The 72089-nt window shown below is 41.5% G+C and overlaps 1 protein-coding gene and 2 long non-coding RNA genes across 3 annotated transcripts; all 3 read right to left on the reverse strand.

Moving 5' to 3' along the window:
- Positions 1-28681: 28681 nt before the first annotated feature.
- On the reverse strand, positions 28682-31137 carry LOC145553829 (uncharacterized). The gene is made up of 2 exons (XM_081612837.1): positions 29703-31137; positions 28682-29058 (listed from the first exon to the last, which is right to left on the reverse strand). Exon 1 carries the CDS (start codon positions 31135-31137, stop codon positions 29914-29916), a length of 1224 nt encoding a protein of 407 aa, XP_081468963.1. The 3' UTR covers positions 28682-29058; positions 29703-29913.
- A 15-nt stretch (positions 31138-31152) lies between these two features.
- LOC145553751 (uncharacterized) lies at positions 31153-31847 on the reverse strand. The gene is made up of 2 exons (XR_014089788.1): positions 31336-31847; positions 31153-31303 (listed from the first exon to the last, which is right to left on the reverse strand). It is a non-coding gene; the product is annotated as an uncharacterized LOC145553751 (long non-coding RNA).
- Positions 31848-38034: 6187 nt separating this feature from the next.
- LOC145553752 (uncharacterized) lies at positions 38035-38437 on the reverse strand. Its single transcript, XR_014089789.1, has 2 exons — positions 38218-38437; positions 38035-38185 (listed from the first exon to the last, which is right to left on the reverse strand). It is a non-coding gene; the product is annotated as an uncharacterized LOC145553752 (long non-coding RNA).
- Between the last annotated feature and the right edge of the window lie 33652 nt (positions 38438-72089).

Raw genomic sequence — 72089 nt, forward strand, 5'->3', positions numbered from 1 at the left:
TTAAATTAACTTCCAGATTGCCAAATTAAGGTTAACCCTTGGGAGTCAGTGTTCTAAATGGCCGTTTTTGACTAATTTTTGATTTTACCTTTATATTTCTTAATAAAAACCATTAATATTGCTTTATGTGCTATCATTTTTTTCAGGACAGCCTGAACTTTGTCAATTTACACATATTTTTGTCATTTGGACATACTGACATTGCATTTTGGGCCTAAAATCACACAAAAAAGAAAATTCGAGTAGGAAAAGTTTTTATTTTTGTCACTGTGAAACCCACAAATATGTATAACAAATATGTTTTATGGTTTAGAATTCTAAAGTATACTCTATATTTCAAATTAGTATGTACAAATATAGCAAACAACTCATGTATATTAAATTATTATCAATAAAATGTAGGTAATCCATTCGTTCCTGTGCTACTATTTACAACATATCAAATCAAGATTCCAAAAATGTATAACTTTCCTAAATATATTTAAATCCTGGGAATTACTTCTCCTGGCAATTTTAGCACACTATAAATTTCAAAATCAATATGTACAAATACAGGAAACAACTCATGTTTAGAAGATTATCATCAACAAAATGTAGGTAATTCATTCATTTGTGCACAAACACATCACTTTGCATGGAAGGGGCACAGACAAAATATTGTTTTGCTTCCAATAGTCCTGAATACTGGGCAGTGAAACTACCCAGTATTCAGGGTAGTTTCACTGCCCTGAATACTGGGTATTCAGGGCAGTGACCAATTTTTTTGGTCAGTAGACCAAAAAAATTGTACAGATCTTCCATTTCAATGTCATTCCATTTGTACTTTTTCCCTAAAGTATTTTTTTGCTGCATTTTTGTTTGTGTTGAGGCAAATTGTTTTCACTGTCAGTGGCAAAATATAATAAAAAAAAGATCTTTTGGACTATGAGAAGACAGGTTGTTTATTTGGACACCGGGTGTTCGCCGTGGCTGAAACCTGCTTACTCCCGGCCCACTGTCAGGATCCTCCTCCGTCTTCCAGGGATCACTGTGGGGGAGTGGCTCAGCAGCGCCACCTCTCGGTGATCGAGACCGCGCAGTTGCACAGCGCCGCCTACTTTTCAGTTTTGATCTTCGTTTAGCTACGTTTGTCCCTATGTTTGTCCCTACCTCATCTTCTTCCTGATAGCCATGTTCTCTCTCTCTTCCTGATATGAATGACTGAATCGCTACATTGTCATCAGAATCCTCGCTCTCTGCTTCAGACTCAGACTGCGAGTTTCCCTCATCTTAGAGCTCAAAAAGAGCTTTGCTGCCTGCTCCACATTCATTCTTCTCATCATTCTTTACAGTAAAAACAAAATACAATGTCCGAAATACAAATTACGAGGTAGATTTTACTGATCGTCTGATATCACAACTATCTGTTGACGTGCCTCTCTTTTTTTCTGTTCTCCGTTCCCGCGTTACTTTTTTTTTTTTTTTTTTTACTTTTTCGCGCCGTTACTTACGTCACTTACCTTCGTTTATCTGCAACAAAATGTGATCAGATGCTTATCAGTTGAATACGTGAGCTTGAGTGAGGGGATCTGTTGTATTCTTTGTGTTGCGAGAGCTCCGTCTCACTGTGGAACGGAGCGGGTTTTACAATTTCGCTAATTGAAACAAATATGGTTTACATATTTAAGCATAACTCCGGTTTTACTTGGCCTATTAACACAATTTAAAAACTGTTGTGTAGTTTAACATGTGCACTTTAAACACCAGTAGAAAGTGAGACTGGGGGAGGCGGAGTCTTGCTGCTACGACGCGCCAAATCAGACATGTAAAAAGACTCGGATACGCGTCAATTGACTCTGAAGGGTTAAGGAAGGTTCAGAGGGTATTAATGAAGACTTATGTAATTAATTGGTAATTTTATGATATTCCTGATGGACAGTCTGTTGGCCTTGGTTGCATGATGGTTCCTGTGCTGCTGGTCCTTCGCCAAGGCTGTCGTCAACCAGTGGAGACAGTTTCCTGTGCTCAGCCGTTGTTGTTGCTGGCCTGAGCATCACTCCTTGAGCAGGCGTTGTGCCAGTGCTCCATGGTCCACGCAGGTTTCTGCTGTGGAGAGGAGTTTTGGTTCTCCGTGTTGACATGCTGTGAGGAGCCAACGTCACCAGTCAGCAGCTTCATAGGCACTTCTCCTCCAGTGCCAAAGTTGTCAAAGTTGCCATATTTAACTCTATCATGGCCAACAGTTCCATCTCTTAGGGAATAATATTGTAACTATTTGAGTTGTTGTATTCCACCTGTGATCAATTAATTGTTTTATTAAATTTTATTCACTGCCACACTTAATTTTGATCAATTATAATTGTTGCTTTGTCCATGTCTTTATGTTCCAAACTGCAGAGGTCCCCCATAACAAAACAATTCACCACCATATTAACTATAATTTAAAAGCAGTTAGTAGTTTATTACAGAAAGTCTTATTTTTCTATCCAGAATATGTTTCCCATAACCTATTATTAGCTATTATTGCACTGATTATGTTGGAGCTGAAATACCATCTAAGGGGTTGTTTTTGCGAAAGGATTCTTGGCAATTCTCCAGTTCAAACTGACCTTCCCTCCAACCGTGCACAAAGTGCACAGATGGACTTGGAAGGAATGCGGTCTCGACGGATAGCATCCACAAATTGGTCTATTTGGTACTTCTGAGAAGGAGCAGATGATTAGGTCTGTTGAAATCATGAGGTCCTATGTCCTTATTTGGACTCGTATTAAAGGTCGGCCAACAAACACTGTAGAAAACAAGCTGAGAGTCTGTTGGCAGAAACAGCACCCTTTCCCTATTGGTTGAAAAAGACTGCTGAATTTGAGACTTAGGAGAGATTTTTTGGTATGTAAGATTTTATGTGTTGAACTGACAAAACCGATTCCGTGGGGGTAATAAATCTCTTGGCAGTCTATGGCCTAGCAGCAAGAACTACGTCACTGTGTATTATTTTCCTTACTTATATATTTGAGAGTAGCCACCCTTCAATTCCTCAATAATTCACTGTGTTTCCTGTGTATATTAATGAGTAATGGTAATCATGAGCAGCAAATTCCTAATAGTGTATGCTGTTCCATTAATACATTTCTATGTAATCAACAGTCATTTGCCAGTCAGTTGTTTTAAATTGTTGATTGTATTCTTATAATTAAGAATCTATATTCCGATTCACTCAAACTGAATGGGTAGGTGAGGGCCCTGTTTTTCTTTGGATCGCCCGTGTTGCAGCTGGAGCAAAGCCCCCCTTCTTGCTTTCTCGGCTTTTCTCTCCCTGCCTGAGCTGCGTCCTGTGTGCAGCTGCTGGCCTGTTGCCTCGTGTGACGTAGAGGCGCAGAGACTGAAACACAATTCATAAGTCACATTACACTTTCACATGACGATTAACTCAACATAAACACTTTCGACTCATCCAAAATGCGAAAATATAAATGTACACATTTGGGTCTCATGATCATAAATCTTAAAAATAAAATCATTCTCTTTGCTCAATATACAGCATCTTTCACATTCCGTACGCTTTATGCCCATTTTTCCCCAAAACCTTGATAATAATTATGGAAATAGGAAACAATTTAGATCCACACATTTGACTCTGTCGACCCAGTACTCATACAGGTTTGAAATGATCAATTGCAGAATCTTAAAAGTGTCCTGCCAACCTGCTCTTCAGTCCGGACTTTTGAGTACTGCGAAATCAGGCCTGTGTGGATGACTAAAGGCCTTGAAACATATTTAAAATTGTAGTTTCATGTGGATCCGTCAAAGTGAAATTGAAATTGTACCTCAGCAATATAACCAACTATACAGGTTTGTACAGATATTTGTAAGTGTATTTGTATTTGTAAGTGTAAGTGTGTACTTATGACAACAAATCAACACTTAGACGACATGGAAACAATATCATAAAAAATCTCGCTCACACTCATCCCACTGCTTCACATATAATCATGGTCGTGGCAGGGTGTGTGTGTGTGTGTGTGTAAGGTTATGGCACACGCTCCAGCAAGAGAGCGAGCAAAAATTCCAATCGTCGGCTGCTCTTAGGCTCCCTTATTTTTATTCCTGAGATGGAGACAGAGCGAGGCAGTGCATTTCTGTCTTAGTTTGTATATGCGTTGCCTGTCCTAACTATGCTTTGCTTAAGTTTAACCCTTCATGGAGATAGTTGAGTCTCACAACCCGCTATTCATGCAGCCAAGCCAAAGCATGCACATGTCTACCATATTCATGCATCACACACTAACTGCAGGCGATCACACACTCAAACCTGTTCCGCTGATATATGTCAAGCGAAGCTCTTAGTGCTTAGAGTCAAAACATGCAAACTTTAACTGCCCCATCATATGCAGCCACATTTCATCAAACACTCATCCAGACATACATATTTTCATACATATATTCAATATACACCCATCACACACATATCCACATCATTCACATAGGCCTAATCTCACACACATCCACATAATTTAGTCTCATGGAAGTTTAGTTCATTCCCTAATTTGTGCATGTACATTATTGAAAATTTTTCTTCTTTTTGAACAATTGATTAAATCATTACTTCAAGTTTTGTTTATTTGAGTTAACTCAGAGATCTCAGATTTCACTGCAGCTTAGGCCATTTATTCATTTATTTATTTATTATTTTTATTTCTCCCTTCCTTCCATTCTTCCCCGGGGAACTAGTTAATATGAGCTCAATTTGTTAGCATGCTCGTTTATAAGGTATATAAATGTAGTTTGCTTGTGATCCAGCCACTGTCCAATTTTTGTGTGCACACATTTAATTAGATTAGAACTTAAGTTAGCTAACAGAAATACTTTAACTCCTCACCTAAATCTCAAACAAAAATTAAAGAACAATCACTGCAGTTTAACTCACAAAATAATCTGTAAAAACTCTATTTTATTCACTTTAACTTCTCATTTCTCATTTTTCAACTTCAGGCCTACTCATTCTTACATGGAGGATTTTACGGCTTCTCTTCCACCAAACGGCTTTTGCTCTGTCCTGAATGGAAAATAGGCTTTTTGGTCACTCCATGGAGGGAAAAAACACACACGCTTCTCCGCTACGGAAAACTCACCGTCTCTCTCTCCCGAGAGACACGATGGCTTTCACACAGCAGAATAAACGTCCCTCCTGGCCTCTTATTATTTCTATAGCGCTTTTCACAGAGATCCCAATCTCTCTTCGCAGATTCAGCTGGCTTAGTATTAACTCACGGCCTCTTGCCGTACTTTTTAACTCACGGCCTCCTGCCGTATCTAACAAATCGTGATATATTATTAATTAGTCAGCTCGCGAAAGTGTCTGCTCAGAAGAGCTGCACCAGGCTTGCTGATATGTGGTAACTTATAACGCGGAATAAAATTCCTAAATGTTACCATCGCCAAATGGGCGGTGCCAGACTGACTAAGGTGCTTATTTTTTAGGTTGTCTGTGTTTCCAAAATGTACTAGATACCTATGAGTCTAACGTTTTGTGACAACCCCACCTTGCGCAAGGTTCTGTTTGTCAATGAGCAGGAAAGAACTTCATTTCTTTTTTAGCTCTTCAAACCGGCAGCAGACAGGAAACCGCTCTACAATTTAATAAGTAAGAGATAAGAGATAAATTCTCACCTCTTTTGTGTCTGGGCCCGCGGTTCTGTTCTGCAGCCAGTCCGAAGAGTCACCTTCCATCCTCCTTAACTTGAATCAGTTCAATCGGCACGTCGGGTGTCACCACTTTATGGAGGAATTCAAAGGTGCTAAACTCATGAATTAAGAGACGATACACAAAACTCCATTCTCTCCGGCTCACTGACAACCAGGAAGACATTTAATGCACATCTGCGGAATCACATATTACATTTTCATCATCTCATTTCATCGTCTCAGAATCCAAAATGTCTTGTCTTCTGCTTCTGGCTTCGAGCATTTATACCGCTTTCAGTCTGCTGTTGTGTATTGGAAACCATCTGACCAATGGCATTCTGAATCTTGCTTCTGGCTCTGTTTTACATTGAGTGTGTGTTGGAAGTTCCGAGAATTCTGGGCTGACCTCGTGGAAGTTAAATCTGCTCCCTCAGAGGACCATTAGTCAGATTGTTAGTTCTTATCTGTCCAAACAGAGACTCTGGCTGAGTCCCTTGCCTGCCAGGAATGTCTTGTACAACACCTTATTTGGTGTTGAACCAGCACAACATAACACATTCCTTTTCAGTAAAACATATCTTAATGTGAATTAACACAACTTTTAACTATTAACATAATTATATTCCTCAACATGACAGCCAGAAATCTTGCTTGTTTGTAGGTGACCAAATACTTATTTTCCACCATTATTTGCAAATAAATTCTTTAAAATTCAGACAAAATGATTTTCTCAAATTTTTTTTCACATTTTGTCTCTCATAGTTGAGGTCTACCTATGATGTCAATTACAGGCCTCTCTCATCTTTTTAAGTGGGAGAACTTGCACAATTGGTGACTGACTAAATACTTATTTTCCCCACTGTATATGTCCAGTCAGTTCAGTTCTTAATACATCTAAACTCCCTTAGGATCTTCAGCATGACTGTCTCCTGCTCTCCACATAAAGCTGCAGTATGTAATGTTTATTAATTTTTTTTTACCTAATTAAAATGAAAACTATGTCCTGAAAATATAACATGGATAATCTGTGAAAAGAATCCTAGTTTTCCATGTCTGGCATATAACAATTTATTTATCTTTTAAACTGGTTCTATTGGTCCTGTGTCCAGACAGAGGGATAATCAGTAGCTTAGCATCATGACCTGTTTGTTCTGAAGATCCTGCAGCTTCTTCCTAACATGGCGCCTCCTCATCCTGACTCTCGGACTAACAGGAGGAACCAGAGTCTGTTAGGTTAAAGCTCATCTTTTGAATTTGGGATGTTTTTCCTCCAATAGGTTCCAAAGGAATCACCTCAAACCAGATGTTGGACTGGACTTTATTTCAATGTCATTTGTGAATGTTAGAGCCTCATTTTCAACATTGGAGCTATAAAGGTTGAAAAATGTTACCACCAAGTGTCATCATCAATATTTACACTAATTAAGAGACCAAAATAAAAAGTTTTTTTAGGGGAAAAACCTCTCAGACTCTGAGCTCCAAGCAAGATGCCAGAGAGCACCAAGCTATTTTTTTTCTATATTAGACAATTTAATTTCTAATTACAGCAGCAATGGAACAAAAATAAGGAGAAGCAATTGTTGTCATTAACACAATTTTATTTCTTTCAAAATGTCACAATTTTATAAGAGGGACATTACCAAAGTTTTGTGTGAGTTACCATAACTATGTAGTACATGTTCAAATCAAATCACTTATTTACAGACCATGTTATTTTAGTGCAACATTTACAACTTCAGGTTTGCTACAGAGTAAATTCAAAGTTTCCTGGTTCTGAAGAACATTACAGTTGCATTAATCCATTCAAGCGTTAGGATGTCATGTTTCTTCCTACTTCATAAATGCTACATAAGGACAATAAAGAAATGCCCAATTTTATCAACACTATCCCAGACAATTACATTATAAAAGGTAACAATGTCTTACACAATGAACAAGTCTGATTAGTGTTGTAGTATCCATCCATCCATTTTCTTCCGCTTATCCGGGGTCGGGTTGCGGGGGCAGCAGCTTCAGAAGGGAGGCCCAGACTTCCCTCTCCCCAGCCACTTCTTCCAGCTCCTCCAGAGGAATCCCAAGGCGTTCCCAGGCCAGCCGAGAGACATAGTCCCTCCAGCGTGTCCTGGGTCTTCCCCGAGGCCTCCTCCCGGTGGGACGTGCCCGGAACACCTCACCAGGGAGGCGTCCAGGAGGCATCCTGACCAGATGCCCGAGCCACCTCAACTGGCTCCTCTCGACATGGAGGAGCAGCGGCTCTACTCTGAGTCCCTCCCGGATGACCGAGCTTCTCACCCTATCTCTAAGGGAGAGCCCAGCCACCCTGCGGAGGAAACCCATTTCGGCCGCTTGTACCCGTGATCTCGTTCTTTCGGTCATGACCCAAAGCTCATGACCATAGATGAGGGTGGGAACGTAGATCGACCGGTAAATCGAGAGCTTCGCTTTTTGGCTCAGCTCTCTCTTCACCACGACGGACCGGTACAGCGCCCGCTTCACAGTAGACGCTGCCCCAATCCGCCTGTCGATCTCCCGCTCCCTTCTTCCCTCATTCGTGAACAAGATCCCCAGATACTTAAACTCCTCCACTTGAGGCAGGACGACCCCCCTGACCCGGAGAAGGCACTCTACCCTTTTCCGGCTCAAGACCATGGCCTCGGATTTGGAGGCACTGAGCCTCATCCCGGCCGCTTCACACTCGGCTGCGAACCGCTCCAGCGAGAGCTGCAGATCACGTTCCGATGAAGCCAACAGGACCACATCATCCGCAAAAAGCAGAGATGCAATCCTAAGGCCACCAAAACGGATCCCCTCAACACCTCGGCTGCGCCTAGAAATTCTGTCCATGAAAGTAATGAACAGAATCGGTGACAAAGGGCAGCCTTGGCGGAGTCCAACTCTCACCGGAAACGAGCCCGACTTACTGCCGGCAATGCGGACCAGACTCTGACACCGGTCATACAGGGACCTGACAGCCCGTATCAAAGGGCCCGGTACCCCATACTCCCGGAGTACCCCCCACAGGGCCCCCCGAGGGACACGGTCGAACGCCTTCTCCAAGTCCACAAAACACATGTAGACTGGTTGGGCGAACTCCCACGCACCCTCCAGGACCCTGCTGAGGGTGTAGAGCTGGTCCAGTGTTCCACGACCAGGACGAAAACCACACTGCTCTTCCTGAATCCGAGGTTCGACTATCCGACGGACCCTCCTCTCCAGGACCCCTGAATAGACCTTACCAGGGAGGCTTAAGAGTGTGATCCCCCTGTAATTGGAGCACACCCTCCGGTCCCCCTTTTTAAACAGGGGGACCACCACCCCATCTGCCAGTCCAGGGGAACTGCCCCCGATGTCCATGCGATATTGCAGAGTCGTGTAAGCCAACACAACCCCGCAACATCCAGAGCCTTAAGGAACTCCGGGCGGATCTCATCCACCCCCGGGGCCCTGCCACCGAGGAGCTTTTTGACCACCTCGGCGACCTCGTCCCCAGAGATTGGAGAGCCCAACCCAGAGTCCCCATGCTCAGCTTCCTCAACAGAAGGCATGTTGGTGGGATTGAGGAGGTCTTCGAAGTATTCCGCCCACCGGCCCACAACGTCCCGAGTTGAGGTCAGCAGCACACCATCCCCACTATAAACAGTGTTGGTGCTGCACTGCTTCCCCCCCCCGGAGACGCCAGATGGTGGACCAGAATCGCCTCGAAGCCGTACGGAAGTCTGTCTCCATGGCCTCTCCAAACTCCTCCCACGCCCGAGTTTTTGCCTCAGCGACAACCCGAGCCGCATGCCGTTTCGCCCGCCGGTACCCATCAGCTGCTTCTGGAGTCCCACAGGCCAAAAAGGCCCGGTAGGACTCCTTCTTCAGCTTGACAGCATCCCTCACCGAAGGTGTCCACCAACGGGTTCGAGGGTTGCCGCCTCGACAGGCACCAACAACCTTGCGGCCGCAGCTCCGATAGGCCGCCTCGGCAATGGAGGTACGGAACATGGTCCACTCAGACTCAATGTCCCCCACCTCCCCCGGAACGTGTTCGAAGTTCTGCCGGAGATGAGAGTTGAAGCTCCGTCTCACAGGGGACTCCGCCAGACGTTCCCAGCAGACCCTCACTACACGTTTGGGCCTGCCAGGTCTGACCGGCTTCCTCCCCCACCACCGGAGCCAACTCGTCACCAGGTAGTGGTCAGTGGACAGCTCCGCACCTCTCTTCACCCGAGTGTCCAAGACATACGGCCGCAAATCCGATGAGACGATGACAAAGTCAATCATCGAACTGCGGCCTAGGGCGTCCTGGTGCCAAGTGCACATATGGACGCCCTTATGCCTGAACATGGTGTTCGTGATGGACAATCCGTGACGAGCACAGAAGTCCAACAACAGAACACCGCTTGGGTTCAGATCGGGGGGGCCGTTCCTCCCAACCACGCCTCTCCAGGTCTCACTGTCATTGCCCACGTGAGCGTTGAAGTCTCCCAGTAGAACAAGGGAGTCCCCAGGAGGGGCACTCTCCAGTACCCCCTCTAAGGACTCCAAGAAGGGTGGGTAATCTGAACTGCCGTTTGGCCCGTAAGCACAAACAACAGTCAGAACCCGTCCCCCCACCCGTAGGCGGAGGGAGGCTACCCTCTCGTTCACCGGGGTGAACCCCAACGTACAGGCGCCCAAATGGGGGGCAACAAGTATGCCCACTCCAGCCCGGCGCCTCTCACCGTGGGCAACTCCAGAGTGGAAGTACGTCCAGCCCCTCTCAAGGAGACTGGTTCCAGAACCAGAGCCATGCGTCGAGGTGAGGCTGACTATTTCTAGCCGGAACCTCTCAGCCTCGCACACTAGCTCCGGCTCCTTCCCCACCAGAGAGGTGACGTTCCACGTCCCAAGAGCCAGCTTCTGCAGCCGAGGATCAGACCGCCAGGGTCCCCTCCCTTGGCTGCCGCCCATAGCACAATGCACCCGACCCCTTTGGCCCCTCGGACAGGTGGTGAGCCCATCGGAATGTGTTGTAGTAAAATACATAAAACCGCATAACATTAGACAGAACAAAAAAAGAAATTCTGCAAAGGTACCATTAAAGGAACAACTGCGTGCTCTAATGGCACTGTGGTTCTGTGTAATCTGAAGAAAGATGAACATTTTCTTAACTCATGCAACATTGGTGATTGAACAATATAAAATGCATTTTTTAAAACTAGGTCTGAACTATTGGTCCAACAATAACTACTTTTATATACATCCTGAACTACAGTCTCTCAAAGGTGAATCCACATGTGACAGCAGTGCTGAGGTTACTCTTGAAGGACTCATAATCACTTAGATGGGCCATTGGAAATGTCACTGTGCTGGTAAAGCACTTACTACAGGACAGCACACAGTGTGGCCTGGTGTATGCTCTAGGCAATGGTGATCAAAAATCACTGACTTTAAATGCATTTGTGCATTTCTTTCTGATACAAGCAGATGTTTATGTGCCTGCCCAGTCATCCACTGCATCACCATTGGAACAGTCAGAGTCGGCACTTCTTCATTGTCAGTTTGTTCTGCATCTATAAAAATATTAATAAAAGTGTTAATTTGTCATTCAAATAATAATTCTTTTTTTACAAATTAAGCCCAATCTGCCAGTAACATTACAGTAATGTAATTTTATTTTAATCATTTACTTCTTTGTGAATTACATACATATTAAACATGTATTATGTTGATTATATTTAAGTGACTATGCATTTTTTGTGTATTCAACAAGTTTTAATTTTTTGTGAAACATTTTCTGTTACCTGAGCACATACAGAAACACTTTATGCCTTAAACAAATAATGCCTAAAACATTGTTTGAGAAATTTTAAAATACAACCAAACTTTGGAATGTAAGACTTCTACAAAAAATTTTTGTACATTGTTTTTTTATCGCCTCAAGTGGCCTTCATTTTACAGTAGGCAGACAGGAAGGCGGGTATTGAGAGAGAGGACATGCGGTAAATGTGGCACAGTCGGGAGTCGAACCAGCGACAGCCGCGGTGAGGACTCAGTCCTCAGTATGTGGGTTTTGCCTTATCCCCTGCGCCACCACAGCACACCCAGACTTCTACATTTTAAGAAGGTGGAGTAAATGTGGAAAAAAAACAATTTTGAATTAAATTATTATAATTATTATTATTCACCATAGATAATCATTGTACAGCTACTTGACATGTGTGATGTAGGCGACTGTGGACCCCATAAAACACTGTGGTGCAGCGGAATGGTGTATTTTCACACTTTAGCTTCACAGCCACTTTATATGTTCATATATGCACGCACATTGACACGGAGAGATTACATAACATTTATTTAGCACAAATTTAGTCCAGAAAAATTAGGTATTTTTAGATTTGTTTTTTTATTTCTACACGGCTGCGTAATGTCGGTATCTAGGCAACCATGACGTCAGCGTACTGGGGGTCCTTTAGCTCCCGCCACAGCAACTTAGCTGACCTTAAAATTTCCTGTTTCTTTTTTTTTTTTGTCAATATTGTTATTAGTTTAGTTTGTGATAGTCATGTCTATATGGGATTTATAGAAATATGGAACAGATTACCGGTTCCGGTACCGGTTCAATACGGGACGCAACCTTTAAACAGCCAAATACGGGTTAGGCGGCAACCCCATAGCACTTCAGCTGATGCTAACATTAGCTAACCTGATATACTAAACCCGGAGCAAGGCACAAAATATATAGCAACTGTCCTCATAAGCTGCATAAGATGTTATTCTCTGAATAAAGCATGGACACTTAGTAGCTGTTAATCAATGTAATATTGTGAAGATTACTTACAATTTGCTTTCTGCTACAAGCGGAATGGCGGAGAAGTTCTGAGAAGAAGAAGCTCAGAGTCTGTCGCTTCAGTCAGCGTTAACCAATAGGGAGACGTCTTACACCGCTCGTCCTTAATCCCCGCCCAGAATGTTCATGTAAGCTTCCCCAAAGCAAATAAAGTTGTATAAGCGTGAAAATAAATTCAACCCAAAAAAAAAAATACACTCAACCAAAAAAAAATTACACTCAACCAAAAAAAAGATTCAATCAAAGAAAAAAAAATACACTCAACCAAAAAAAAGAGATTCAATCAAAAAAAAAAAAAAAAAAAACTTAAAAAATGTTTAAAAATATTTTTATGATTAAATAGTTTTTATGACTTTTTTTTGTGTTTGAGAAGATTTTTTTTTTTATTGAATCTCTTTTTTTTTGGTTGAGTGTAATTTTTTTTGATTGAATAATTGTGAAACAAATCTAGCTCCATACATGGACCAATATTGAGCCACAACAAGTCTAGCAACTACGGTAAGCAGCCACCGACTTTATTTTACCCGTAGAGCAGTGTTTCTCAACCTTTTTTGGTCCAGCGCCCCTCTAGCCTTTATCCAGGTCCCTCACCGCCCCCCACCAAAGAATTTGTAGGCTACTTTGCACTGACCATTATTTTATCATTAATATTACTATCACTATTGTAGATGTTTTGATTTTTATGCTTGTTTCTGTATTTATCATCAAAAATAATTTTCCAGAGAACAAAAAAGCCATGGGAATAGAAATTATTTTCACAGGTGTCTAAGGAAAATACAATGAACATTCAAGTTAAAATTGGTAGGCCTAACAGCAGCCAATCAGAGTGGAAAAAATATTCTTATTCTTTGCCATTTTCTAGTTGTTAAATCTTCCACAAAATGACCTGATAAAAGATGTACAACATGCCAGTTTAAACTGAACTATTTCCAAACAACTGAGCTCTGCAACATTAAAACATGGATAGAACTGTAACTACATTAATCATAGCTCTTCTTCTCTTCAGTGTTTGTCAGTTTCTGGTGGTGCAGCTCTGTGCTGCCTTCAGGACAATGGGACATCAGAGTATCATCCATAAAACTTCACCCACATGGCATTTATTGTGCAAACCAGAGCTTTCAGTGGAAAAACAAAAGTTCCTTTTAATGCCATACAAATATGAGGCAGAAACATGGATTATGTCGTTATATAGACATGTCTATTGATTATAGATTAATAGTTTTACTGGACAGAAATTACAAAGAACAAATCTGGTTCTTAATCAAATCCTAATGAGTCAAATTCAAAGTGTCATGGAGTCATCAGCCTCATGACATTAACACTGACATGAAAAATAATATTGAAGAAATAAATATATCAAATCAAATTAAAAACATAAATAAGTGATCAGTTCTTTACTGTTATGGTCCGTAAGATATATTTATTCTCAGTATTAGATGTGGTCTCAACAAATCCATAACATTTCAACAATATTATTTTACCTTTTATCTGGAAATAGTGTCTGTTTATTCTTGCCATACAGTCTCTGTATTAATTATTGCTCGAAAGGTCTTGCCATACCAGTTTATTCCTCTGTATTTACTTTAGTTTCTTAGTTTATTCTTGCATTTTGTTCTTCATTCATTTCCATTTAGTTTCCTTTGATTATTATTATCCTCTCTTGGTTTATTGCTATGTCCACTTTAGTTTCTTTCCTCTTGCTAAATTTATTTGATCGTTTATTGACGATCAGTAATCTTCACTCATCACCTGCTGCGCCTCCTAATCATGTGTTTCACATCATGTGTTGATTTTTTTTACTGTTCAGCATCGGATTCTCTGTTTTTATGCCATAATTCACATCTAGTTCGTCGCTCCGTTTTATGTCCCGCTTCTCCTGTTTCAGAGTTTTGCGCAATGTGCGCGTCTTTATTTATTTTATTTTATTTTTTTTTTTTACCGCATATGGTGCATTGCGGTCGGGAAGCGTATCGATGAGGACAAGGCAGAGTGACATAGACCTTTTTAAACAGTGGTCCCCAAACTTTTTCCTGTGAGGGCCACATAGCTTTTCCCTTCTCTGGTGGGGGGCCAGAGTCAGTTTGTAATAGAAAAAGTGTGACGTTTATCACCTGCGCTGGCGGAAATTGTTGAGGGGGGGCATTACTCGATTGATTTTTACCCAGAAAGCACATGGGCAAAAACCGTTAGTGAAACGGTCACTGGAGCTGACTAGAATATATTCCAGTGAGGGAAAGTAATTTAAGTAATTTTAACATATGAATTCCTCATATGTTAACATAAAGGCTCATTTTGAAGTATAAGCTGCTACTTACAGGCTTCGAAGAACTCGACCTGGAATACGGCGTTCATAACAAACACGTGTGTTCATCTGCTCTACCGCTACCAACCGTACTGATTAAATAACATAAAAGTCAAGCAGTTCCCTAAAAGTCCAACAGATGGCAGCAATGCACCATGCAAAACAAAAACACCCACAGTTTACAGGACACTCTTCCTGCTAAAGAGCCCCCTGGTGGTTAAACCGGAAGATACAACATATGAAAAAAAAAATCTGAATGCTCTCTGGTATTGTTCAGGGGGCCAGACCAAATGTGGAGGCAGGCCGGATCCGGCCCGCGGGCCGTAGTTTGGGGACCACTGTTTTAAAACAACGGAAACAATTTCTGCATTCTGATCATTGAAATTTTAAAGTGCTGTGTTGTTCTATCACCCCCGTTTCATACTGGACCACTTACAGCTCCGTGTTAACGCTATACAATGAACGCTCTCTATCGTGGTATCACTCATGGAGGGATTTCTTTATTTCTTTATTTAAATGGGTTCATTTTTCAGAGGGATACACAGTGAGGGTATCGTGATTTTAGCTACCAGTAGCAGGAGAATGGAGCTGCGCCAAAAAGCTAACAGAAGCTAACAAACACTGAACAGAAGAAGAGCTGCCATCGGGAGGTACCAAGATGGCGGACTGACAAGCTGTGTCTCTGAGAGCTCCACATAAGCAGTGGCGGAGTTAGACTTTTAAAGTTGGGGGGGCCAGGACTACCTCTTAGGTGGCAAAATTTAATATGTGTGTGTGCACATCAATATATATATATATAATTTTAAAAAATAACCAAACTGAATATTTGGTTAGTTTTTAAGCCCCTCTGTCATTTGACATGTTATAATTAACACCTTTGACTGGCGCACATGGAGACATGATAGACTTTACGCAAAGAGTTCATCGCAGAAGAAACTAAAATCAATCAAATTAAAGATCCTTTCTGAATATCATCTCATGGACACTGAACTAAATGCGTCTTTCTGACCGGGAGCTGACAGCCTGTTGAAGAGTTATGGACACCTTGGTTAGGAAGCTCTGTTTGGACAGGTAATTTGACAGCTAAAAATAGTTCAGGTCGGACCAGAATTATTTGCCTGATGGTGGCTCGGGCTTCTAATGAGTTTACATTTAATGAGTTTGGAGCACACAGAGAAAACCTAAAGAGAATGTGATCTACTTATTGTAGTTTAGAGGAATAACAGCTGACTGTTGAGAGAGGAAAGAAATTAAAGTGCAGATCCGTTAGAAACAAGCGCAGAGCGCTGGGCAATAAAATGCTCCACGATTACGCTCCAATTAATCACACATGAGATGACAAACGCCAAATATACAATATATAGTTACACTGCTTGGTTAATGGTGTTTTAAAAACAAAACCAGTAAAAACTTAACTGAGTCAGATTCCCTGCTCAGCCTCGTCTTGATAAGAACAGAGAGCAGTTCGCTGGTTTCTGTCCAGAATGTGATCAGCTGACCACTTGGTGCTCAGACAGTTTCAACTTTACGCACAGAGAACATCGTGGAGCTCATTATTAATCATACTAAGAACAATATCTGTCAGAGAATCATCTCTGATCTGGACGCTTTAACGGACCAGAGGCTTTGGAGCTCCTAGCGCAGCTGATCCGCTTCTGCGGGGTTTTTCTCCCGCTGAGGGAAGTGATGCGGGATCAGGAAACGATCAGAGTTCTGTCGTCTTCTAATCACGTCATTTCGTGAAATGTTACCTGATTTCAAAAACGTTCTAACAGAGAAATAAATGTTTCGTTGGATGACTACAAATTGGAAATAAAATGTTTTTTTTCTTTGACGGACAACGAAAAAACTCCAACCCAACCTCTGCTCCAAACTACAAACATTGTCGGCCCCTCTTCGGTTTTTTCTCTTTTTTGCAGAGGATCAATAAATAACTTATTGGTGTTTTACCATCACCACCAGGTATGAAGTGCTTTAGCATTTGAGTTGCACCACAGCGCAGCATAACTGAAACACCCAGGAGAAGAATATCAGCTTGTTGTTATGAGTATAAAGGAGGCTGGTATCGCGCCTGATAAAAATCTATTTATTTATGTCACATGGACTTATATAAAGTTTTATACATTTTCTTTTCATATATTTATTATTGTTTTTCTTCTTGATATACAATTAGCAGATATAACCATACAAGATGTTAAATTTGGTATCTTCATCAATGATCACTTCATTGACTATGGAATAAATAATGTTTTATTGTTAGCTAAATTTCATATACACAAATGTCGCTTCTCTAAAACTATTCCCATCTTTAGACAGTGGATGAATGATTTAAACTTGTTCTATAAATCTTTGTCTTGTAAAGTGAAAACATGCTTTTAAGTTGTCCAATTTTTTGAAACGTTTCATACTATAATGTACTGCCCTGTTGTATTTTTCATTTTCTTTTGTATCATTTTTGTCTACATTCTTTTTTTTATTTGTTTCATTTTCTTTTCCTCTGTTCCAGTTGTCTGGCTCTGTTGACATTTTGTTCTCTGATCTTATAATGTATACATCACGGTACCTTTATGGAGCTGATTGTATGTTTATATAATAATAATAATAAAAAAAATAAATAAACCTTACGTGGTTCGAATTCTACCAGCATTTGAAAAATATTTACATGCAACTCAGATCGTCGGCGATCCGGCCGCCCGTAATGACAGAACTCGTGCTGCAAGGAAGGAATGTCGCTGTGCTGAACGAAGGTGGAAAAAGCATTAATTGCAGTTTACTTTTCTAATTTTAATAGACTGTTGGCGTCTCTACCAGAGCATGGTTAAAGAGGCAATAAGAGAATATTTGGCCAATATCATTCTCTCAAACAGCCATAACCCACGTGTCTTACCATTGACTCTGTACTTAATATTCCACAGAATGCCTGTTTGGAAGCTTCTACTGACATGTGTGCTAATTTTCTGCGTTTCTTTATTGAAAAGGTTGGTAGTACCAGGGCTCTTATCACAGCTCCTGACTCTGACCCCTCTGTTTCGGTACCTTGCTCTGCTGCTTTCACTCAGTTTGAGCCTGTGACTGAAGGGGTTGAACGACTACATGTTTTTTAAGGTCTACTACATCGTGATAATAGTCGAGTCGATGTCGACTAGTCGCGGTGACGTCTGTCGTGAAACCTGGTATAAGCATGTGAGATCTGTCCAGGTACACGCAGAAAACGGAATAAAGGCCTGAGAAATAACAGTAAACCTTGTATAATGATTTAATGATGATTATGGTTTGTAACAGGTTTAAAATAATAATACACATGCCAATGAAGGAATGTCTGTAATGTATAATCAAAAATATATGTTCTGTACTTTTAATCAGCTGAATGCTATAATACATTATGGAAATTGAGGTTTATGGAAATTGAGGTTTGAACAACTTGATTGTTGTATAATAATCATTGAGTATTAAAGATTAAAGATAATGAGTGAGGAAGAAACATACTGAAGTAAAATGTCGACAAAGTAAAACATTGATTATGTTTTGTAAGACAAACATGACTTAGAAGGAGAAACAGTGAGGAATGAGTCATCGCTGAGCGGGGGCAAGGGCGCGGCAGAATCAGAAACAGATGGTCAACGGAAAACAAGGAAAGTACCGGGATGTGGTAATGAGGTATGAATGAGTCATAGAAGAGTTGGGGAAGGTTGGGACTTTCCACAGACAGTGAGACGCAGTGGGAGAGTTCTAAAATAACGCAGCCCTGCCCCGTAGACCGCCCTGGGTTGAGAGGGCTTAAAAACTGGAGCACAGGGGAGGAAAGGGGTTCTTCGTCCGCGGCGCAGAAGAGGAGCCAACAAGAGGACGCAGGCTGAAGATCAGCAGAGGACCACACCCCGGGACCGAGGGAAGCTCAAAGACTTCACGCTGCCAAGAAGGGAGTTCCACCGGCCGCCGACCCTGGTTCCAGATCCGACCAACTCCTCTGCCTCTACCCAACGCTCTCAACTCTGTCGCAGCCGACTTGGAGAAGAGACGGAGGTCATTTAATGACAAAGATTCTGCACGTTAGAAGGACAACGTGCGGTTCTGCTCCGCTTCTCTTCAGAAAGAGGACTTTGCTCCGGCTGGACAAAGACTCTGACCAAGGACATCTAAAGATAACAGCTGCCGAGACCAAGAACCATCGGGTATGAGTTGACCTGCTTCCCCCAAAGCCTGAACTTAGTGACACAGGTTAGGGATAAGAATAAGGATAGGATGTGATTGATTTTAATTTGATTTTATCATATTTTTACCTATTTCATAACCTTTGGGAAATTAACCTGCTTGTCATGTGCCCCTGCTAAAGCTTGCTTAATAAAATTCTATTCTAAAATTCCAATGAGAATTGTGAACAGTGAGTTTAATTGTGTCAGTCTCAATTATCGTTGGTTCTCCTAAAGATGGTAAAGTTAACATACATGATTCTAGAGATAGGGTGGCTTTGTGTTTTCCTCTGGTGAGCGTTAAAATAATGACCCTGGGACTTAAATCTAAGTCACTGAATTTAATCTAGTCGTTAACAAGTGCCGTTATTTTAGGAGAGGAGCTACCGTTAACAGGAGTGGTTGTAGGGGTTATGCACCTGTGAGGGCTACTCAGCTGATGGTTGCTCAACTGTGAAGGGTCATAACTTCTGGATCGAAGGTAGTCAGAGCTAGACGAGTCCTTTCCGACCCCAGTTTAAGCAGATAATTCTCCACAAACTATCTCTAGGGTAAGACTCGAGTTTCTGGGGGTTTTCCGGACCTGTTAGACAGAGAACTGGGCAGTAGTGAGTCCGAAGTGTTGTGAGGCGTAGGCGGGACTTACTATTGGGTAGTAACAAACACGTCATAGTGACGTAAGCGCAAAACCCTTCACAACTACTTGGAGGCTTTATCAGGTATTTTCACGGCAAATATTAACCCCTACACCCTTCTCCCGCTTTTACTAAGTCTATTATGGAAAATTAAAAGAGCAATAAACAGATAATTCTTCATGAGCAGCGGAGAAAAGTTCGTTGCACAAAGTCGGGTCTGACTTTTTTTTTTTTTCTAAACACTGGCTCATGCTGATGATCTCTGGATAGCTACTCATATAGGAGTCAAAATTATCACACTGACCACAATTGTGCTTTTGGAACATCACAAACCAAACTTATTATGAACGGATCCCGTTTGGTTACAGTTGAATTCAACAAAACCACCTGCTGCTTTTCCGCCCGATGCGCAGCAGGAAGCACCGTGGACTCAGCAGCGGCTCTGAACCGACATGCAGACGGCGGCAGAGATCGCCTCTATCAGATCCTCAGGATGAAACTTGGCCTTAGTTTCCAGATGTAGTCAAACCATATTTTTATAAGAGCGCAAAGCTGCCAGGTTAGAAGCTTCAGTACGCAGGGACCGGTGACCCTGATCAGTTGGGGGTTGAGGGATAAAAAAAAACCGACATCATGCCACATTGTTGCACATTACTCTGGTAGTATTTTTTTTTAAAAGGATTTTTTCAGCACAAGTTTATTTGACAGCAATCTGTCTGTAAGGGGGCAGAGAGAGTGGAGCGGGGGGAGAGAGGCCTGGCCCAGCAAATGGAGGACGGGAGTTGGACTCCTGACTACCGCGGGCTAAAGTCTCTATGCGGGGCGACGCGCTAACCACCGCGCAACGCCCCTATTACGGGAGCCTATGCTGTAATTTACAGTTTCTCTTTGTTACATTATTTACATTTGTCATGATCCGTGTTTCTGTGTGTTTATTTTTGAGTTTTTTCTGTGTGATCCTGTTCCCTGTGAGTCCTGTCTCTGCGTCTTCCCCGTTGATTGTTCCAGGTGTGTCTCGTTCCCTTGATTATCCCATGTGTATTTAGTCTCACCTGTTGTCTGTTCCCCTCGTTGGGTCCTTGTCTACGTATGTCACACACAGTCTTTGCTCGCCGTTAGTACTGCTAAGTCCTGGTTTGTGTTCGCTCGCATTTTGTCCTATTTGTCAGTTGCTACCAGCATTTAGCTGTTTGCTTGTCTCCTGCCGTGCTGCCTGTCCTGGACTGTTCCTCTGAGCATATTATCATTAAACATCATCATTTTCACCATAACCTGGGTCTCAGCGTCAATCCTCACCACTACCAACCATTCCTGACACATACATACCTTATCGGTTACTCAGATCAGCTGCTCTTGGAGGTACCAAGATCCAGAAGGAAGCTCTCTGTCATGGGCCCTAAATTATGGAACGACTTGCCTTTGCAGGTCAGAGAGGCCCCTTCACTGTCCACTTTTAAAGCTCGTCTTAAAACCCATCTATTTTACTTGGCTTTCAACTCCAGCAGGATCTAGTTTTAAATTGTATGTTTGTTTTTAAACTGTAAGTTTTTATTTTTTTATTGTTATGTTGTGTTTTAATGTACAGCACTTTGTATCAGCTATGGTTGTTTTAAAGTGCATTATAAATAAAGTTGGTATGGTATGGTTTTTATTTGTCAATACACAGCTCTACATTGCCATGTCACCAGGTGACTCTGAACACCTCCAGTCACTGAATACATGCTTAAAACGGATGCATGTGCCAAAGCTGTCAGCAGCTGAACTGCAGTTATTATCTTTGGACCTAAAGAGGAACAATCTAGAGCAGGGGTCGGCAACCCGCGTCTCCAGAGCCACATGCGGCTCTTTAGTGCTGCCCTAGTGGCTCTCTGGAGCTTTTTCAAAAATGTTTGAAAATTAAAAAAGATGGGGATGGAAAATACATTTTTTGTTTTAATGTGGTTTCTGTAGGAGGACAAACATGACACAATCATTCTTAACATTTTCCAACGCTATAAAAATATGTAGAATAAATACAAAATTTCAACATTTCTGTCAACAAAGATTTGCATCATAGCCTGAGTACGTTCCTTTCAGCTGGGCGAGGTGTGAGGCAGGTAGCTGTAAATAAAAAGTGGCGTGTGTTGTGGGCCATGGATAGCAAAGGGTAAAAGAGGAAAATAGCCGAGGAGAGATTTTACAATTCATTTGTATTTATTGCCAATGCGGAAGGATTACCTGAATGTTTGCTCTGTAGCAAGAAATTGTCAAATAACAAAAATAGTACCGTACTTTCCGAACTTGAGAGTGCACCTTACTAAGCCGCACCTACAATTTTTTGAAAAAAACAAACAAAAAAAAACTGATAACATACATATATAAGTTGCACCCGACTATAAGCTGCATGGTGCAAAGCGTGGGGAAAGAGTAACGGCTTATAGTCCGAAAAATACGGTGATGTGGAAAGACATTTATAGGGAAAGCTTGCTGCATTAGCTGCTACGTAAGATTAAAGTTACGTCTTGCTGTGCACAGCAAGATGAAGTAGGACGCTGCAAGAAAATAAACATTTAATCACGAATGCTAATTATGTATACACTTAATCATTTTGATTAGACAATAAAATAGCCAATATAAACACATAAAGCCTGTTTTGCCTTCATTATAAGGCTTTACATTTTTTGCGGCTCCAGACAGATTTGTTTTTGCTCTTTTAACATTTTGGGTTGCCAACCCCTGATCTAGAGTTATAGATCGAGAGTTGTAGATCTATAACTAGTGATGGACTCTGACCTGAACCTTCAGAGTCACATTAAGACAGTCACAAAGTCGACCTTCTACCACCTGAACAACATTAGAGGACTGATGTCTCAGCACGATCTAGAGAAACTCATCTATGCGTTTATCTTTAGCCGCATTGATTACTGCAACAGCGTCTTCACAGGTCTGACTAATAAATCAATCAAACAGCTGCAGCTGATCCAGAATGCTGCTGCTCGCGTTCTGACTAAAACCAGGAAGATAGAGCACATAACACCAGTTTTAAAGTCCCTACACTGGCTCCCTGTAGCTCAGAGAATAGACTTTAAAATACTGTTGTTAGTTTATAAATCACTGAAAGGTTTTGCACCACAATATATTAAAGATCTGTTATTGTTGTACCAACTGTCTCGACCCCTTGTAACAAATCCTCGTATAAACGAGAAATGTACACGCACAAGAGAGTCATTTGACTTGTTTTTATACAAATTTAGAAATAAGTATGACCGCAGTTTTAACTAATCAACGCTAGAAAAACGATTTGGTTCTAATAAAAAGAAAGAGGGGACACGTCATCTAACGGATGCGGCTACGAATGACCCGCTACATTTATTAACCACACATCTGTTTTCCTGGAATCATGCCATTATACCAGTCACTCTTTAATTTTTTATAATTAAACAACCCCACATTCAAAACTAAATCTATAACCCAGCCTATGAATCACAACAAAAATAAATCGTTCATCAATAATAATAATCCATCAAAAAGTCCATAATCAGGCGATCAAAAAAGTAAAATTCTTGTCGCGCAAAAAAAAACAACGTTGGGGCCCAAAAATATTTATCAGTCTTTGTGCACACAAAAAAGCATAAAATAAAAAAAATGGAAGGGTCTCACCGGGTCGGCGTTTGTGTACCCGGGCGGTTCCCTTTGTCAGGCCTGGATGGCGAGCGCATCGGGACTGGTCATTGTTCCGTGTGGCTTTATCTTGCCTCCAGAAGAATTTTGACTTCTTTGTTAGTTGATCTGGCAACGCTTTTAGTCCAAAAACTCAGGTATCTCCGGGCTCGTCTTTTAAGCTCCCCGGTCCGTCGCTCGGCGTCCTCTTTCCAGCCTGCTGTCACACCCCTTTTTGTTTCTTCTAACCGAGTGTCCCTTGTTCCTTTTATCAGTTCCGGTAAAAGTTGTGACCCAGATATATTTTTACTTTGTGGACTTTTTCAAATAAAATATATACATACAAGACATCCTTGCGTACATACAAATGCAACAAAAATTCTGTGCATTTCATTACCCTATGTTTTATTCTCGGAGGTAAACATTTATTTTTTCTTTTGTTTAGGGTACTTTATTTCATTGTGATGTCACACCCTCAGGTCTTCTGGTTCTACTCTGCATCCCCAGAACCAAACAAGAAGCAGCATTCAGCTTCTATGCACCATGAATCTAGAACAAACTTTTACAGAAAACTGTAAAACAGCTGAAACACTGAGTTTCTTTAAATCTAGACTAAAAAACCTCCTGTTTAGAGTTGTATTTGAAATGTAATCAATTTACAAATTTAACGTCTTAATGTAATGTTTTTATTGTTTATTCTATGTTGCATAACTGTTTTTAATGATGTAAAGACCTTTGAAATGCCTTGCTGCTGAATTGTGCCATAAAAATGAAATTTGATTGATTGCCAGTGGGTCACATGTGAGCTATTAAATACCAATCATATTTTTATAAATATAAAATAACGTAAAAAAAATTGAAAAAAAAACATCTAAAATGGGGGGAAATGAGTGTACCTCTTCTGTACAGACTGGTAGAACACTTTCACACTGATTTTGACTCAATAGGTCTCATGACCTGGAAGCTATTGAAGATAAATACTAAATTTAAACTAAAAAAATAGGCAACAAAAATAAAAATGTAATCAAAATGTAATAAAAATGCATGTGCCTCATATACAGAAGTTAGTACAATAATTACATTCGCCATCTTCTTCTTCTTCTTCGAAACTTAGGACCCTTCTGACCCCAGGCTGCCCTAAGCGCCTGTTAGAAACTGATCACTGTCCAAACTTGTTTCACTCTCAGTCCGAATAGCTACCAACATACACGTGAATATTCCGCTAAACATGGACAATGAAACATCATAAGAACAGATAATAGACTCATATTTTACTGGAAGAGGGGGGGGTTCCTTGATCCAAAGTCCTCAGCAACTGATCCCCCACACTCTCCCCCTCAAAATAAATGTCGTCCCGACATAATGACATTTCTGGAGAACTGAGTCTTCAGCCGGTATGGAGACAGGTTTGGAAGACAGTCTCTTGTTGCACTTTCCTGTATGATACAGTTCTTAACATGGCATCTATCCCCCTCTTCATGTCATGTTGAAACAATAGACATTACTGGCCAGGTAATATCTGTAAAGTAACTCTGCCATCTCTGCAGGTTGTGTGTATCAGACTGTAAAGTTTGACTTTCAGTTCCTTCCCCATAACCCTTCATTTAGACCCACTTATGCTATTATGTGCTTAACATATGTATCAGTCTAAATCAGGGGTCCCCAAACTACGGCCCGCGGGCCGGATCCAGCCCGCCTCCACATTTGGTCCGGCCCCCTGAACAATACCAGAGAGAATTCAGATTTTTTTTTCATATACCGTATTTTTCCGGTTTATATGTGGATTTTTCTTCAACCACCAGGGGGCTCTTTAGCAGGAAGTGTGTCCTGTAAACTGTGGGTGTTTTGTTTTGCATGGTGCATTGCTGCCATCTGTTGGACTTTTAGGGAACTGCTTGACTTTTATGTTATTTAATCAGTGCGGTTGTTTGATAGCGGTTGAACAGATGAACACACGTGTCTGTTATGAACGCCGCATTCCAGGTCGAGTACTTCGAAGCAATGCCTGTAAGTAGCAGCTTATACTTCAAAACGAGCCTTTATGTTAACATATGATAATAGAAGTAACTTGTTTATTGAATTAGTTTTGGAAATTCCTGCGGGCGATTTGATTATGTGCTACGTCATTGCTATCTAGCAGGCTGCTAAGATTTCTCAGGTCGTTACATAGCATTGCCGCTCATAGCATTCTGAGGTAGCCGTTGTATCAGTTGTACTTATAATGTATGCATCTGAATGTAAAACACTTCTGTAAGCTGCTCTGAGCTCATCCTGAGTTGTTTGTTTTGACAGTTTCACTCCATTCTACATGGAAATAAAGGAAGAACTAATTAATCCTGACTCGTGTGAAAGGAGTTTGGCTGATGGTTAGTTTTGGTACAAGACACCATAGTGAGACCATTACAAAGTGAATCATTGGAAGTCAAAATTGGAAATAAAAGAAGAAAGCGCCCATTAAAACGGAATTAGGTTTTAATAGGGAATTGAAATTTGAAAATGTTGTTGATCAGTTAAATACCATTGAGGGGAAATGCTATTTAACAGTTTTTTTTTAAATAACACTGGGATCATTATGAGAATTTGAGGTATAGATATTAGGATCCAGTAGATGGCAGTAGTGCAACAATAATGGGTGCAAGCTGCTGTTGAAATCTAAAGAAGAAGAACAAAGCGCCCATTTTCATTTAGCATCTGCTAGTAGCAACACGAAGGATCAGCACTTTTACCGTTAGTTACCGTTCGGAAACTACCGTAATCAGTTCAGTTAAATCTAAACTTGGCAACTTTTCTTTTTCAACGTAATAAATGTGATATTCAATTGACCTGTTATGACTCAAATTTTGGGTGTCCGCCCCCTCTGCTGCTGCTGCATCGCTGTGGAAAACCCGGAGCGGCAGAGATATCTGCGTTTTATATGTGTGTTTACTGGTTAAAAAAAAAACTTTGGGGTTGTGGTTTATAGTCCAGTGTGGCTCATAGTTAGGAAAATACGGATTATAATCCTTCCTGGATTTTTTCTGTGAAGTACCCACAGAGGGTTATTTGGTTATTATTTATTCCATTAATAGTGTTATTTCCTGACTTTTGTTCTGTGAAGAACCCAGAGAGGGTTATTTGATTGTGCTTTCTGGAAAACAATAAATTTTTACATTTACGAACTCCTGCAATTGTCACTTTTTCTGTTACAAACTGACTCCGGCCCCCCAGCAGAGAAGGGAAAAGTTATGTGGCCCTCACAGGAAAAAGTTTGGGGACCACTGGTCTAAATCAACTTAACATAGCGGTCCAAATTCCAAATGTGCACTAATCAACTATCAATATGCTTAAAGCTTATGATTCTAATTCCCTCTGTCCTGTGTAGTTACCTAACCTGAACATGTAACTGAACAATGTGACCTAACCACAATATGAACTTAACATTACTTGTGCCTAACCATAAATGTTGGTTGGCCTAGCTTGTTGTATGTGAGTGTTTTGGGTGGATGTCATTGTCTAGAAGGATACTGTCTTGAAACAGGTTCCAGCCCTCTCTCGTCTGTTTCATCAGATGACACCACCTTGCCAGAATTTTGTTCGTCTGCTTCATCAGATGACGCTGCTTCCACAGGATCTTGTCCACCTGCTTTATCAGATGTGTGCTCCTCTGCCGCCATTTCTTCTTCCTCTCTGTCCACTTCTCCTTCCCACTCCACCTCTGGTTCTGCACCCGCTTGAGCATCCTCTGCACCTCTCCTCAGCTAATCTTCAACTTGTTCCAGTTGTACTTTTGGGTGGGTGATGAACCTCCAGTTGTCTTCGTCATCAGAGCTGCTGTCACCATTCTTGTCAACACATTTTTTCTGCTTCCTTCTGTTTCTACTCTGCTGTTGACTTTTCTTGTCCACCATGTTTTTCACATCTTTCTCTGTTTCAGCTGTCAGAAAATCGTAAGTTTCGGTGCAAAATTCTGACCTTCCCTGTGCCTTTCTCCGGATGTACTGCATAAACAGGACTGTCCTTGTGTTTCCTTTCAGTGACTACATAGACCTTGTCTTCCCAGTACAACCTGAGTTTTCCTGGTCCTCCTAGCTCCTTGAAATTTCGCACTAAGACCCTAGATCCTGGCTGCAGTTCCACTCCATGAATTTTCCGGTCGTACTCCATCTTTGCTCTGTTCCGCTCCTTATGTGCTGTCTCAGATGCCAACTTGTAAGCTTCTTGCATCCTTTTTCTCCACTTACTGGCATAATCACTGTGGGTGGTGCTCTGATCAGTTGGAATTAACCCAAACATCATGTCCACTGGCAGCCGAGGACTCCTGCCATAAAGAAGATAGTAAGGTGCATATCCTGTTGCTTCGCTACGCGTACAATTATACACATGCACCACTTTGGGCAAGGAACTCTTCCAATCTGACTTTTCTTTCTCTGTCAGGTTTCTGAGCATTGAAAGAAGAGTTCGATTAAATCTTTCTGCTTGCCCATTTCCAGCTGCATGGTAGGGAGTTGTACGGGAGCCTTGGATGCCACAATACTTTTCCAGCTTAGAAAACAACTTGTTTTCAAATTCTTTGCCCTGATCATGATGAAGTTTAGCTGGAAATCCAAACTTCATGGCAAAGTCTCCGAAGATCTTTTCTGCAGCAGTTTTTGCTGACTTGTTTGTGCTTGCATACGCTTGAGCAAAGCGTGTGAAGTGGTCTATGACAACAAGGATGTATTCATATCCTCCTTTACAACGCTCCAAATGAAGGAAATCAATGGAGACCATCTCGAATGGGTGAGTGGTAACAATATTGACCAGTGGTGCTCTTGTTATCCTGTTGGACAGGCAACTACAAACCTTTATCACATAGTGTTCCACATCCCCTTTCATATATGGCCAGTAAAATCGGTCACGGATTAAGTTCAATGTTCTCTCCACACCAAGGTGTCCCATTTCCTCATGCAGTTCTTTATATATCAGCTGGTGAAACACCTTGGGCAGGACAAGTTGAACTTGATTGGAGGACTTCCTAAGAAGGATGCCATCTTTATTGAGACACAGTTTGTTTCTTTCTCTAGCGAATACAGAGATGTCATCACGCCAATTTCTTTTGGCATGCCGGGGCCATTGTTTTCTCATCACAAACTCACGCACCTTTCCAATAATCGAATCCTCTTCCTGTGCTTTTCTGAGGTCCTCTGGTGATATTTTGGCCACTGTTGGTGTTATGTGTTCCTGTTCTTCATCATTGCAGGCTGACATTATGACTGCAGGACACAACCATGGCTCTTGATCATGGGATGTTAACTGGACAGACTGTGTGACAGAGGAAATTACCTCTGGCTCCATCTCCTGGACGCATGTGTAACGCTAATTAAGGCTAGGCGCCTGACTACGGCCAATTCTAATAACAGGCACTCAGATAGGTTCGGCTATGGAGCCCGTGTGTGTGAATAAAACACCATCAGACAAAAAGTACGTTCAAGTTATTGTATTCAAGTGTATATTCTTGCATATATTTAGGAAGATATTCAATAATAATAATATTTATAATAACAGTGATTTTCTATGAATATAACCGAAAGACACAACAAAGAAGAAACACAAGGAAAACAACAAAACAATAAACCCTGATGACACCCAAGCGTTTTTTTCTATTTTAAGTCCTTTCATGAATCCAAGGTGATTAATGGTCCATCAATCAATAATCCAACTGTTTTTAGTCCATGATCCAGGGCATTAGATCCAGAATGCATGAAGTAGTTTGGTTCATTTAAGTCCTACCGCAAAGCTGCGGTGATCCGGGTAGCTCGCCATCCTGGGTTGACACAGGGGGTGGAAAAAAAACCTGACCTAAATAAGGTCATAAATAAAAAGAAAACAAATTAACTTTCACGGTTAAACAGGGTTAAACTGTTATCCAAATTAACCAAACATTCAATAATTACAATAAAAAAAGCTATATTCCATCAAGTATTTCTCAGAAATCTTTCAAATGAATTTCAAGTTAAAGATCGCGATCAAGTTTACAGATCCAAATTAAAGTTACAAGTCAAGGGTACAGATCAAATTAAAGTTACAAGTCAAGGGTACAGATCAAATTAAAGTGCACTTTCAAATTGTATCCAAGTTTAATTGACAGAGTCAATTAAACTTAATTGACTTTCATATCATTTTCAATAAACAATTGTTTTTTCTCTTTTAGTTTGTTGCGCAACTCCCAAGAAATTAAGCAACCCCAGAGTTCTATAGGCCGTCTACAAAAATTAATGAAAAGTAACTAAAACTATCCTAAAAGGACGAATCTACAAAAATCAAAAGGCCTATTTAACATTTTAAGGTTATATGATCTATTCGGCCACAAAATTAACAAAAAGGAAATGACCTTTTAATTAATAAGACCATTTTTTAATCACTAATACACAAATTGAGTGGGCGTGTCGCCACTGCATTTCTATTTCTGAAAAACTAACAAAGTACGTAAATCAACGACTCACCGTCGAGCGGTCGACAGAAAACACCCAATTTAGTCCTTCGGCCGTGTTAATAAGGCTCGATCCAGTCTTATTCTTCCATATGCTTAGAAGACGCCAAGACGAACAGCTAACCACAGCGACAGCAGCAACAGCAATTGAGATCCGAGTCACCTGTGACCCGGATCTTAAAGTGTGCTGTCAGTTTGACCCGCCAAAATAAAATACGGGTTGATTATTTTGTGCAGGTTACACTCTCCCCCCCTGATCCTATGTACGCCCTCGTACATGTACCAGGCTGGCAACAAATAGGTGGCTGGCTGGAGGGTGGAGCAATCAACTGGTGTTCTTTGTCTTCTTGGAGGGCAAAGGAGAAAGCAGAGCTCAAACTATAGAGCAAAGCCTGGATGCTTTTCAGTAATGGTTCGCCAGGTGTAGTGTACTGCAGTCGATCAGGTGGATTTCTTGTGCGGTTGGAACGTCTCAGAGGTTGGTCCTCAGTGTCCAGAGGTACTGAATCCATAGGTGAGTGAGGTTCTTCAGCATGGCTGGAAATGTCTGGCACATCAGGTCCTTGTATGTCAAGTCTTGCATTGTCAGACTCTGGAGTATCGAGATCTGGAGAGAGGCTTCCTTCAACTCTGGAGACTTCTGCAGGATTAATTTGTTCAGAGTCAATTTCAGGTTCCTCACCGTCTACTGCTAGTTGTTCCTCTTTAACAGTTGTGGGTTCCCCTTCCACAGGTATGGGTTCATCTTCCTCAGCATCACTGTCTTCTTCAGTTACAGGTACTGGAGATTGTGTGACGGGACCAAACTGTTCGGTGCTTGGGACAGACTGCTCGACAGGAGGTAGGTCAATATCAATTGTAAATTTGACAGGTTCAAAAGATGGAATGTGCAGAGGTGGATCGACTAGTTCTTCCTCTGATGGATCCTCTTCATCATCAGCAGGTACTGGAGAAAACACAGGAGATTCCTTTTTATCTCTGGTAGGTATTTCTTCTTCAGGAACAGATAAGTACCCACATGGCAATAAAAGGTCTCGATGCAGGGTTCTTAGTGGTTTGTTCTGGCCTTCTGGTCTGACTGTGTACACAGGAAGATTGCCGGCTTTCTTCACAACAATATACACAGATGATTCCCACTTATCTGCGAGTTTGTGCTTCCCCCTTATTCGCACGTTCCTCACTAGAACTCTGTCTCCAACGTCCAGTTCTGATGCAGTAACTTTCCGGTCAAATCGGGTCTTGTTACGTTGCATCACCTTAGCTGAGTTCTTACTGGCCAGTTTGTAACTTTCCTCCAGGTGGGACTTTAACCTTTGCACATACTGTGTGTGGGAGCAAAATCCATCCTCATTCAACGGCAGTCCAAAAGCTAAATCCACTGGTAGGCGGGGTTGGCGTCCGAACATCAGCTCGTATGGCGAGTGATAGAGATTTTTTGGTATTATCATTTTGTTGTTACTTTAGTTCATATTCAGGTTAAAGTGTTCTCTTGTTTAAACTGTATGTGTGAACTGACCTGGAAGTCACAGCTGCCTGTTATCTTCATGTGAAACAGTTTGACCGAGATTTGAACCGGGCTCAGATCAGGGGCCAGATGTTAAATTGTTTTACGACCTTTGCTTTGTTTAGGTAAAATGTTTTACGACCTTTGCTGTTTTTCCTCTGCTGTCTATCTTGCCTATCCTCCCTCTTTGAAGTTTGAGAATAAAAGACAAGCTGTATCCAAAGATTGGCAGAACGCTCTGTGAACAGCTCTGAGAAGCAGTTGACAGAGTCTTCTCCTTTTGCTTGCAGAAGTTTAGTCATAAATTCATATACGTTGTCTGTGGTTCTTTTATGTAGGTTCTAGGAAAATACCTATCATTTTGGTGCCGAAACCCGGGATCTCTCATACCGACCGCTGTCAGGCAGAGGAAGACGCGCTGAATCCATGCATGGCCAGAGTCAATTGGACCTGGAAAGAAAGACCCAGGAAGTAGAATTCTTCGCTGGGCCAGCGACGTAGGTCCGACTTTGTCTGCCAACGGCGGAATGACGAGATCCGACTGGACAACCCGAAAACTACAGAAACGTAGGTGAATTTTAAAATGGCTATTTTAGTGGTTTGAGTTCCCTTGTATGATGTCGCTCTGCTAAAACTCTGTGGTTTGAGAATCCTTGTATGATGTCGCTCTGCTAAAACTCTGGTTTGAGAATCCTTGTATGATGTCGCTCTGCTAAAACTCTGTGGTTTGAGAATCCTTGTATGATGTCGCTCTGCTAAAACTCTGTTCGAGGAGACCCCATAAGGGCAAGTCCTCAGGCGGATAGGAAGCTTGTCATTGCTGTGTGGTTTTGATTTTTTGATGGGTAAAATATCACTGGTGCTGAGTTATCTGACAAGGCAAAAACAGATAATGTTGCGCTAAATCATAGAGTCATTACTGTGCTTATATTGCTGGTTTGCTACTGCTGCTTTGTGTGTGTGAGAGTGATTGGAGGTTTAAATACCGCTCTGTATTTTACCTCATATAAAACAGTGGATTTAAGCAGCAAACCTCTTGTGGATGCAATAGGCAAGATTCTCCCACTCGAAAGAGTCGAAGCGGGGAATACCACAACAAGGTATTTTAATTGCTGGCCCACTGAAAAGATCTCCAGTTCATAGGACTCCCTAGGAGTCAACGAACCTGGACCAAATTTAAATAAATTCAAATAAATAATATTTTTAAGCTGAAATTGCAAGTGTTTTAAATATGGGAAATAAACATTCTTGTAATTCATCACTCGGTAAGGGCGCCGATGGAGATGAAAAGTACATGCTGTCCAGGTTTCCTGGTAGCACTGTACACATGAAAAAATGGAGAAAGAAATACAAAATAGATGGAAAGCTAAAAATTGATCAATGGCAAATAATTGTGGGAATTTTGGAGAGTAGTGTAGAAAGAAAAATAGGAAGAAAATAAAGTAATTCCAAGCACACGGAATGCTGTAGCGGTGCAAGGAGAGCAAGCTCCTGCAGCCACCCCTCCCCTTGCTGCTTCAGCAGCTCCGTCTGCTCCAGTATCAGCCGCTGCTGTTCCAACAACACGACTGTATCCCTCCCTAGAGGAAGGGACACAAAACTTATATATCTTTAGACCCTGTACCTTAGAAGAGGTCAGGAAAGCTGTGAAAGGATCAGATGTTTTTCACCTGGAGAAATTTGGAGGTTTATATACCTCTGCCTTTTCCAACGACCGGACAAAAGGCCGTGGAAGAGACAGAGGCAGAGGAAGTCACGATAGGCGACGACCCCAAAATAACACCCCACAAAAACCACGGTATTCAAAAGGCTGCTGGATTTGTGGCAATATTGGTCACTGGGCAAGAAACTGCGCTTCAAAGAATGTTGCACGGGGCGACAAGAGGGGTGGTGGAGTGAGGAGACCACAAATAGGAGAAATCTTCAGCATAATCAGACTTTACCACACCCCAAAAACACAAACCCCCAGTCCAAATTGATGAAATGCTAGAGACATGTGCATGCAGTTTAAGACGTTAAGTAAAACCATAAAAGAAATTGAATTCCTGCAAGAAATCAGTGTATGCAAAATAATTTTTCTTTCCTGAAGGAGGAGAAGCAGGAAAAATAAAACTAAATAATAAAATTGTCCTCAGAGAACAATGTTTAATGTATTGTGTAATATTATAACACCAAATTGGTGAAATGATTCTTAGCTGTCTATCTGGAGGGGTCAGCGGTCAGAGTAAGGTACCGACCTGGACATTAACCAGCCTCGTAAACTCTCTTAGGCCTTGAGAGGAGGGCTGCCCGCTGACTTCACAGTCTGCAGCACTGAGATCAACAAATTTAGAGAAATCCATTGTTCTCTGGTGAGACGTGTCTTAGATGAAGTTAACCTAAACTTACATTCTACATTTTACAAGTTAATGGTGAACATGATGAAAGAGACTACAGCTTTTAACATGTTTCATGTTTATATGTGTTTGAATAAGGAAATGGTTTATGACTTCTTAAAAAGTTGGATAATAAGTGGCTAAAAGCTATACGATGAAAAGAAAAGAAAGTTATAATTGACTCTTATTTGCTTCTTTCCTTTTCCTCTGTCTGAGCCTCGCTGCGCTGCGTCTGACCTCTGACCTCAGCTCAGATCTGTCCTGCCAATCAGATGACTCCCTCCTTTATCACCAGCTAGTTGATAAAGAAGCGAAAAAGGACAGGACGATTTCTACCAACTGGACACTGAAGGCAATAAAGTGTCCACTGGTCCTAATTCCTTGACATCTGGGAACTGCCATGCAGCAGAACTACTGTATGGAGTCCTGCTAGACGTTTGGAAAAAGAAAGCAAACTGAACTGTTTGCCGCTTGTTTCATTGGTGGACAAAGGGACGGTCTGGACAACTTATAAATAATCCAACACCGGCAAGTTGGACTGACAGGGAGCAGGAGAAGAGACAGAGGGGGGACCAGCTGCAGCGACGCCAGCAGCAGGAGCCGGAAGCGAGAAGTGAGACAGGAGAAATGCGAGATAAGTTATACACACATGCTGCTGTGATACACACTGCTACTGTAATGAGGACTTGCTTGCTTACTTACTAGCAGGAAGGAATTATCTAGCTAGAAAAGGACATATTGAAGGTTTTTAGGTACAATGTTAAACAAAATCGTCCATTTTGTACCCATTAACTCAGTCCTTAACAGAAGGACCAGTGATCCTCTTAGGGCCCACGAGCCATAGATTGGGAAACTGTGAAGGAAAAAACTGTAATGGTTAAAAGTTAAGAAAAAAAAAAAAAACTGAGTGTGATACGGCTAAATTACACCAACTAAAATTATTAGATTCAAAACTAATAATGATTTGCAAATGTTTTATTTTCTTTGAAATAAATATACAAGTTTGGAACTAAATTAAACATATCTAAGTGTTGAACTTAATTGATATTGCAGTGTTGAAATACTATGGAGTATTTCTTTGCATTTAACTGAAACGCTTAACTTAGAGTTTAATTATATAAAGAATCTATAAATTGATTGGGATTGTGTTTGTGTGTTTTATATTGGGATGAATGACAATTGTTTTGAGAAGAGAGAAATTTTACTGCTAAATTGAGTAACGGATAAAATTATTGACCATTTAATTTAAAATATAAAAAACCATTGTTAACTTGTCTGAAATGCGAGGTTAAGAGAAAATCTGAGACTTTAAGCAACCTTGTAAACGGCTACTAAAAACTGATGATTGTGATTAAAAGCAACATTTTCTAGACTTCAGTCTAGAACATTTTAATCCAGATTTGATTGATAGTCAATAAATTCAAAAAGAAATGGAAAATTAGAGGATTTGAGGTTTTGGTTTAATTTCAGGATGGTCATTTTTATTTAGGAAGAGTTATGCTTTGATGAATTTGATAACATCTACAGGGAAACCAGTCACCCATGCATCCTTGCTTAAGAATCTTTTGCAGGCCATATATTTACCAGCTGAACTAGCAGTTTGTAAGTGTGCAGCGCACACCACGGAACAGAATGAGGTTTCAAGTGGCAATAGATTAGCTGATAAAGTAGCAAGGGAAGCTGCAGCTGGGAAGCATGGGGGAGACAATTTCTCAATACAGATAGAAGATCCTCAAGTAATAGACAAAGCTGTGTTAAAAGACATGCAAGATAATGCTCCAAACGCAGAAAAACAAATGTGGATAATTAAAGGGGCGACACTGAATGATGATAACATTTTTTTCAGTAAATAGAAGTCGGTCCTTCCAAAATCTCTATTTAGAGCGGCAGCAATTTTGACACATGGACATTGTCATGTGTCAACAGGGGGGATGGTCTCTATGCTACAACAGCATTTTACCACATGGTCTCTATGCTACAACAGCATTTTACCACATATGGATTAAATTCTTACTTAAAAAATTTTTTGTACTGCATGTCCAGTTTGTGTCAGAAACAATCCTCAAGGAAACATTAGACCAAGAAGAGGAAGTTTCCCAAAACCCTCATCCATTTCAAACAACGCATATGGATTTTATTGAACTCACACAAAGTGGACCACATAAATATTGTTTGGTGATGATTGATGCTTTTTCTAAAAGAGTTGAAGTAGTTCCAGCAAAGCCTGCTTTTGAAATAATTTATGGGAGAGCTTACATATTGCCTCTGTTTGCTCCAGACTTACAGAAAGCTGATGAAGAACAAACATTGGTAGATTATATGATCAGGATCCTGAAACAGAAAGAGGTGTTAAATGCAAATTTACTGCCGTCTGACTGTTCTCCTCTACAGGAAATAAATAAAACCACCCCCATCCAGCCAGGAAACTGGGTCTACATAAAGGTCATAAAAGAACCCTTCCAGGTGCTGATGACCACACCAACAGTCGTAAAGACCCAGCTGGATACATCTGAGTCACTGCAAGCTGCAGAGAGTGTTTGAACCCCTAAGTAGGCGGAGGGAGGAAGACCGGACTTCAAAGGGGGGCTATTTTTTAGGGTAGCTCGTCTCAAACCCGGTGAAGAAACGCTTAAGATTCCCCCGTCTTTAGTTTGGGGGTTCTGACATCTCTGTGCGCCGAGCAGCAATGGGGACTCCATATGCCAGATGGATCTTCTACTGCGCTGTGACTGCAGCATCAACCTGTGGTGGAAACTAATGAATAGAACCGCGTACGAGGGACATGCTGTGAACTGCTATGTGTGTGCGCAGCTGCCAATCGCCACACACAACTCAGGTCTGCGTGTAGGACACATCACGGATGACAAATAGATGTGTCTCTATGGCCTGAGCACACAACCACGACTCAGCGTCCCCATGCCAAAGGGATGCAAACGGTGAAAAAATGACTATTCTGTTCTACTTCAGATAGGAGATGCCGTGAAGGAACTTTTTGGATCTATGAACTGTTCCTTTAATGCTGACGTATTTCCATTTCCACTAACCGCATGGAAAATACCAGAGACCATTTCTTTAGCAGGAGCTAAACCCGGGTCTCTGAGGAGCTGCGTGTTCAACAACGGACACGTTTCTCTTGGGATGTTACCTTGGAACTTGTGTAACAGAGTTTACACCTACTGCGAAACGACACCGGATTACATCAACTGCATCGCCTGCAGGGGTCAAAGGATGACTCCACACTGCAAAGTCTGGAAGGACAACCCAGACTGTGACAACATGCTTCAGGAGAGGAGTTTCAACATCACAGATCGGACATTGGACGACAGGAGACAACGCTGTGCAGTACCATAGTGCCAGGAGACTATGGTTCACGGGTGATGGCAGACTGGTACTTCCTGTACCTGATTGTATTCATCAGGAAAGGACGACACGTTCTGGCTGCTCGCTCCAAGCGTGATGCCTGAGGTCAAACGCTGGGGAGGCCTCACAACAGACACTGGAGTTCCATGGGAATTCAGGATTTGGAACGGCGGAGAAAAATTCATGCAAGGTCTGTTTCCGTGGGTTGGAGTAGGTGAGATTCGGGACCACGTAGAGATAAACAGGTACGGATTACTGCGACTAATCAACATCACATACCAGCTGGCCAATGGCACCGCGAAGGAGCTGACTGAACTGAGAAACATGGTTATGCAAAATCGTGTTGTTCTGGATTTCCTCACTGCCCCTCAGGGAGGGGTTTGCAAAATTATTGGCCCAACGTGTTGCACTTTCGTTCCTGATGAAACAGGAACTGGAGGAACCATTTCTGATGCTCTATATGAGCTGGAGGATCTTGAAAAAAAAATAAATAAATATGTGGAGAGTGGAACACGCGGCTCATCCTTTTTTGATTTGTTTTCATGGCTCATGTCTGGTCCATGGTGGACTTTACTGTTAAAGCTCATGACACCTATTCTGTTTGTTTCGGTTCTGTTCTGTCCTTTTAAGGGTTGCATTATTCCATACCTACGAAGTATGATGTTTAAGACAAGTAACACAACTGTTGTCAGTTATCAGCTAGCAAAGGCATCCTATGAGACGAATGAAGATGACTTGTTTTGAGATTCTGACGATTTTCTGTGCAATGATGATGTTCTGTAATCACTGAACGGATTAATTCATTTGCTGAATGATTCCTACACCAAAAATGTGAAAACAAGTGGTGTTAGTGATGAGAAAACTGCGTTTGATTTTTTGCTGTTTCTTTCTTTTGTTTTTGTTTATTTCATTTATTCATTATGATCATTGTGTAATTTTTATGTTTAGACTAGGACAAAAAATGTATATATTTTGCATTTCTTGGTTCTATTTTATTTCTTTTCTTTTCTATGCTTGGCTTTTGAATAAGGTTTACACACATGGTGAAATGATAAAAAGGGGGAATGATAGAGATTTTTTGGTATTATCATTTTGTTGTTACTTTAGTTCATATTCAGGTTAAAGTGTTCTCTTGTTTAAACTGTATGTGTGAACTGACCTGGAAGTCACAGCTGCCTGTTATCTTCATGTGAAACAGTTTGACCGAGATTTGAACCGGGCTCAGATCAGGGGCCAGATGTTAAATTGTTTTACGACCTTTGCTTTGTTTAGGTAAAATGTTTTACGACCTTTGCTGTTTTTCCTCTGCTGTCTATCTTGCCTATCCTCCCTCTTTGAAGTTTGAGAATAAAAGACAAGCTGTATCCAAAGATTGGCAGAACGCTCTGTGAACAGCTCTGAGAAGCAGTTGACAGAGTCTTCTCCTTTTGCTTGCAGAAGTTTAGTCATAAATTCATATACGTTGTCTGTGGTTCTTTTATGTAGGTTCTAGGAAAATACCTATCAGCGAGTATCCTGTAACATCGTTTTTTGTGCAGTTGTAGGCATGCACTAGTGATTTTACAAAGTCTCTCCAATGGGTTTTTTCCTTTTCAGTTAATGTTCCTAGCATGTCCAGCAGTGTTCTATTAAAACGTTCAACAGGATTTCCTCTTGGATGGTATGGTGTGGTCCTTATTTTGTGAATATTTGCCATTTTACAGAGTTCTTGGATGGTTCTTGATTCAAAATCTGGGCCCTGATCACTGTGCAGTTTTTCTGGAATGCCGTAATGCATAAGGAAATTCTCCCACAAACACTTAGCAACGGTCTTAGCTTTTTGGTTTGGAGTAGGCACAGCAATGGCATACTTTGTAAAGTGGTCTGTTATGACAAGGATGTCTTTGATTCTGCGATCTGGTTCCACAGAGAGGAAATCCATACACACCAACTCCAAAGGATGGGTGGTTTTGATGTTGACCAAAGGTGCAGCTCGCTCAGGCAATGATTTGCGTCTTACACACCTTTCACAGGTTCTGACTTTATTGACAACATCAATGAACATTCTGGGCCAGTAGAAACGGGAACGGACCAAGTCGAGAGTTCTGTCGATTCCCATATGACCCATTTGGTTATGCAGTTGGTGCAGCACAACAGCTCGATACTCCTCAGGTAATACTAGTTGGTATCTTGGTTCACTTCCCACTTGTCTCCTCCTAATGAGAAGGTTGTTTTGGAGCTCCATTTTGCTTACTTCTCGGAGTAGAAGAGGCAGTTCAGGAAGTTCTTCCCTCACCGATGGTGATGGTGACTCTCCTCGTTCCAGCTGAGCTATGACATGGCGGATAACAGGGTCGTCACGCTGCTTGGCTGCAATGTCATCTGCTGAGAATCGAGGAAGTAAAGAGGAGCTGAACTGGTCATCATCAGTAAAACTGTCAGGTAGACTGTTGACATGGGTGGACATAGACAGCACCAGAGCATGGTCAAGATGTACATCTGAGCTGTACACCAGGTGACGAGCACAAACTGCTTCGATGGTGTGCTGATCAATGAAGACATAATCTGGTTTGTTGAGGTGTTGCTGGGCAAATTTCAGGACTCGTTCATGTTCCTTCCTGGAGGTAGGATCATCAGACAGCTCACCATGAGGTCGTCGAGACAATACATCAGCATCCATGTTCTGCTTTCCAGCTCTGTAGATGATCTTGAATGTGAAAGTAGACAAAGCTGAAAGCCATCTGTAACTGGTAGCATCGAGTTTTGCTGAGGATAACAGGTAAGTTAGTGGATTGCTGTCTGTGACAACTGTGAACTGAGCACCGTAGAGATAATCATTAAATTTCTCTGTCACCGCCCATTTCAGAGCGAGAAACTCCAATTTATGAGCAGGGTACTTAGACTCACTCCGCGAGAGACCCCTGCTGGCATATGCCACAACTCTATTCTTTCCATCCTGCTCCTGATACAACACGGCACCAAGACCGGTGGAGCTGGCGTCGGTGTGGAGTGTGTAGGGCTTTTGTGGATCAGCAAATGCCAGTACAGGAGCAGAAGTTAGTTTCTTGATGATGGTTTCAAAAGCCTGTTGACACACTGGTGTCCACCGTCCTCCAAATGGTGCTTTGGGATTCAGGTACTTCTCTGGTTTTACAGTTGGTCTCAATTTCTTCTGGGATGGCGGATAACCAGCAGTCAGGTCATGCAGTGGCTTAACTATGGCTGAATATCCTTGGACAAAACGGCGGTAATATCCAGAGAAACCAAGAAAAGACCTCAGCTCTTTTAGGTTTTTGGGCACTGGCCAGGAGGTAAGTGTTTTGATCTTATCAGGATCTGTCTCAACACCATTCTGGGACACTACATGCCCCAGGTATTTCACAGATGTTTGAAAAAACACACATTTCTCGACTGACAACTTCAACCCAAAGTCCTTAAGTTTGTTGAGAACTTTCATCAGGCGTTCTTCATGTTCCTCTAAGGTAGGTGCAAAGATGATCAAGTCATCTATGAAGACCAAAACTTCTTTTAGATTTAATTCTCCCATGCATCTTTCCATCAACCTTTGGAATGTGCTTGGGGCATTAGTGACCCCTTGTGGCATGCGGTTGAATTCCCAAAACCCCAATGGACAGACAAAGGCAGTTTTGGATTTATCCTTTTCCTCCATCTCAATTTGGTAATAGCCCGACTTGAGATCTAACACCGTGAACCACTTTGATCCAGAAAGGGCAGAAAATGCATCTTCAAGCTTGGGTAGAGCATAGGCGTCCTTTATTGTTTGAAGATTTAGCTTCCTGTAGTCGATACAGAGACGTACACTTCCATTCTTTTTGCGTACAACCACAATTGGAGAAGCAAATGGCGAATCAGACTCACGTATGACTCCGGAATCAGAAAGCTCTTGCAAATGCTTTCTTACAGCATCGACATCCTGAGGGTGGATTGGTCTTGGCCTTTGTTTGAAAGGAGTGGGATCAGACAACTTGATTTGATGTTTAACTTTGTCTGTCCGGCCGAAGTCCAGGTCGTGCTTTGCAAACACCTCAGGAATACTGTTGAGCTTCTGGATGATTCGCTGCTTCCATTCTGGAGATAAAGGTGAGTCTCCAAAGTTGTATTGTGGTTGAGATGGTTGTAGTGATTCTGTAGACTGGTTTGAATTGTGAACTGGCTGCTCTTGTGAGATCACACTCTGGAAAGTGCTGATTTCTGCTATGACTGCTCGTGCTGGAATGTGAATCTCATGGTTAGACTCATTGCTTACAACAACTGGCACATGACACGGCCGGTGTTGAGGCAAGTCAATGAGGCAGGTTTTTACCATGAGCCCACCAGGGAGGGCATAGGAACTCGGATGTTCCAGGAGGACTTGTTTTTCTTCTTGCCACAATCTTGAAGCTAAACACCCTTCTACAACTGTGGTTTGGCCAGCAGTAATGATTTGGGGCTGACTGGACTGCAGGGTGACAGTTGCAGTAAGGTCATTCAAACTCTGGGCATAGCGGTGTTGAAGGATCTTATACACTGCTATATAACCAGACAGTGTAGGTTGAAATAACTCATCAGGATGAGTATCAAAATGTTTTCTGTAAGCAACGTCTAAGGTGTTTGTGCCTATGAGGATCAGATGTTGAGACGGTTTATTATCAGGCACAACAAGAGCAAGTGTGTCAACTTCAACAGGTAAACCAAAAAATTCCGGTGAGAAGGTCATGTTGATCTCTACATATCCCAGGTAAGGCACTGTTTGCCCATTAGCTCCTTCTATTTCCAACAGGTTGTTTATTGGTTTGATTTCATGATCCCTGAGGTAAGTATTATAGAAGGAGTAAGGAATAGTAGTAACCTGTGAGCCAGAATCAAGGAGGCAGTTGAACTGATCTCCTTTTACTTGAACTTGACCTGTGCTCTTTGTGCCGACAAGACCTCGTGGCAGTGTTCTTATTTTGCGTTCTTTGGGACTGTTCATATACACAGCTTCTGTGTGTCCCACTACAGAAACTGTTTCTAGTTTAATGATTTTGAATTCTTGGCATCCCATGCTTGTTGCTTTTGATGTAACAGTTTCTTTTTCTGCTCAACAAGACTGAGGTTTGCTTTATTTGTGCAGGAGGAGGAAAGATGGCCGTCTTCTCCACACTTAAAACAGTACCAAGGCTTGGGCTTGGTTTTTACTAGAGGTGAAGAAGAGTAGGATTTGTTCTGGTTTGACATGGACTTGAATTCAGCTGGACTCTTTCTGGACAGAAGTTGAGACATTTGCTGCTGCAATTTCTGAAGTTGTTTTTTCATTTCTTTCAGCTCTTCATTGGACGTAGAATGTCCACAAGAACAGGCACTTTGGGACTGGATGTGAACTTTCTGTTTTGACGTTCCAATGTGCTTTTTCATAAGTGACTCTTTAGCATATTGTCTATCTTCTTCTGTCCTCAGTAACAACAACAAATCAGAAAAAGATGGTGGGTTATCTTTCTTTTGTTCCAGCTGTAACTTGGTTATGACAGTGTTGTCCCAACACCCACGACAAAACTGTTTCAGTAGATGTTTATTAATGTCAGCAGGTGAGATTCCTCCTTGCTTCACAACAGTGTTGAGAGTGAGCAGAAGTCTTTGAAGGTAAGTGGACGGTCGTTCTCCTGGATTCTGCAGGATGTTTAAGTATTGTGCATACAATTCTTCCCCGTCCTGCACTGTTCCAAAGGCAGAATCTAGTACATTTAGCAAAACTGTTGGTACTGTGTTGGGGCTCAAACCTTTGACCAAATCAGCTGCAGGTGATGACAGGCTCTCTGTGATTCGTCTGGTGACGTGTAGCGCAGAAAGACTGGGATCAGCAAGCAGAGACTCAATCTGGGAACGCCAGGACTCATAATCAGCTTCATTACTCGACTTAGGAAGCCTTCCTGAAAAAGTACGGAGACGAAGTGAGGTTGGACCAGTCAAATCAGTATTTCGGACCACATGTTCAACAACAACCCGTTGTATTTGAGGTGGATTGAGATCATTGGTGGACAGCGACAGTCCTGGAGCTGGCCCAGTTTGCTTTTGACGAGGTCGTGCTTTTTGGTCCGCGGAGGAATGAGCAGGAGGAAGGGAGGATAATGACCCTGATTCCGACCCTGTATGCACTGGCCGTGCAGCAGTAAATTTATCCACTTCCTCTTCCTCTTTTGCCTTTACTCCATCCTCTTCCTCATCATCATCATAGTCATCATCAAAATTTTCATCTGCTCCTGATGCATGCAAATGTTGGCCTATCTGGCTCATTACTGTCTTCAGAACATCTTCAAAACGATGACCGCTTTGATCAGCAATTTTCTTAAGTACAGCGATATAGTCGGGCTGATGGCTGCTGCTGCTGCCCTCTGTGGCTGCGTATTCGAGTGCCAAAACAGTGACACGGAACACATGGTCAGTATTTGTTTGAGAGGTGTAAGTATAAGGTAGAAGCTGTTGTAACGCGGAAAAAGCATCTAAATCCGCAAACTCAACGATCAGGTTTTTAAAAAAAGTGCTTGAGGAATCAGTTACATACAAAGTGCGATTAAGTTTACCATACCTACTCAAGCAATCAAGTATTTCTACATCGGCCTTGGTATTAGTAGCACCAGTAATCATCACAGACTGTGATACATTTACACCAGATTGCGCAACAAAATCCATTATATCTTTTTTTTTTTTATTTTGTTTTTTGTCTTTTACCTTTCGGAAAAGTTGCTTATTTATTTTACTCAGGATTGTCTATCCCCAAGACTGAAAGAAATGTTCAAAAATGATAGGTAACCCAAAAAATATTCACACACACAAGCTCCTGGCTAGCTCGCCACGTGTAACGCTAATTAAGGCTAGGCGCCTGACTACGGCCAATTCTAATAACAGGCACTCAGATAGGTTCGGCTATGGAGCCCGTGTGTGTGAATAAAACACCATCAGACAAAAAGTACGTTCAAGTTATTGTATTCAAGTGTATATTCTTGCATAATAACAGTGATTTTCTATGAATATAACCGAAAGACACAACAAAGAAGAAACACAAGGAAAACAACAAAACAATAAACCCTGATGACACCCAAGCGTTTTTTTCTATTTTAAGTCCTTTCGTGAATCCAAGGTGATTAATGGTCCATCAATCAATAATCCAACTGTTTTTAGTCCATGATCCAGGGCATTAGATCCAGAATGCATGAAGTAGTTTGGTTCATTTAAGTCCTACCGCAAAGCTGCGGTGATCCGGGTAGCTCGCCATCCTGGGTTGACACAGGGGGTGGAAAAAAAACCTGACCTAAATAAGGTCATAAATAAAAAGAAAACAAATTAACTTTCACGGTTAAACAGGGTTAAACTGTTATCCAAATTAACCAAACATTCAATAATTACAATAAAAAAAGCTATATTCCATCAAGTATTTCTCAGAAATCTTTCAAATGAATTTCAAGTTAAAGATCGCGATCAAGTTTACAGATCCAAATTAAAGTTACAAGTCAAGGGTACAGATCAAATTAAAGTTACAAGTCAAGGGTACAGATCAAATTAAAGTGCACTTTCAAATTGTATCCAAGTTTAATTGACAGAGTCAATTAAACTTAATTGACTTTCATATCATTTTCAATAAACAATTGTTTTTTCTCTTTTAGTTTGTTTCGCAACTCCCAAGAAATTAAGCAACCCCAGAGTTCTATAGGCCGTCTACAAAAATTAATGAAAAGTAACTAAAACTATCCTAAAAGGACGAATCTACAAAAATCAAAAGGCCTATTTAACATTTTAAGGTTATATGATCTATTCGGCCACAAAATTAACAAAAAGGAAATGACCTTTTAATTAATAAGACCATTTTTTAATCACTAATACACAAATTGAGTGGGCGTGTCGCCACTGCATTTCTATTTCTGAAAAACTAACAAAGTACGTAAATCAACGACTCACCGTCGAGCGGTCGACAGAAAACACCCAATTTAGTCCTTCGGCCGTGTTAATAAGGCTCGATCCAGTCTTATTCTTCCATATGCTTAGAAGACGCCAAGACGAACAGCTAACCACAGCGACAGCAGCAACAGCAATTGAGATCCGAGTCACCTGTGACCCGGATCTTAAAGTGTGCTGTCAGTTTGACCCGCCAAAATAAAATACGGGTTGATTATTTTGTGCAGGTTACACATGTCCGCATGTACTCCTCCATGTCCAGGGGCATCCTTGACAGTCCGTCTGCATCCCCATTCACTTTTCCCGGTCGATACTTGATGGAGAAGTTAAAGTCTGCTAATTCGGCTATCCAGCGGTGTGTGGTGGCATTTAGCTTGGCTGATGTTAAAACATAGGTTAACGGGTTATTGTCCGTATAGACGACAAAAGAGGGTGCATAATAAAGATACTCTCTGAATCATTCACAGATCGCCCACTTCATTGCAAAGAACTCTAACTTCCCAGAATGGAGGTGGTAGTTCTTTTCTGGTGAAGTTAGTGTTCTTGACCCATAACCTATGACCACAAGTTTGCCTTGTTGTCTCTGGTACAACACTGCACCGAGGCCTTCTTGAGAAGCATCACAGTGCAATACAAATGGTTTCTCAAAGTCAGGGTAACCTAATAGTGGAGGAGACAGCAAATACTCCCAACAGCTGGCAGAGAACATCCTTATGATGCTTTGTCCATTCGATTGGATGGCTTGAGGGAAGCTGGTCTGAGCTTTTGTGCCTTCCCTTGTTTGTTTTTGACCCTCCTCCTTTCACTGCCTTTCCAGGTTTCTTTTCTGTGCACAACAGGCTGTACAGGGGCTTAGAAAGTGCGTGAGAAGTTGGGAATATATGGACGATAGTATGATAGGAAGACCAACATTTTCCTCAAATCACCCACCATTTTTGGTATGCGGTCCTTGAGTGCCTGTACTGGTGCAATCTCAGCAGGATCCATGCAATAGCCATCCTTGGACACAATCTTTCCCAGAAACTTCACCTTGTCTTTGAAGATTTCACATTTTCTTGGCGTTAATTTCACTCCATGAGTCTGATAACGACGCAGCACCTCTCTCATGTCACGTAGATGATTCTCAAATGACTGGCTGTGGACCAGGTTGTCATCCAAATATGGCTGAGATGTTTCATCCCTAAGACCTGCGAGGCACTCCTCCATACTGCGCTGGAACTCTGCTGGAGCTGAGGACAGGCCAAAGGGAATCCTGATCCACTCATATAACCCCCAAGGTGTTATGAATGCGGTCAGGGATCTGCTACTCTTCTCCAGGAAACCCTGATGGTATGCCTTGCCCTGGTCCAAGACAGAGAACCATGCACTTCCACTCAGGTTATTAAGCATATCCTGCACTCGAGGGATGGGATGACGATCCAGAATGGATTTCCGGTTCAGGTCACGATAATCCACGCACAAGCGGAGGCTTCCATCTTTCTTGCGTACACAAACTATGGGTGATGAATATGGAGATCTGGACTTTTGAATCCAACCTCTGTTCAGCAAGTCTTCCAGATATTCCTTCACCTCCTTAAGAAGCGGTTTGAGGACAGATGTATAAGTCCGTGTTACTGGTGTTGTGTCGTTCAGCCTGATTTTTAGCTGCAGGGATGGGATGCAGCCCACATCATGCTCATCCTTAGAAAATGCATTACACTCCTCATGAAGCATCCTCCTTACATCTTCTTGCTGCTCAGGAGTCAGGTGGTCAATGGGCACTGGCGGGTCCCACAGATCATGTTTGGATGCCTCGGGCTCTCCGTGTTCTCCATGTGGTTCATCAGAAACTGGACAGTTGCGATCGCTGGCAGGTGAGATTATCTCTGTTTTCTTTTCCCTTGCACCGACAGGTCTGGCTTCTACTGGATAAACTGCTTTAATCTGCTGCAAGTATCCCACTACAGTGCGGGGTATCAGCGTAATATCTGAATGACTGTCATTTGTGACTGGGATTGATACGGCTGACCGGTTTCCTGTTTTCAGGCAGACCACTGTTTTTAAGATGTTCAAACCCTCAGGCCATTTTGGGACCACCTCCGGCTCAAACAGTACTTCCTGTCTTTTTGAGAGAGGACCCATCCTCACACTACACTTCACCTCTTTGGTCTGACCCACAGGAATCACTGTTTTTAGACGTCCAATTTTCACCATTGCTTCCTCAATATTTTGGTGAGCTGTTTTTACTAGGTGAATTAACACATCTGCCTTTTTGCAGTCAAATGAGAAAGCCTCTTTTACTGCTATGGACGTGACACCAGGGTGGTGCTCCATGCCATTCTTTACTAAATGTTCAATGACATTGTATCCAATGTTTGGTGGCTCAGCCACTCCAGGCTCATTAGAGACGAGTACTGGCACCAGCAGTTCTGAATTCAGACCTCCCTTTGATCCTAGTTTGAATTTTACTTCCACCCAACCTGCAAAGGGAATGGGGGTCTGATTTGCTGCTTTCCCAACCAAAGTCTCTCCCTCCTCTAGGAGCTCACCTGTGCTGCGTAACTTGATGTGGGGAAGCTGGGATCTCCTCAGGCTTTCATTTATGATGGTGACTTGTGAGCCGGTATCCCACAACGCCTTGGTTGGAACATCCTCGAAGAAACAGTCCACCATACACTTATTTCCTATTAGAGCTCTCAGCTTGGTGTGATGATGTATGGAGAGGTGACTGGCATAAGTGGAACCTACGATTTCTTTTGCTTTCTCATCCATTTCCACTTGCGCCTCCAGCTGTCTAATCCGTTCACAGAGCCGCTCATACATCTTTTCCTCAGCTTCTCCTTGCAGCACAGTGTGTTGTTGCGAGTGTGTGGAGGTCTGCATGTTCACATTCATGCCATCAGGTTTCACTGTCAACCTTTTTGGTCCCCTGCAACCCCTAGAGAAGTGTCCCAATTGTCCATACTTAAAACAATGTTCACATTGATGACTTCTGTTATGCTCTTCACATCCTTTTCCCTTTTAACATTCCTTTTTGCTGGGTGAGTAGATTGAGAGCTGGTCATGCTTTTCTTGATTTCAGCGATTTCTTCTCGGAGCAGCCTTACTGTTTCACATAGCTCTGACTCCCTTGAACTGATGGGTGCTGATGTTTTACGTTTTTTTTGCTTCACCACTTCAGCTGACTGTTCTTGGATTGCCAAACTGGCATTAGATGCAGCCTGGTTTTGCTGTCTGAACTGCATTTCTGTTTGTAGCTTGTTGACTTTTGGAATTTTAGTGTTGTAGCTTTTCCTCTGTTTGGACTGTCGTTCTGAATCCACACATGCAGCCTCATTCATCTTTTCAATAAGAGTCTCATCTGTCACAGCTTGATCATCAAGGTAAAGCTTCAGCTGAAACTTTATGTTGTCACTCAACAATCCAGTACTGACTGACCTCAGGAATTTCCTCTGAATGAAGTCGGCACTGTACTGCTCATCTGCATCTACTTCTCTTGAAGCGAGCAGCAGCCTCTCTTTCAGTTCAATTGCCCTGAAAAGGAAGTTTTGGGGGGATTCCCGACTGTCCTGGGTGACATTTATCAGTCTTTGGTAGATATCCATGGAACTATGCTCTTTAAAATGTCCCTTTAGAATTGCTTTCAGCTGGGGCAGAGTCAGATCACGTTTAATTTCAAGCATGTCACGAATGCTCAAACCCGGGCTGATTGATTTGATTACAGCTTCTATAATTTCAACATCACTATGTCCTTTACTCAGGCCTCTCTCAATCTGATGCATTAAGTTCGTGTATGAGAGCCTGTCTTTCTGACCTTTCTCCCCTATCTGACCACATATTTTAAATTCCCTCCGTATGGTCACTTCTGGAAGCCTATTTGCTGTGGTTGGTATCACATTTTCAACCACTGTTCTCTGAAGCTTACCCTTTATATGTTCATTTAGCCTCCGTACTTCCTCCTGCAACGCTTGGTTGTTAAGGTGGAGCTGTGAGTATTTTTCGGCCAAGTCCATTTGTTCCATTACAGCCTGGGTGCTTTGTGGTGTGTTGCACGTTGCCTCCTCCTCAGCAGAAACTTCAGAATGTTGTGATATCTGTTGAATTGATTTTAACATTCTCTGCAGATAGCACCGCACCACCTCCTCCTCTTCATCGTTAACCGTAGCATCAATGGACTCTATTATTAATCGTATTAACGCTCGCCTCGTTACAGAATGTCCACTTTGTATTTTAGCTTCTGCACAGACCTCTTTGAGCTGATCCAACTGCAAGAGCCATAGCTGTTGAGAAATGGTCTCTGCCAACTCCTCCATGTCGGTCACGCGCGGTGTCAGCGTGCTCCCGCCGCTACTTGCTCCAGTTAGCATCCCTCCATGAGAGTCCCGCGACAAAGCGTTAATAAATCTCGGTGGAACCTCCAATGTTTTGTTGCACACTCGAACAAAAGTGGTGTCGAGACATGCGGTGGTTGTAAATTTCCTTTACTTCCTTTTTTCTGAACATAGAAACACGTTCATCGATCCGTGCGTTACACTATAACGGTTACATTCGCCGCCTTCTTCTTCTTCTTCTTCAAAACTTAGGACTCTTCTGACCCGAGGCTGCCCTAAGCGCCTGTTAGAAACTGATCACTGTCCAAACTTGTTTCACTCTCAGTCCGAATAGCTACCAACATACACGTGAATATTCCGCTAAACATGGACAATGAAACAGTGCTTTTTAATAAAACAAAACATTCATAAGAACAGATAATAGACTCATATTTTACTGGAAGAAGGGGGGTTCCTTGATCCAAAGTCCTGAGCAACTGATCCCCCACATCTAGCTCTGATTTACATTTCTTGATAAATTGCGGGTTTGAATATTGCAATACTTTCCTATAACAAAATAGACCTGCAGAAAGAAATCACTAATAAAATATCTTACATATTTATAGTTGCATGCTTTATATAGAGATTTTCCTTAGCTTTGATTGTATATGTCACAATTTTGTAATTTATCATTGTTTATTTAACTCTGAAAGCTGAGAGGCTTTGTTAATATTCTGTCCTAGAAGGCGGTTAGATGTGCCCTTTTTTATTTTTGAGCACCTGCCCCTTTAGTGGTCTCTGCACGGCCCTGTTTGTCTGTGTGTTCTCTACTGGGGAACAGTTTGCAGGCTGTTGACGATGGGAAATAAACTTGAAAAAAATTAACAATCTAGCCACATTAAGACCTAGATTAACTAGTGACAGTCAAACGGGGTCCTCCATGCAGATTCTTGTAAAACATTAGGAGGCTGTGTCATTTCCTGATCAAAACACGACAAAAGTAAATAAACAGATTCGAAAATGTGTCTACTTTCTCTAAGACCTCTTCAAAACGTAATTATTTATATGTGAAGAAATATTCAAGAATATATGAAAATCAAAAATATATCACACTTTAAGAGGAGATTGTACTAAACAGTCAGAATTTCACTCAGCATTGTTAGAGTAATGACCATTATTTTGCGTCTTCTTCTCACTCTTATATTGACTGACATGTTCTGAAAACTTATCAATGAATGTAAACAGTTCTGATATCATGCAAACTAATTCCTTGCTCGTTTAATGGAAGTCACATTATTTCGCTTGCACCTTAACTGGACTGCTGACATAAAGCAATTTAGTAATTTCACAATATTTACAATTAAAGTTTGCCTGGCCAACCTGTTAAACGATATTACCTCCAAAACGTTGGAAGCAAGTGAAAATTACTTTTTTAGACAATAAAATAAACTGGTCCAAAAATGAATTAAACAACAGCGACAACTGGTATCGTACCAATGATTGCTAATTTTCGGGAGTGCAAGTTTACCCACTACACTATATCAGCAGATGATAATTGATAAGTATTTTTCTAGAACCAACATAAAAGAACCACAGACAACGTATATGAATTTTATGACCAAGCTTTTGCAAAAGGAGAAAACTCTGTCAGCTGCTCCTCCGAGCCGTTCAGAGCGTCTGAAGATCTTTGGGTTCAGCTCGTCTTTTATTATCAAGCAACAAAGAGGGAGGATAGGCAAGATAGACAGCAGAGGAAAAACAGCAGAGGTCGTAAAACATTTCACCTAAACAACCAGCAACCCAGTTCCAGATGTGATATCTGATCTACGGTCTGAGCCCGGTTCAAATCTCGTTTTGGGTTTTGGGAACCTGCCTCGTTTTGGCCTTATGTTTCCCTGTGGGTTGTGTTTCACACAGACTGGACATGCAGTACAAAAATTCTTTAGGTAGGTTTAAACCATACGTTGTAAAATGTTGCTGTATTATGGTTTCCATCCCCCCTGTTGACACATGGCAGCGCCTATGTGTCACAATTGCTGCAGCTTTAAATAAAGATTTAGGAAGAACTGGTTTGTCCTTAACTTCAAAAATGTTCTCATCATTAATTTTCGCACCCTTAGTTATTCACATCCTTTTTTCGGCTTGTGGTGCGTTTTCCTGCATGTCTTTCAGCACTGTTTTGTCTATCATTTGTTGTTCTCCTTCAGTCTGCTGAGAAAGGTCCTTTCCCATGCTTCCCTGCTGCAGCTTCTTTAGCTATTTTCTCAGCTAGTCTGTTCCCATTTGAAACTTCATCTTTCCTTGTTGTATGAGCTGTGCATTTACATACAGCTAGTTTAGCTGGGAGTTGTATTGTTTGCAAAAGATTTTTAAGTAAAGATGCATGTGTTACTGGTTTCCCAGTAGATGTTGTCATTCCTCTACGCTCCCATTGTTTTGCAAAATAAAACAGCGTAGAGAAAACATACTGGCTATCTGTGTACACCGTCAAGTGCATGTCCTCTGCCAGTTCACATGCCCTAGTCAAAGCAATCAATTCTGCTCCTTGTGCAGAATGAGTGCTGGAAATTTTTTCAGCTTCTATTATTTCATTTGGCAAAGCAACAACAGAATAACCTGATTTTTAACCGATTTTTACCTGATTTTCTCCCACTGCTAATGGGGTGTCCTGTAGGTCTGGCCTTGGAAGCTGCAAATGCTCTGTAGCTTCTATGCAGCTGTGTGGCGTTCCATCATCTGGTAATGGAAGCAAAGTAGCTGGATTTAGAATCGTACACCGCTTTATTACAATGTGTGGCTGTTTAATTGGCATATGTTCTGTTTGACTTCTGTCTCCCACATACGGGGGTGGATCTAAACCTTCCAGTGAGGGATACAGACTACTTTGGGGCTCCTCACTGCTAGTAGCGGGCGCGCCCGGCAGACTGTCTGCCGGGGCTGTTGCTACTGGGACAGGGGCAGACGAGCTTGCTGCAGCGGTTGAGGGAGGAGCAGTCGGCCGTACCTGCTCTCCCTGCCCCACTGGAGCATTCCGTCTGGTTAGCACCATTTCATTGTCTTCTGGTCTTACAAATAAGTTATTTGATTCTACAAGCTTTTTGTCTTTAATCTTTTTAATTTGTTCTTTCCGGTCTGTGGCTGCTTTTAACCATATTTTAGCACATCTCAACTCATCCTCCTTTTTAGCCTTTTTTATCCCCGTTTTTCTTGCTACACTACTCTCCAAAATTCTCACAATTGTTTGCCATTGATCGATTTTTAGCTTTTCATCTATTTTATATTTCTTTCTCCATTTTTTCATGTGTGCAGTGCTACCAGGAAACCTGGACAGCATGTACTTTTCATCCCCATCGGGGCCCTCAACAAGTGAGGAATTACAAGAATGTTTATTTCCCATATTTAAAACACTTGCAATTTCAGCTTGAAAATATTATTTATTTGAATTTATTTAAATTTGGTCCAGGTTCGTTGACTCCTAGGGAGTCCTATAAACTGGAGATCTTTTCAGTGGGCCAGCAATTAAAATTACCTTGTTGTGGTATTCCCCGCTTCGACTCTTTCGAGTGGGAGAATCTTGTCTATTGCATCCACAAGAGGTTTGCTGCTTAATCCCACTGTTTTATATGAGGTAAAATACAGAGCGGTATTTAAACCTCCAATCACTCTTTCACTACTCTTTCACGCACACACACACACACACATCAAAGCAGCAGTAGCAAACCAGCAATATCAGCAATGACTCTACGATTTAGCGCAACATTATCTGTTTTTGCCTTGTAAGTTGTACTTTCAGAAAACTCAGCACCAGTCATATTTTACCCATCAAAAAATCAAAACCACACAGCAATGACAAGCTTCCTATCAGCCTGAGGACTTACCCTTAAGGGGTCTCCCAAAAACTCGAGGCTCTAAAAGCCTTTCCTTTGTTTAGTTGAAACGACGTCAACAGGGACTTCAACCCAAAAGCATTTAGTTGAATCAAGTGCCAATGTCAACTGGGATTCCAAACCTCAATTCTTAGCATTTTAGTTGCAACTGGGACTCCAACCCTTTATTTATGTCGACTTTATTTTAGTATCATTCGTTTGAAACATTTTAAAATTTACTTACGTTTCTGTAGTTTTCGCACTGTCCGGTTGGATCTCGTCACTACACCGTTGGCAGACAAAGTCGGACCTATGTCGCCGGCCCAGCGAAGAATTTTGCTTCCTGGGTCTTTCTTTCCAGGTCCAGTTGACTGGCCGTGCACGGATTCAGCGCGTCTTCCTCTGCCTGACAGCGGTCGATGTGAGAGATCCCGGGTTTCGGCACCAAATGATAGGTAATTTCCTAGAACCTACATAAAAGAACCACAGACAACGTATATGAATTTTATGACCAAGCTTTTGCAAAAGGAGAAGAACTCTGTCAACTGCTCCTCCTAGCCGTTCACAGAGCATTCTGAAAATCTTTGGGTACAGCTTGTCTTTTATTATCAAGCAACAAAGAGGGAGGATAGGCAAGATAGACAGCAGAGGAAAAACAGCAAAGGTCGTAAAACAATTTACCTAAACAACTAGCAACCCAGTTCCAGATGCGATATCTGATCTATGGTCTGAGCCTGGTTCAAATCTCGGTCAAACTGTTTCACATGAAGATGAACAGGCAGTTGTGACCTCCAGGTCACTTACACTAAAGAAGAGAACACTTTAAACTGACTAACATTAGACTGAATATGAACTAAAGTAACAACAAAATGATAATACCAAAAAATCTCTATCAATAATCCTTCCTGTCATTGATTCTCTTCTAATGGACACTGCGCTTTAAGAAGTAGACTTGGATTAACTGCTGACAATTTCATAATCTCAGTTTGAGGGAAGATTCTAACCAATTTTTGATGTACAAATATATAACCAATTGTTTTTTCAGTGTTGTCTCTTATGATTCACTTGATGGGTCACTTGATGAAAAGAATAAAGATGTTTAGTTAAATTACGAGAAAAAATATCAACAATAAGGAAGCAAAGACACTGCCATATAGCTCTGGGGTAGCTATGGCTTCTACGAATGAGCTAGGAAATAAACTATAACATGTTACAAAATCAATGTTTAAAAAATGTCGCTATTGTTTCTGTGGATATCTAATTGAAATATCATACAATTTGAGGGAGATGTGTAAAACAACAGAGTTGATCTTTTTAAACATTTTATTTTTTAACATCATGGCTCTTCAACATTTATGTCGGCTTTCAGGGATTATTCTTTGCTTTGAGATCTGTTTATGGCATCTTCGATCTTCCTTTGAGTTTCAGCCTCTGAAGTCAGGACAAATTCGGTGTAATTTACATGTTTTGATGGTTTTACTGATTTATGTAAAAAAAAACACAAAAAAAAAAACAGGCAACATACCATTTTAGACCAATAAAAGTCTTTCTGATTAGTTATTCTTGAGATCTTATTGGATGTTTTACGGAATCAGATAGTATTTTTTCAAAAACTTGTAGTTCTTTAAACTTATCGTATTGTTTACTTCCTGGTTTGGTAAAGGGGTCCAAAAAAACCTCGCCCACAGAAATGTCTGTCTTTCCCAGCTGCCAGCACAAGTTAATTTAGCCACCAGTTAATCCATAACACCAGCCTCTTAATGGCAGCACCGTTTTTCTTTAAGTGTTTTGTAAGGTAAGTGCTTAAGTAGAGTGGGATACTTTTGAAAAGTTTTATATAAAATGCACCAGAACACAAAGTGAATTCTACACAATCTTTTAATAACAATTTCCTTTAAAACATTTCTATTTAAAAAAAAAAAACTAAATTCAATGGAACAACTGTCCTTGTCCAGTTTCACACTCCTTTTAACAGGGCCAGGAGTCATTTCTTGCCCACTCAACAAACTGCCCACTCCGCAACAGAACCAGACAAGCAGCCCAACCAAACAACGACAAGACAGCAGTGTCCAGAGCGCTGCAGCTCCAAAATGGCGCAGTTAATCAGGTGCCTGTGTAACCTCGATAATCGTGAATGGGTACTAGCTCAGTTCAAATCAGTTCTGCGTTGTGTGAATAAGGGCCAGGAGACAGGATGAAATGTAACATTGTTTATCTGTACGGAACAAAATATGGACTCAGGAATCAGGTTCATCACATCGCGCCCATCTCTCATGCACTAGCTAACAGCATAATTTAATACATTTATATTAGACGGAAATACAAAGAAGTAAAACAATATGTACCTATACAGAACAGAATATGGACTGATCAGTACTCAGGTTCATCACAGGTACAGCACCTTACAAGGAATAGCATTTCATGTTAGCAACAAGCTAACATAACATTTTATTGGAGTGTTAAACTCCGTGAACCTACCTACTGCCCATCAAATCAAAATCAAATCAAATTTTACTTGTACAGCACATTTCAGCAGCAAGGGATTTTTTATGTGCTTTACATCATTACAAACACAAAAACAGAGTAATGCAACATTGAATCAACAATCAAAAACATTACATTAAGTCAGTACTTCTCAAATAGTGGAGCGCACCCCCATAGGGGGGAGAGAAATTAGGTACACCCTTTTGTCAAATTTGACAGGTGGGCGGGACTTCCGGGTTTGGGGATGGGGTGGGGCTCAGTGGGGGGTCTGGAAGTGCGTGGGGAGGGACTGAGTGGGGTGAAAATGTTAATGAATTTCACACCTCTGACCGCAGCGGGTGGTAGCTGCTATTGTAATTCTTTGCTGGGACATTCATGAATTAGCCAATTCAAATAGAGTAGGGGGTGCAGTTAGGGTTATAAATGGGGTTAGAGAATACAGCGCTCTACTTGTAGCATTTTCTACACAAGAGTTGAGCAATGTATGGAGATCAACGAATTCATCCTCTTACTGAAGGTGTTTGTTACTCCACAGTAGTAAGTCCCACCTACGTCTCACAACTCCTCGGACTCACTACTGTCCAGTTCTCTGTCTAACAGGTCAGGAAAATCCCCAAAACTTGGGTCTTACCCTAGAGGTAGTTTATGGAGGATTATCTAGTTAAACTGGGGACGGAAAGGACTCATCTAGCTCTAACTACCTTCAATCCAGAAGTTATGACACTTTTCAGTTGAGGAACAGTCAGCTGAGTAGCCCTCACAGCTGCGTAACCCCTACAACCACTCCTGTTAACGGTAGCTCCTTTCCTAAAATAACGGCACTTGTTAACGGCTAGATAGGGTTTAGTGACTTAGATTTAAATCCCAGGGTCATTATTCTAACACTTACCAGAGGAAAACACAAAGCCACCACATCTCTAGAATCATGTATGTTAACTTTACTGCAATCAGGAGAACCAATAATAATTAAGACTGACACAATTAAACTCACTGTCCACAATTCTCATTGATATTTTAGAATAGAATTTTATTAAGCAAGCTTTAGCAGGGGCATATGACAAGCAGGCTAATTTCCCGAAAATTATGAAATTGGTAAGAATATAATAAAATCAATTTAAAATCAATCACATCCTGTCTTCATTCCTATCCCTAACCTGTATCACTAAGTCTACTGAGCGAGGCTTTGGGGGGAAGCAGGTCAGCTCATACCCGATGGCACTTGGTCTCGGCAGCTGTAATCTTCAGATATCCTTGGTCAAAGTCTTTGTCCAGCCGGAGCAAAGTCCTCTTTTGGAAGAGAAGAGGAGCAGAACTGTTTGTTGTCCTTCTAACATGCAGAATCTTTGTCATTAAATGACCTCCGTCTCTTCTCCAAGTCGGCTGCAGTAGAGTGGAGAGCGTTGGGTTGAGCCAGAGGAGTTGGTCGGATCAGGAACCAGGGTCGGGGCTGGTGGAACTCGTCCCTTCTTGGCGGCGTGAAGTCTTTGAGCTTCCCTTGGTCCCGGGGTGTGGTCCTCTGCTGATCTTCAGCCTGCGTCCTCTTGTTGGCTCCCCTTCTGCGCCGCGGACGAAGAACCTCTTTCCTCCCCTATCTTCTGGTTTTTATACCCTCTCAACCTAGGGCTGTCTACGGGGCAGGGCTACGTGACTTTAGAACCGTCCCACTGTCTGTGGAAAGTCCCAACCTTCCCCAACCATCACCTCCCTTGTGACTCACTTATGCCTCATTACAGCAATTCTCCAGTACTTCCTTTTTCCCCTGGCCATCTGTTTCTGGCCATCTGTTTCCCCACCCTGCTCAGTGTACTCCTTACAACACAGTTTATTCTGTTTCTCCATTCTTCATTTCGTCTTTGTAATTCATCACAAAACATAATCAATTTAATTCATCACAAAACATAATCAATGTGTTACTTTATCAACTTATTACTTCAGTATAATTCTTCCTCACTCATTATCTCTAATCTTTAATAATCAATGATCACTATACAACAATCAAGTTGTTACAGTTAACTCAAAAGTACAACCCTAAATTTCCATAATGCATTATAACATTTAACTGATCAAAAATACAGAACCTATATTTTGATTATACATTACAGACATTCCTTCTTTGACATGTGTATTATTATTTTATACTTGTTACTCTTAATCATCATTAAATCAATATACAAGATTTACTGTTATTTCTCAGGCCTTTATTCCGTTTTCTGCATGCACCTGGACAGATCTCACATTCTCATACCAGTTTTCACGACAAGGGTCAAGGACCATCTTCATCTGCACCACTTCTCATATATGAAATCCCAATATCTGTGTACCCGGAATCGAATCATGCAGAGGATAATGCTGCTGAGGGGTGTTCAACCTCTGATGCACCCGGTCCGGCGACTGCGTCTTCAAGGAGGCTCTTGACGAGTGGATCATCTATTCTATGCGAGACCCAAGTGTCAATCTCTGAGTACTCAACTCGTCCACAGGTTGCCCTTAAGAAATCTACAATTTATGTGTGTCGGGTACAGAGGTCGCCTTTTTTTTTGAGAAACTGAAAGAAGACTGGTCTTTGGAGCCTTACTGGCTTTGGGGGTCTTTCGGCTATGTTTTTCACTATGAAAAAGGGGAGCTTTACCTTTACCTTTACCAATTGGATAAAGATGTCAAACTAGACATCAGTGAGTGTAGGACAATGCTGGTTCTACCGCATGATGTCTGTACTCACAAAGTGATGGAAGTTGGGGATCGTATTTCTGACCTATTTTGAAACTGTCGTTCTTGGTGCGAGATGTTAAAAATTGGAATTTGAACTCCCTGTTCTCTCACAGGGGCCCACCCTCTTCTGAGGACAGCTCCACCCCTAGAGGGAGTGGTTGTTAAGGACACACACCCCTGCTGTATATATGAGCACAGTCTCAAGGTGCCTGACACACATTCTTTGTCTTTTCTTCCTGCCTGAGACTACCGTCATTGACCTGCGAGAATGGATAGAGCACAGAAGCCGGTGATGTGGGGTCCGTGCTGGGATGAATGCTCTCAATCTATAGGGAGTCTGTTCTCTCCCGCATCCCCTGGAGGCTACTACATGGGGCCATATCATTCACCTTCTCCAGCCTTGTACTCCTCTTCCACCTCATCTCCAGCGATCTCTCCTACACATTTTTTAATGTCTACCATGCCTGAGAAGAAGTATGGAGACTGGACCACTTCATTACTCAGGGTCGCAACTTCGTATCATTCAGGTGGATGCAAACACATAAATCGGCGCCCCCCCGAAGGAAGGTACATCAGGGTGAAGGAGCGTACAAAACATACGCTCGCTCTGCGCCCCTCCACCCCCCCGACACGAAGGTACGTGAAAGGTAAAACTCCCTACATTTACCCCGTTATGTGCGGAGCTTAAGGGCGCGCTGAAGTGTATGCGAACACATCATCGGCGTGCCGCTCCCTCCAGACCAGGTTTTGACGCCCCCTCTGGTGCAGCGCCCCTATGCGTTGCATGCGCTGCATGCCCACTTTTTGCGCCACTGACTCTACTCCTCAAGCGACAGCAGAACAGGAGGAGTTTGCAGCGCTGGTTAGCAGCTACTTCGGATCTTCACCGATGCCTGCCATACCTGAATACGGTACAGAGACTGGACTGCTTGAGTCTACCCTTCAACCGGCAACAGAGCAAGCTAGCGGCTTTTCCGGATTTCCACCACCCCCTCCAGCTTATCCAGTTTCACATCAAGATGAAGTTGATGGGTGGATATCAGCTACCCTCATCAGCGCTGTAAAAACAGCTCTTCTCCATTTATTCAACATAACCTGTTTGAAACACCTCAGAGAATCCTGATATGGCTATATAACGAATCATCCGAGCCAATGACAACATCAATGCCTGAAAATGCCTGAGAAGGATTATTACCAACTCCACTTTCCCCGCATCACACAATGACTCCTGACTCGACGTTTCATTCCAGCTGTTCAGAATCTGTTGAGTTAGTACAACATACAAGCAGAGGATCCTGTCGTCAAGATCATCGCAGAGACACTTTTACATGAAGTGAAATCGGCATTCAGGATCCAGACTGCAATTGCGGAAACGTATGAAGGCATGAGGACTGATGAAAAGCTCAAGGAGCTCCGCTCTGTTTCAGAGTTCTACTCTCAGGTGATAATTAACCACTCGTGTTGATCTCCATATAGTTTTTTTTCTTAGTTTAGCTATTATTCTTTAAATGTTTGATTTTGAATCTACTTTCTTAAATTTGTTTGAATGCAATCTATTACCTTTAAATGAAATTAAAGAAAAAAATAAATTAATTCTGTGTCCTCTAGTTTACTTAAACTGCGGTCATCAGAATAAGAGGGTATGGTGGAGATAAAGTTAATGGATGTTTATTACAATCCATCCCACCCTGGTAGCTTTGGTGGGGTCAAAAGGCTGTATATCCTCCAGACTACCAGGAAAACGAATATTGTCCAATCACCATTTTTTTTTATTCCAGTCTTTGTAAGGTAATAAAAGGTTTTATGCACTTACTTTGTCTCTTCCCATAAAATGTGTTATTACTGATAAATGCTATTTTTATGAATTAGAAAAAGGTACGTACAAAAGTCCCACCCCTTCACATGTGGTATCATTGAAAAGCCCTAAATGTCCTCTCCAGATTCCAAAAGGAAATAATTCAGTAGAATGCAGGGGGTGGGAGATATTCAAGTTTAGAAATGTCTTCTACAGAGGACAAAAATGAACTACTGGTAGTCAGGAGGATAGGGCAGTATGAAACTGGAAAGCAGGTTGCAATTAAAAATGTTCAAGACTTTTTATCAGAACAAGACACCTACACACAGCATAAACTTGCGAGAATACATTTTCCGAGAAACAGAGTTTTTGTCACCAGACCTTTAAAACAATTTCAATCGAATCTTTGTGACATGAAAAACTTAGCCGAACAAAATGATGGCTATAATTATTTATTAACCATCATAGATATATTTTCAAAAAGAGCTTTTGTACGTGCTTTAAAGAGGAAGACTGCTACTGAGTTAGCGAAGGCTTTTGAATCAGTATTTAAAGACAGTCAAATTCCAAAGAAACTGCAGACAGATGCAGGTACAGAATTTTTTAACAAAACATTTTAAGGCTTTAATGAAGAAATATGGTATTGTGTATTTTGCCACAGCTAGCGAGACAAAAGCCTCTGTGATTGAGAGGTTTAATCGCACACTAAAAACAAGAATGTGGAGATATTTTACTGCTAATAACACACATCGTTATATAGATGTCCTGCAAGACTTGGTGAGCAGTTATAATCATAACTATCACTTCAGCATTAAAATCACTCCTATGCAGGTGAACGAGAAAAATGCCTTTCAAGTATTCCAGAATCTGTATCTTAAAACCTCCAACAGCTACTGTAAACCGTCAAGGGGTACATTTAAAGAGGGAGTATCCAGGGCACGCGGTATGTTTGAAAAACGGTACGAGCAGAGCTTCATGGATGAAGTATTTACAGTCACTGAAAAGATACCACAATCTCCTCCAAACTCAGAGATTTGGATGATGAACCAATTCGAGGTACGTTTTACTCATACGTACTTCAGAGGGTAAAACTATGTAAAGATAAGATGTTTCAAGTGGAAAATTTTTTTTAAAACAATGCACTGTGAGAGGAATTAAGCAGGTCTTTGTACGTTGGAAAAATTGGCCTGAGAAATTTAATAGCTGGATCAGATAGGATGAACTTCAAGATATATAAGGGGGACCAGCATTACATCTTATACAGAACACCACCATGGAACGCACAGGAGAAGATGACGGGTTTTATGTCACTTTGCCAAGCATCGCAGCTCCAAATGTTTTTAAGAATAATACCATTTCAAGTTACCGTGTGAATTTAGCACAGCATATTAATTTAGGAGTATGGCAGATAGCTTTAACAGTGGTAACTTATCAACACAGTTGGCATAATGTCCCGAAAGAAATGGCCTACCAGGTAATGATGCAGCTAAAAAATGAGATTGAGTCTCACCTCAGACAAATATCCATCCATTTTCTTACACCCTTGTCCCTCAGTGGGGTCAGGAGGGGTGCTGGTGCCTATCTCCAGCTAACATTTTGGGCGAGAGGCAGGGTACACCCTGGACAGGTCGCCAGTCTGTCGCAGGGCAACACAGGACACACAACCATGCACACACACACTCACTCCTAGGGACAATTTAGAGAGACCAATTAACCTGACAGTCATGTTTTTGGACTGTGGGAGGAAACCGGAGTAAACCCACGCATGCACAGGGAGAACATGCAAACTCCATGCAGAAAGACCGGGGCCGGGAATCGAACCCAGAACCTTCTTGCTGCAAGGCAACAGCTCTACCAACTGCGCCACTGTGCAGCCCTTCAGACAAATAGACTTTAATATTTATTTTCACCTGAATATGCTTGAAAACAGATTATACTTTCAAGCAGATTGTCATCACCATTTGCGTTTTCACGCCCCGATCACTTACATGTTAGGGATGAAGCCTGGTGAGAGCCCTGAAAATATGTTACGAACGTGATAGTTTAATAGGTATATTTTTCATATTGGGCAAGCATTTATTTGATTTAGTATTTAGTTAGAACAATTCAATTGGTTTATGGCTAAATAGGTGCTCAAACTATTTTATTTTTTTATTTCATACATTTATGTCATGATAATACCCCTTTAAGAATGTCGCAATGCATGATGGGAGTTGAAAGTTCATGACCTGTGATTATTAAATTTTGGTGTTTCCGCCCGGTTCAGCAAATGTTTTCTGCAAAGAGAAGTGATTTTTTGTATGAAGAGGAACAACGTCTCGACAGAGCAACACGAGCGTGCTAGTGGCTAAGCTAAGTGGCTATGCGGCTAGCCAGACGACATCTACTGTAAAAGAAAAACAACCGATAAAGAAACGGACATGAAGATTTCCAAGCGGTGAATCAACCAAAGACAAAGCATCATAGACAGTGAGTGGGAATCTCTATTTGCCGATATTGAGAAGAAGCTGGTTACTCTGTCACGGGACGAGCTAAAGGCCTTAAGCGAAGCGATAGGCCTGTAGCTGAGTGAAGAGGTAAAGTCGTCATGTCGGTTGATAAGAAAAAAAATGCTGATTCACTTGGAAAGCGAAGATGCCACTTCTTTAGAGGACAGTGGATTATCGGTGTTGTTGACCAAGAATGATTTAATAGATGACATGACTAAGAAAGCTGATACAAGTATTTTGTCAGGTGCTGCGTCAGAGCGCACCGCTGCTGAGCAACAAGTGGTCGTTGAGCAACCTCTGCTGGTACAAATTGGTACTACACCTTCAGTTTTACCACTGCAAATATCAAGCAGCTCAGCGAGTTCTGAAAGAGGGTCATCACAAGTCAAAGACCAAGTAAACTTGCATCCCATATACAGAAAGGACTTTCGGATTATTGGACAAATTGGTGATGTGGGACAAAAGGATAAACTGAACTTCACTAGTCTTGAAAGACAAATGGAACGAATACTGAAAAAAGGATACGATGAAGGAGAGATCGTTGAAGCAGTGATCCAAGCCATTGCACCTGATGTGAAATCAAAAGTTATCTAGAGAGTAGGTCAGAATTATCTTTGAACTCTCTCAGGCAAGTAGTTAGGACACACTTCATAGAGAAAGATGCAACAGAACTCTATCATGTTTTAACACGTGCAGTACAAGATCCCAAAGAAAGCTGGAAGCTAATAAAGTTATTTGTGACGCTATCCAAAATATTTCAACCCAAGTTGCTAACTTGACTCAGGCAAAAGTGAAAACTGAAGACAAAAATATAAAAACTAAGCCATACTATACAAGTGCTACCAGAAAGTCCCAGAAAATGTCGTCAATGTGAACAATCAAACCCAGAAGGAAAATGTACACACCGTTTTAAATGTGGAAGCAGTGAACATTGGGATATTGGTTGTCAGAAAAAGAAAGACTCAACAGTTAATGTCAACAAAATTGATGTACATACTGCAAATTTTATTGACAGTGTTCCACAGAAAGATGTGCCTTTGCCAAAAAAACAGGAAAAGACAGCGAAACTAATAGGACGCAAGAACCTTGTCAAGTGCAACATTGGAGGTGTTCCAGTCACAGCTCTTTGGGACATGGGATCACAAGTTTCAATTGTGCACCTAGACTGGAAAAGGGAACATCTACCAGATGCCGAGATTCGATCAGTGAAAGAGCTTCTTGAGGAAGGTATGTTGGATCTTTCTGCAGCAAATGGGACTGAGATGCCTTATGAGGGTTGGGTAGGACTTGAGTTTAGTCTTACAGAGAACAGAGAGAGTGAACCGTTAGTATCATTTCTTGTAAGCTCTCAGCCAATAAACAAGCCAATAGGGGGTTTCAATGTCATAGAAGAACTTGCAAAGTCCAACATATCATCAGACAGAACTCTTCCCAACAAGTTTTTGCACAGTCTTGGGTCAGTGTTAGACGTAGGACACAAAAAGGCAAAAGCAGTGTTCTCTGTGTTAAGTAAAGACAAATCTTTGTCAGAGAATCAAACAGTAAGGCTAGGGAGATAAGATGTTAGTATCCCAAAACATCAAATGTTCAAAGTAATCTGTGGAAAATTCAAGGAAAATGTGCTGAAGGGACAATATGCAGTTTTGGAACCAAATTAAAGCACACCATGGCCAGAGGGATTAGAAATACAGCAGCAACTAATAAACATACCAGCTGATGAGGGAGCTATGATTTCAGTTGTAGTCGAAAATAACACAGACAACGATATCAGACTACAAAACAGGATAATAATTGGTTCATTATCCACAGTGGATAACATACAAGATGTAAAAGAAGTCACAAAGTGAAAGTGGACATGCACAATCCAAAGACGTGAAAGTGACACCAGAAAATGAAGGAAAAACTGACAAACATGGGATCCACCAGTTGATGTTTCACATTTAACAGCAGAAAAACAAGACAAAGTGAGAAAAATGCTACGAGAGGAAAGTGATGTTTTTGCACAAAATGAGTGGGATACAGGATGCATACCTGATCTGCAGATGAAAATACATCTCAAAGACAGCATTCCAGTGCCAAAAACATACAATTCAATCCCTCATCATTTGTATCAGGAAGTGAAAAAGCACATTCAAGATCTACTCAGTAGGGGGTGCATACAGGAGTCAACTTCTTCTTACTGATCACCAATAGTAATTGTGAGAAAAAAAGACTCTACCATCCAACTTTGTGTGGATTATAGACAATTAAACGAAAAGACACACCCTGACAGACATCCCGTTCCAAGAATTCAGGAAATTTAGGAAAATCTTGGTGGAAATTCCTGGTTTACTGTGCTAGACCAAGGAAAAGCCTACCATCAAGGCTTTGTTAGTCCAGAAAGCCGAGCATGCACTGCCTTCATCTCGCCATGGGGACTTTATGAATGGCTGAGGATACCCTTCGGACTAACAAATGCCCCAGCTGCCTTTCAGAGGTATATGGAAGGTTGTCTAGGAGATCTCAGAGACGAGATATGTGTACCCTATCTCGATGATGTTTTAGGTTTTAGCAAAGATTTTGACCAACATGTGGAAAATGTGAGAAAAGTTTTACAAAGACGAAAAGAATGTGAAATCAAACTCAGAGCGAAGAAATGTAAGTTCTTTAAGAGGGAAGTGTGTTACGTTGGCCGTGTCATTTCAAAAGATAGATATTGGATGAATCCAAAAGGAGTAGAAGCTGTGCAAGCTTTGAAAAAGTCAAATCCTAAAAAAGTCAGAGAAGTAAGATCCCTTGTAGACTTTCTAGGCTACTACCGATCATTTATAGCTGACTTCTCAAGAATAGCAAAACCGCTTTATGATCTGTTGTCACATCCAAAGACAAAGAACAAATCCTCAAAGAAAAGTTCTTCACAGTTGCCACCATCTCAGTCTGTGGAATGGACAACATTACAGCAGGAAGCACTTGAAAGGTTTGTAGACGCTTTATCAGATCCACCAATAATGGCCTACCCAGACCTTGAAAAACCATTTGTGTTACAGGTGGACGCCTCAGAGGAAGGTCTTGGGGCTGTCCTGTATCAAAGGCAGGAGGGAGTATTAAGAGTAATAGGTTATGGTTCACGTACACTCACTCCAACTGAGAAAAACTACAAACTTCACTAAGGGAAGCTTGAATTTTTAGCTCTGAATTGGGCTGTCACTGAGCGATTTCGAGATTACCTCTTCCATGCCCCACATTTTAAAGTGTACAGTGATAACAATCCCTTGACATATGTGATGAAAAGTGCTAAACTTAATGCGGTTGGACATCGCTGGGTCTCAGAATTAGCTGATTTCCGTTTTACTCTGAAGTACAGGCCTGGTAAAGTCAACCGAGATGCTGATTTTCTATCTCGCAAACCTGCGGAAATGGCCAAAAATAATGTCAGCATGTACAGAAGAATGTAAAGCTGATGACATAACAGCACTACAGCAAGGACTCAAAGCGGATCACAGTGGTGATACTGACTGGATTTCAGCTGTTACATGCAATGTGGATGTACTGTCACAATTAACTGTTCCATGTACAACTCCAGTTGAGCCAATAGCAGTGAAGGACATTCAAACTGCTCAACAAGAAGATCGACTGACACAACCAGTAATCACAGTAAAGCAGAAAAATGAAAGACTTAAATACAGGGATGAAGTGAAAGAACCAACTGAAGTAAAACGACTTCTGAGAGAATAGCCTCATCTTTACCTGGACAAAGATGGAGTTTTACGACGAAAGACAAAAACTAGAAATCAACTTGTAGTTCCTGCTAAGCTCAAGGCATTGATTTATCAGCAACTCCATGAAGAAATGGGTCATTTAGGAGCAGACAGAATGATCTCATTGGCTAAAGAAAGGTTCGTTTGGCCAAAAATGCGAGAAGAGATTGAACATTATTTTACAAGAGTCTGCCACTGCTTGAAACAAAAGAAACCCAACTGAAAAACTAAAACCCCACTACAAACTATTACAACCTCTGCACCTTTTGTAATCTCGATTGATTATCTGCATCTAGAGAAAAGTAAAGGTGAAGTAGAGTATATTTGTGTAATAGTAGATCGTTTTACTAAGTTTGCGCAGGCTTATGCAACATCTAACAAGTCTGGAAAGACAGCTGCACGCAAAATCTTTGATGACTTTATTCTGCGATTAGGATACCCCGCTCGAATTCATCATGATCAGGGAAGGGAATTTGAGAATTAGTTGTTCAGAAAGTTGCAGAGTTACAGTGGGACACAATTTTCTAGGACAACACCTTACCATCCCCAGTCTAACCCAGCTGAACGTTTTAACAGAACTTTATTAAGCATGCTCAGAACACTGGAAGAGACACAGAAACCTAACTGGAAAGTCTATTTGAACAAAGTAGTACATGCATATAACTCAACAGTGCAGGAATCAACTGGCTTTTCACCTTTTTTTCTGTTATTTGGAAAAGAGCCAATCCTACCTATTGACCTATTGTTTCCAAAAGAGCTAAAGCAGTCACAGTCTCATCAAGACTATGCAAACAAATGGCAAAGGTCAATGCAGGAAACTTACAGCATTGCACAAGAAAACATGAGAAAAGCAAGTAAAAGAGGACAAAAGTATTACAACAGAAAACCTTGGAGTTCAGAACTTCAACCTGGAGACCAAGGTTTTGGACAAGAACAATCTGAAAGAGGAGGACCTGGAAAAATACATGCTTACTGGGAAAACAAAACGCATGTTGTAAAAGAAAGAAGAGGGCACGACAGTCCAGTTTATGTGGTGACACCATTAGATGGTGAAGGGAGGTAAAGAATCCTTCTTAGGAATGTTTTATTACCCTGTCCTTATCTTATTGATGGACAAGACTCTAAAGAACCAAAAGAAAAACACAACCAAAAGAGACAAGTAAACAGACAAACACGCCAAACCAAAGACCAAGTTCATGAGGATTCTGACAGCTGTAGTGAGGACAAGTATTCTGTGTGGATTGCCCGTCAAAGCCAGACTACCAACCTCAATCCACATGCCCCAGTCTTTCAGTCCAGAACAAATCAACCTGCAGAAGAAACACAAACTAGGAGACGTGTACAAAGACTAAATCAGTTTCAGGATGAGAATGATTCTGCTGACGTCAGTAATCAAGTGGAAAAGAGACATGAGGAAGAAGACATGCAGAACCAAGACACAAGTCAGAATCCGGACATGGATCCTGAGGATCAAGCACTTGAACTTGAAATGACTGAGGAAGACATCAACGCTTCTTCGGAGGGTGATCAGGAGGTGGAGTAGGAGCGACGTTCCTCAAGAGCACGTCAACCAAAATCCATCTAGTTATGATGAGTTAGGGAAACCTAGTTTCATATCTTGGAAGAAATAGGAATAGTATTTTGAACCATATCTAGTTCCAGTTATAGCTAAGGTTAATTGAAAATGTTTTATTATCCATTTGGTACAAAATATTCAGTTACAAGTAAGAGTCATCTTGCAGAAATGTATTTCTAGTGACTAAAACTACACTTAAAAGTTACTGATGCATTTACAGAAGGAAGTGAGTGTTTTATAAGATAACACAAAAGTAGTCTGTAAGAGGTCGTACTACATTCAAAGCATGTTTAATGTGGATACATTTAATAAGGTGGAATGGTAGACTTAGCCATATGTGACTTAATGGACTTGGGAGGCCTACCAATGTACCGATTATTTAAGTCAATACACTGAAACAGGAATATAAGTAAATGTAGTTATCCTGCATACATGCGTTTGTAGTCATTTGATGTGTAGTATTGGTTATTGCTTTTGAAGAGCAACGTGTAACTAAATGGTACCTGGATGAGTTCAACGTTATTATGTATCCTTATATAAGGATACATAATTTAAGTTTTAAAGTATAAAATGTTTGGAAAACATTTTATTATTTTAGTAGGGGAGGGTGTAGAGCCCTGAAAATATGTTACGAACGTGATATTGTTTAATAGATATATTTTTCATATTGGGCAAGCATTTATTTGATTTAGTATTTAGTTAGAACAATTCAATTGGTTTATGGCTAAATATGTGCTCAAACTATTTTATTTTATACATTTATGTCATGATAATACCCCTTTAAGAATGTCGCAATGAATGATTGGAGTTGAAAGTTCTTGACCTGTGATTATTACAGAGAAAGAAAAAACTACACATGCTGTATGATCGAACCGTGGATTGTGTTTAATAAAGTTGCACAAAAGCTAATTTGAGTTTCTTTTAAGTTCTTTTTAAGGGTGCGACAAATGGATCACTTTTGATGAAAAGAGCTCTCCTCATCTGATGGATATGAAAGCAGGTTTCTACCAGCTTTGTTGTTACAGCGATGTAGTTGAACAGCAAATAGTTGGGGATGCATATGCCCCCCTTCTACGTACAGTTAAAGTAGAAGGCAAGTTTGGTGATATAATCACCCAAAATTTTAATCCACCCCACTATCTCCCTGTATCACGAAAACATTGAGATACAATTTAAATCAGACCAGGATGTTCCCATAAATTTTACCTATGGAAAAACGGTTGTAAAATTACATTTACGACCAGCGCTACAGCAACGTACAGCGAGATAATATCTCACTAATTATACAGAGCCCTATATATCAAAAGGAATGAAAAGATTTCATTCATACTGCTTCTTCACCACAGTGCACGAGAAGCATATAAGGAGACATCAGATGAGGAAGAAATGTATAAATTTGTGAGAAATATGGCTCTGATAAATCCGAGAGATGACCCTCACCGCTTTGTACATTATTATCAAAGCCAGGTCGGCGGAGCGCTACCTGGTTTTTACGGATCTTCAGTCATGTATGGTCGGGGCATCGGGTCTATTTTTTCGAAATTATTTCGTTTTGTGTCACCATTAATCAAGACAGGATTTGCAATCGCTAGACCTCACTTGAAAAAGGCAGCCACAAACATTGCCTCAGACGTCACAGGTAAAAGCTATGAGTAAACTCTCAGGTACATCCGACCAGGATTAGGGATTATGGTTCTGTCTCGGAGAGCGAGAAAGCACCCGCCAGGAGAGCGTGTAGGGGGCTCACAAATACGTAAGGTCCATAAAAAGAAGAAATCAGAAGAGGACTTCTTCCTCTTAGCCTTGCTAAGAGGAAGAAGTGCTCGGAGCAGGGATATATTTCAGTGAAAAAAGTTGGAGAAGTATGGCGCTCTTGCACCAAAAGTCACCCAAATGCACCTTAGCAGAGCTGGATTTATTTTCAGCCCCCATGACCCAGCTATAAATTGAGGATAAAATCTATTCAGAAATTTTATCGCCATCAGCTCTTACCGATACCAATCCAATTGAATTTTTTATTCCAGGTGACGATGAAAAATATATGGACTTAAATGACACCCTGCTTCAGCTTTGAATCAAGATTACCAATGCAGATGGTAGTAACCTAGCACCTGATGCAGCAGTGGGACTTGTGAATTATTCTCTTAATTAAATTTTCAGCCAGGTTGACATTGTGCTGGGTGATCGGTTGATTTCACAGTCTAGCTCCACATATCCGTATAGAGCTGTCATAGAGACGCTACTCAACTTTTCTGAACAGGCATTAAGAAGTCAATTTAGTGCAGGACTTTTTTTTTTTACAAAGATACAGCAGATGAACTGGACTCGATAATAGTGGAAAATGGTCCAAATGCAGGATTACAAAAAAGGCCTTCCTTCACAGCTGAATCCAGAGAAGTACACCTTATCGGTCCTATTCATTCGGATATATTTTTTTGTGAAAGATTGTTACTTAATTCTGTGGATATGAGAATTAAATTAACAAGAGCTAGTGATGCTTTCTGTCTTATGGGACCTCATGATTCGACCTTTCGACTGAAAATACTAGGCGCTTCTCTTTTTGTGATAAAGGTTTCCGTTTCCCCAGCTGTTCGTCTTGGTCACACCTCAGCCCTGATGAGAGACAATGCTCTCTATCCTACTTCACATGTTCAAATTAAATCGTATTCCATCCCTGAACATTCAAGGATATGTACTGTTGAGGCGCTTATCAAGGTTAAGCTACACTCACATGCTTTCACACACTACATTCTCATATTTTCACACAAAGGCCCTGGTAAATGTAACGCATACAGAAACTCCTCATACTCCCGTCTCCCAGGAAATAGAAACTTAGTTGATGCAGAACTGACGTAAGACGTCGAATGACCACGGGGTACGTTCTTACAGTATAGTAAACGAATCTTCCCGTTTTTGATTAGATGCTGTATAGACTCGGTCACATTCACACCTAGTCTGTAAGGGTAAGCGTCTCCTTTTTTAGTGTTGAAAAAGAATAAAAAAGTAAATTCTGATTGCTCTGTGTTGGCTGATTTTCTGCTCCGTGTGCTGGCACATTTTGATCCATCGGTCAATTTTAACAATTGGTAGCAGAGGATGGTTTTGTGTTGAGACACGAGCAGAGATTGGATTGGCTGTTCAGGCGCAGCCTGCTGAATGCAGTGCTCTGGTGTTTGGGCCAGGATTGATCAGGATTGTTTTTTATGGAGTCAACGACTTGTTCAGGAACACCTTTTAAGATTGCTTCCCGGAACATTTCAGTTAGGTTGCTATATGGGCCTTTAGGATTAACTGTGGTTTGTTTGAGCCAGGTTTCTGCAGATTTATTTATGTATTCCTTCGGATTCATGGTATAGTCCCATTCAAATTTAGTGATGGGAGTAGTTGTTGCGAGAGGAAACTGCTGTTTTATTGCTCGAGCCAAAGGTGTCATGACGTGATGTACTGCAGTTGCATTATTTACATTTTGTGTCCCCGCTGCGCTCTCCACCTCTCTCATGACCATGCCTGACATGCATCTGCTCATTATTGCTTTGAAATCACCCATAGCCAGAGTCATCCCTGAAGTCAGCAGATCTAACTCTGCCAACCAGAGGCTTCCGCCCGCAGTAATACTGGGGAGTTTGTCCACGATGGCATCTTTGTCACCCAAGGGGAAAGGAACATATTTCTGACCACCCGCACTGTTTCTTAAAAGAGGATAAGCCCCTGTGTATTTTCTCGGCAGGCCGTGCTCGTATCCTGTGTCTACTCTCACTTCTACGAGGCCTCAAATACCTGTGGTCCTCTGGGGATAAGATATGTGGTACACTTGTCACAGTTTCTGCTCTTCATTTAATCTGGGTTTTTCTTCTTGATATTCCCTTCTTTTTTCCTCCTGTAGGTTACTTCTGTCTCTGAGATCCTCCTCTGACACCCATGTTCCCTGTGCAGCAAGTGAAACTTTAACATTTCTGCCCGGTTTTTGCAATGTCTCATCTGTCTGCCTCTGTTCAACCTTATCACACAAGTCCTGCAATTTTTGAGCAGACTTAAGGAAGGTATCATTTAACTGTGACCAAACCGCCGGGTCCAGTGTAGACGCTAGACACGGCTCTGGGGTTTGATCTAGTGTTATCCACTGTGGAGTTCTGGCACCGCTCAGTCCTCCAGGTGTTGATGTGTCTTGTGGGGCGACTGTTGCTCCCTCCGCTGCCAAAGTTCCCTCTGTGATGTTGATTATAGGATATATTCCTCTCGCAGGGTGAGCTCCGTCTCCCGCATATGGGGGTGGAGGTAAAGTCTGTCTGTTTTTTGTGTTCAAATGCGTGA

This window comes from Poecilia reticulata, chromosome 11 (genome assembly GCF_904066995.2).
Source record: "Poecilia reticulata chromosome 11, P_reticulata-male-v2, whole genome shotgun sequence".
NCBI classification, from domain to species: domain Eukaryota; kingdom Metazoa; phylum Chordata; class Actinopteri; order Cyprinodontiformes; family Poeciliidae; genus Poecilia; species Poecilia reticulata.

Excerpts from the sequence above, each read along its gene's own strand:
- LOC145553829 (XM_081612837.1), bottom strand. The coding sequence starts at position 31,137 with ATGATAATACCAAAAAATCTCTATCACTCGCCATACGAGCTGATGTTC.